At 47.2% G+C, this 64087-nt stretch overlaps 3 protein-coding genes across 3 annotated transcripts; all 3 read left to right on the top strand.

Annotated features, from left to right (window-relative positions):
* The first annotated feature begins 18981 nt into the window (after positions 1 to 18981).
* On the top strand, positions 18982 to 22976 carry LOC125501746. The gene is made up of 3 exons (XM_048658342.1): positions 18982 to 20764; positions 22310 to 22608; positions 22707 to 22976. The coding sequence occupies exons 1-3, from the start codon at positions 18982 to 18984 to the stop codon at positions 22974 to 22976; spliced, it is 2352 nt and encodes a 783-aa protein (XP_048514299.1).
* Positions 22977 to 23852: 876 nt separating this feature from the next.
* On the top strand, positions 23853 to 24929 carry LOC125501745. The gene has a single exon (XM_048658341.1). The coding sequence runs from the start codon at positions 23853 to 23855 to the stop codon at positions 24705 to 24707; it is 855 nt and encodes a 284-aa protein (XP_048514298.1). The 3' UTR covers positions 24708 to 24929.
* A 7006-nt stretch (positions 24930 to 31935) lies between these two features.
* LOC125501744 (uncharacterized protein F54H12.2-like) lies at positions 31936 to 32796 on the top strand. The gene has a single exon (XM_048658340.1). It carries the CDS (start codon positions 31936 to 31938, stop codon positions 32794 to 32796), a length of 861 nt encoding a protein of 286 aa, XP_048514297.1.
* The last annotated feature ends 31291 nt before the right edge of the window (positions 32797 to 64087 follow it).

The raw sequence follows: 64087 nt of genomic DNA, 5'->3' as shown, positions 1-64087 counted from the left end.
GACCCCCCGAGACCCCCTCTCACCCCCCCTGACCTCTCCTGACCTTCTTCGAACCCCTCTAAACCATCTGACCCCCTCTGAACCCCCTGACTTTCTCCGACCCCTTTTGGCCCCTCTGCCCCTTCCTGAACCCTTTTTGACCCCTCCTGACCCCCCCTGAACCACCCGACCACCCCTGACCCCCTTCGACCCCCTCTGGCCCCTCCTGACCGCCGCTCAACCCTTTCTGACCGCCGCTCAACCCTTTCTGACCCCCTGTGACCCTCCCTGGCCCCTCCTGACCCCCTCCGACCACCCCCGACCCCCTTTAGCCCCTCTGACCTCCCCTGAACCCCCTCTGACCTCACTGACCCCCCCTCAGCCCTCTTTGACCCCCTCTGTACCCTTCTGACGCCCTCTGACCCCCCTGACCCCTCCTGAACCTGCCCGACCCCCCCCCAGACTTGCCCTGGCACCCCCTGACCCCCTGAACCCCCTTGATCCTTCCCGCCCCCTCCCCAACCCCCCGTGACCTATCCTGACCCCCTTTGACCCCTTCGACCCCCTTTGGGCCCACTAACCCCTTCTGAACCCCCTATGACCTTTCTTCACCGCCCTTGATCCTCCTTGACCACCCCTAACCCCTCACTGACTCGCTCTAGCACCCTCTAGCCCCCTCTGACCCCCCGTGACCCATTCCGACTTCACCCTAACTCCCCCTGACCCTCTCCAACCCCCTCCGACCCCCTCTGGCCCCGCTGACCCCCCCTGAACCCGCCTTGACCCCCCCCGAAACCCCCAGTGACCCTCCCTGAACCCCCTGACCTCTCTTGACCCCCCCCGACGCCCCCTGGAACCCCCTGGACCCCCCTGACTTCCACTCAACCCTCTCTAACCCCCTTTGAACCCTTCTAGCGCCCTTCTTACTCTCCCTGACCCCCCCTTGCCCCTTCTGAACACCCCTTACCCTCCTAACCCTCTCTCGAACCACTCTGACCGCCCCTTGCCGCGCTGACCGCTCCTGAGCCCCTCTTGCCCCTTTTGACCTGTTCGGACCCCCTCTGACCCCCTGTGGCCCCCTATGACCCCTTCCCGAACCCCCCGAACCCCCCTTGCCCTCCTGACCCCCTCTGACCGCCCCTCAGCCCTCTTGACCCCTTCTGACTACTCTTGATCCCTTTTGACCCCCTTTGACCCCCCCTGGTCCCCTCCTGGCCATTCTGACCCTCCCCCCCCCCGACCCCCTCCAACCCCCGCGGACCCTCCCCGCCCCCCCCTGACCACCCCTGACCACCTCTGACCCCACCTGACCCCCACTAACACCACTCTCGACCTTTTTGACCTCCCTGACCCCTTTGACCCCCTCTGTCCACCCCTTACCCTTCTAACCCTCTCTTAAGCCCCCCCCGACCCCCCCTGACCACTCCTGACCTCTCCTGGCCCCCCTGACCACTTTCCGACCGCCCCTGACCCCTCTTGACCTTCCTTGATCCCCCTCTAGACCCCCTGGCCCCCCCGACCCCCCCCTGGCCACCCCTGACCCCCCCTGGACCCCCCTGACCCATCTGGTCCCCCTGCCCCTCTCGACCCGCCCTGACCTTCCCTGACCCCCCTTACCCCCCTTCTGGACCCCCCTAAACCCCCTTTGACCACTTCAGGCCTCCTCTGACCCCCCTTGACCGCCCCTTCAAACCCCCTCGACTCTCCCGACCCCTCTGACCCCTCAGACCCCCCCTGACCCCCCCTGACCCCTTCTGACCCCCCCTGATGCCCCCTCACCTCCCTTGATCCCTTCTTACCTCCCTTGCCCCCCTCTGAGCCCTACTCTGACCCTTTCTGGCCTCCTCGACCATTCCTGCCCGTCCCTGACCTCCCTTTACTTCTCATAATCCCTCTTAACCCCCCCGGACCCTCCTAACCCCCTTCAACCCCCCTCCGACCACCCCTGACCCCCGCCGACCCCTCCGACCCCCTTCGTTTCCCCCTAACCTTCCTTGACCCCTCTGACCCCCCCTGACCCCACTGAACCCATGCCAACCCTATCTTGCCCCTTCTGACCCCCTCTGACCCCTCCTGACCCCGGCTGACCCCTCTTTGACCAATCCTGAAGCCCATCCGACCCCCTCTCACCGCCCCTAACCCCTCTTCATCCCTTCTGACCCCTTTTGATATCTTTCGACCCTCCCTAAACATCCTTGACCCATCTGGTCCCCCTGCCCCCCTTGACCCTCCCTTGCACCTTCCGAAATGCCCTGACCCCCCTCGACACCCCTGGACCCTCCTGACCCTCTCTGACCTCTCTTTGACCCCCCTGACGCTCCCCTTACCCCCCTGACTTTTCCCGACACCCACTGACCCCTCCTTGCTCTTCTTGACCAATTCCGAATCCCTCTGACTCCTGCCGACCCCCCTGGCCCCCCCGACTCCACCTAATCCCCCCTGACGCTTTCTGAACACCTCTACCCCCCCCCTGAGCCCCTCTGACCCCTACTGCTCGCTTCTGACCCCTCATAACCCCCCCTGACCCCATCTGACCCCGCCTGACCCTCCCTGACCCCTACTAACCCCCCCGGCCGCTCTAGCCCTCCTGCCCCCCCTGAGCCTTTCTGACCCTTCTCAAACCCCCCTTGACCCCCCTGGCCGCCCTTGAACAACCCTGGACGCCCCTAACCGCTTCTGAACCCCCCTACTCCGCCCCTCTGACCCCCTTGACCCCCCCTGCTCCCCCATCATCCCTTCCGACTCCCCCTGACCCCTCCAGACCGCCCTTTGACTACCCCCTAAACTTTTCTGACCCCCCCTGATCGCCCTCAACCCGTCCTGACCCCCTCTGAACCCCGCTGACCCCCTTTCAACCCTCTCTGACCCCCCCTGTCCCCCCTGACCGCCACTGACCCACCCTGACCTTCTGTGACAACTTGTGATCATCCCTGACCCCTCCCGACCCCCCTGGCCCACCTGACACCTCCTGAACCCCCCTGACCCCCTTTCGAGCCTCTCTGCCCCCCCCCTGGCCACCCTGACCCACTTCTGACCCCCCTGGCCCGCCTGACACCCCCTGAACCCCCCTTAACCTCCCCTGACCCCTTTTAACCCTTCCTGACCCCCCTCTGACTCCCTTTGACTCACTCTCGACCCCCGCCTGACCCCTCCCGACCTCCGTTGACCCCCTCTGACCCCCCTGACCCTCTCTGCCCCCCCTGGCCCCCCCCTACACCCACTCGCCCCTTCTGACCACCCCTGACCCCCCTCTGACCCCCCTTGACCCCCCCAACCTACCCCTGGCCACTTCTGACCCCCCTGGCCCGCCTGACACCCCCTGAACCCCCCTTAACCTCCCCTGACCCCTTTTAACCCTTCCTGACCCCCCTCTGACTCCCTTTGACTCACTCTCGACCCCCGCCTGACCCCTCCCGACCTCCGTTGACCCCCTCTGACCCCCCCTGACCCTCTCTGCCCCCCCCTGGCCCCCCCCCTCTCCCCCCTCACCCCTTCTGACCACCCCTGACCCCCCTCTGACCCCCCTTGACCCCCCCGACCTACCCCTGGCCACCCTGACCCCCCCTGACCCCCCCTGACCACCCCTGACCTCCACCTGACCCCTTCTGGCCCCCATAACCCCCCCTGACCCCCGTCAACCCCTTCTGACCCCCCTGACCATCCTTGACCCCTTGTCGCCCCCCCCTGACACCCCCTGACCCCCCTTCCCGTTCCCTTCTGGCCCCCTTGACCCCCTCTGACCCCCCCTGACCTCCACTGACTTCCCCTGATCGCCGCTCACCTCTTCTGACCCCCCCTGAGCCCCCCTGACCCCCCTGGCCCCACTGACTTTTCCTAACCCCTCCGACCCCCCTTGGCCCCCCGGACTCCCCCTGAACTAAGACCCGAAAATTGTATTGGCCTATTCCCGAACGCATCACTCGTGTGATCCGTTGATAGTGTCCTTTTTATATGGGCTTGTTGATTTTTTTTTTTTTTTATGCATGTCCTCCAGTTGATTTTTCAAATTTTGTGCATCATTCTTTCTGTTTTGTGATATTTTCGTCTTTCTCTCAGCAACACCCGTGACGGTACGTTTTTTTGCTTCAAGGGTACAACTTTGACGTCATCCGTGCCAATCAAAATATCAATGTGCACTCTCCCGCGGTGGACCGGACCACCAGCTGATGACAGCATCGCCGACATCTCCCGCCTCCCGATCTACCGAATCGCTACCGGCGTATAGGACCGCAAAACGACCCGTCTACGATCTTCCGCTAGACGATAGGTGCGTAAGACGCTCTGCTATCGACGAATGGATGCTACGGAGACGGCGTATAGAGTGGCATTGATCGAGTAGTGTCACCTCCCGTCCCGTAACTTACTGGCCAAGAGCCAGGCCAAACTAACATTTACCGTTCCGGAACTGATCCCGTCACCGGGTAAAACTTGGTAACCTACCGAGATGACGTTCTGCCTAAAAAGACATGTAGGAGCCGAGGCACAAGTGAGCCCAGGCCTACATTCCGACTCCCGAGACGACATAGGATAGAGATGTTGCTCTTGAAGATGAGGATTCCAAGTGCCTGAGTCGACGCAGCCCTGGATGGTCTTCCGAACGCAGACAGCCAGCCGGTCAGTATTCAAAAGCGAGCGTGGCCAACGAGAAAGCATGGATGATGACGTCAGAGGAGAGGAGAGGCGCCGAATAGGCAAATTCAATTGTCACCCAAAGAATTGTGCCCTACACCTGTGGCCTAATTAGGAGAGGAAATCGCCAATCCGGACGATTTCCGAGAAAGAAGATCCTGGACACCGGCGCTCAACTCGTCCTACTCTACGAGATACCGTTGTACCGACAGGACGTTTTTGGCTAGATCCTTCCACACCAGTTAAGATCTTCCTTTTCCGCTTTCCGAAATCTACCGTCTCTCTATCGCTTTTCACCTAACGTCTACCGCTACCGTTGCAATCAGATTCATTCCTATCCGCCCTTTAGTTTCATCAGTATCTTTAAATCTAGAATCAGTGAAAGTATTTTCATTAAGTTAGAATCAGTGGGTGCCGAACTCCTCCAATAAGGTAAGGTTTTCCACCTTCTGAGAGAGGCACGGAGTAGCCACGTGGGGATTAGGAATTGCCTTAAAGTACTACATATTTTTGTTTGATTGTTTCGTAAGTCGGTGGGTATTAGCCCCACCGCAGTTTATTTTTGTGTAAGTCAGTGGGTACAAGCCCCACTGCATCCCGTCATTTTCGTGTGTAAGTCAGTGCGAACGAGCCCCACTGCATCCTGTTATATTCAAAAAGTCGGTGGGTACGAGCCCTACTGCAATTGGGTACGGTCCGGTCCGTTACGTATTTTGGTTTTGGGGCAATTCTGCAATTCCTCCCGGCGCACCTCGTGGCCGAAGTAAATTATCGTACATTTTGGAATTATCGTTATCTGAGTCTTTAGTTTGGCGCCAGACGCGTGTCGCGTCACTTAACGAAATAACAAAAACTTACGGAATAAACGAATACAGATCCGGCGGAGTGGCTGGCTAGGCACAGGCTGTTCAACAGCGAAATAAATGGTAGAGTGGCGTGGATCCACAACAACAATTCGGGCACAAATAAAATAACGATAACGTAACGTAATTTCGGGAGACTGTATTTTAACAAATTCGGTAGGAAATACAGAATCGGTAGATTTACAATAGGTCGAGAGTAACAAAATATAATTCGTTTAACGGTAGCGGGAGGTCATTTACGGGAGTACAGAATTATAATTTCGATATTCGAAAGGCCTACGGGAGTTTTACTGATTCTTTTACAGATTATCCGAATGTGCGATAATTACGAACGGGAGAAAAGGCGCGGTTTTACACGAAGCGCTTTTCCGTGGCTACTCTACGGTAACAGACGATAGGTTTTCCAAATTGATCGGGAACGTAACGGAACGCAAGATTTACCGTAGGGGTAACAGATTACCCAAAGAATGACAAATTAAATACGGGAGAAAATATTACATAAATTATAACAAAATAACATACAGCATCACCAAATATCACCAAGGCTTTCCTTAACGTATTACTTAACTTTTACTTAGTGACTCAACGTATTAACTGATGCCCCGTGCAGCAAATGCACGGGAGAAACGGTAGACGACCAATTAAAGGCTCAAAGAGCGAAAATACAAAACGTACGGTACTGAATTCAGCCACGAGGTAAACCGGGAGGAATTACAAAATTGCCCAAAAAACCGAAGAACGTAACGGACCGGACCGTACCAAATTGCGGTGGGGCTCGTTCCCACCGACTTATCAAATTACGGGATGCAGTGGGCCTTTTACCCACTGACTTACACTCTAAATTTACGGGATGCAGTGGGCCTTGTACCCACTGACTTACACACAAAATAAACTGCGGTGGGGCTAGTTCCCACCGACTTACAAAAACAATAAAACAAAATACGTAATATTTTAGGCAATTTGCAATCCCCACGTGGCTACTTCGTGCCTCTCTCTGAAGGTGGAAAACCTTACCTTAACGGAAGGAGTTCGGCACCCACTGACTCTAACTTAATACAATTGTTTCAACTGATTCTAGATTTAAATACACTGTAACTAAAGGGCGGATGGGACTGAATCTAAATACAACGGTAGCGGTAGCGTTAGGTGAGAAACGGTAGCGAGAGACGGTAGATTTTGGAAGGCGGAAAAGGAAGATCTGAATTGGTGAGGAAGGATCTAGCCAAAACGTCCTGTCTGATCGACGGTATCTCGTAGAGTAGGACGAGTTGAGCGCCGGTGTCCAGGATCTTCTTACTCGGAAATCGTCCGGATTGGCGATTCCCTCTCCTAATTAGGCCACAGGTGTAGGGCGCAATTCTTCGGGTGACAATTGAATTTGCCTATTCGGCGCCTCTCCTCTCCTCTGACGTCATCATCCATGCTTCCTCATCGGCCGCGCTCGCTTTTGAATACTGACCGGCTGGCTGTCTGCGTTCAGAAGGCCATCCAAGGCTGCGTCGACTCAGGCACTTGGAGTCCTCATCCTAAGAGCAACATCTCTATCCTATGTCGTCTCGGGAGTCGGAATGTAGTCCTGGGCTCACTTGTGCCTCGGCTCCTACATGTCTTCCTAGGCAGAACGTCATCTCGGGAGGTTACCAAGTTTTACCCGGTGATGGGATCAGTTCCGGAACGGTAGATGTTATTTTGGTCTGGCTCCTGGCCAGTAAGTTACGGGACGGGAGGTGACACTACTCAGTTCATGCCACCCTATACGCCGCCTTCCGTAGCATCCATTCGTCGATAGCAGAGCGTCTTACGCACCTATCGTCTAGCGGGAGATCGTAGACGGGTCGTCTTGCGGTCCTATACGCCGGTAGCGATTCGGTAGATCGGGAGGCGGGAGATATTGGCGATGCTGTCATCAGCTGGTGGTCCGGTCCACCACGGGAGAGTGCACATCGGTAGTCTGATTGGCACGGATGACGTCAGAGTTGTACCCTTGGAGGAAAGGGCCCGGGAGGTCCTCGTAGGTCGTCCTGGCTCAACTCGTCGGTATTTTCCCAGGTCACATAAGAGAATATTCGGAACAACAACGAAAATTAGCTTAACATACGGAATATCTCTTATTTCAATTTAGCCTTGGTGATTCGTTTCGGTGTGCTGCAGTTTTCTAGATTATTAACGAAAAACGGGAGGAAATTCCGGGAGATTTGGGTGCCGTAGTAACGGGGCTGAAAACGCCACGTTACAATACATATACTGCAACGAATATTCATGTTTTTATTTCGGAAGCGTGGGATATTCATCAACCCACGTTTTCCCCGCGGTTTTCCCCGGTTCTGAGAACGGTGTTGGGTGCCAGACGCGGATGCATCGTTCCACAGATACTTCGATTAGAAAAATAAATCAAACGAACTACCAAAATCAAAAATACAGAATCAAAGATGAATCGAATTGATGAATGAGAACCAGGGGACGACGAAACTAACTCGGCTAGCTCAGATGCACCGAGAGTGGGAAAAACGGTATGGGTAGTGAGGTGCTAAATGTTTTCAGGCCCACAGGTAAATTTGAATGAATAACTCAAACCGGAGGATTCCTTTAGTGAGATCTCTTCCGTATATGACAAAAGCGGTAGGTGAAGTTTACAGCAGGATCAATAACAATGAGTGGTCGAGCAGTACCATTATTAGCAGCGGTAAGCGGTAATTAATAACGGCATTCAGCTCAAGATTCAAACTCGGTCAGATCGTTACAGATGTTCGAATTTGTTCGTTGACGGAGCTAGTTTTGAGCTGAATCACAACAATGGATGTCCTCGCGGGACAGCGGGACGTAGCGTGCCGCTACGCGGCGGAATATCGAAGCGGCATTTACAAAATATATTAAGGTGCCGAATTACCACGAAGCAAATTAAGCGCTACAGGTAATGCAATAATTAATTACTCGAATTGATCTTAATGTTTTCTCAGTGAAAGGCTGAATCGACGGCGGTATTAACTAACTGACCGTAACGTAGCTGATAGCGATAATTTGGCGAAAGCGGAAGGAACAGCGGTATCTTATTTTTGAATTATTCTAATGCGACTGCGTTCAGCCACCGCAGTATTACCCCTGAGAGGGACAATCGTGAAACTTTCTATTATAATGCTTTATCAGGCAAAGCGATACAAGTAATAATTCGTCTAGCAACCAATACATCAGCCCCCACTGGACTCTACTGAAGCACTCTACTGGGGTCAGGCTCTATCCCAAATAGCGGGACTACAAAAGATAATCTCAAGATACTACAAAGATATTGAGAAAAAGGAGCGAAAAGATGAGCTTAAGCAATCACGAAATCGCTCCTCGGAGTCGAAGATAAATGAACCAAATCACGGGCCCTTAGTCGGCCCGCTACACAACAAAATACTCCCCTCAGAGCGGCTTTGGATTCCACGCAACAGAGCGTTAGACCTTACCTTAAATGCAGAAAAAAGGGAGTGCAGACAGTAGCGTTAGCGATACGCTTTAGCGATAAAATTGACGTCCATTAAGTTAGCACAACCACTTGCTCAAAATCAATTCTTAATTGAATGTGATTTAATTGCTATTCATTTGCTATTTTTTTGCCGCATTAGTGATTTTTTTGCTGCATCCCTTAATCCAGAACTTTTGGTGTTGCCAACTTTTTCGTAAGCTGGCAACGCCATTCGTCAAAAATAAAAACGGGAGGGGATAAAAAAAAAATTATCACGGCATATTTTTTTGCCATTTATTTGCTTTTATTATATGCCACTTTCAATTTTCTAACTCACCCCTTACCTAAAAAAACCACTCCGCAGAATCCGACTCATAGTTCGCCAGGAGGTACCGGGTCAAAGGAGTAGAAACGCAGCACACCCATTTTTTTGCTTTTTATTTGCTCGCGATATACGCAACTATCGACTTCTTACCGCCACCCCCATTCAAAATGACCACCCGTTCTCCAAAATGACTACCCCCGGATGCTCTAGCCCGATACAGCACGAGTTTGGACAGTGGGAAGTTACCGTGAACTCATCTGTATTTTTTTTGCTATTTATTTGCTCGCGATACACGCAACTTTCGACTTCTTACTAACACCCCCCCCCCCCCCCCCCCTTCGAAATAACTACCCCCGCATGCTCCGGGCCGACACAGAGCGACTTGGAACAGTGGGAACTTACCGTGAACGCATCTGTATTTTTTTGCTATTTTTTTTGCGGAATCAACTATCAATATGAAAATAGCCGACAAGTTATTTGTAACGCTACCTCACATTGTTTTGTCGAGAGTAGTTTCATTTCTTTGACACGTATGAGCGACCGCTGCTGTGGAATCGTGCAACATTGTAGTATTAAGGCACGTGATACTTCTGATGTTCTTTGAGATGCCGATTTCTATTGAATTCGACATTCAGTGACTCAGTAAGGTTTGCATAAGCCTGCAGAGTGTCAGAAGCAAGTCTAGTGTTCGAAATAAGAAAATGGGTTGCGGTAGACCGCGTAAAATTGATTCGGAAACGATTGTGAACGCTTTTTTGAAACATAGAGAAAAGCTGCTTCTTTCCTCAAATAAAATAGCGCCAAAACACGATGGTGTGTGGGAAGTGTTATCACAGGAGCTTGGAACTGCAATCTTGCCTACTTCTCTATACTCATTTGCGGTGTGTAATACGTACGGTATTAGAGAAAAACTTACAAATCGCCCGCGCGCAAGCAGAGATTTAAATGACAGCACAGGGTCGGAAAACGAACTGACGGTTTCAAACTATTCGAACACATCTATCGATGCAGGTGATGCCGAAATACTCAATTTTTTCATTTTTTCCGATGCAGCAGAATTCGATAATTTGTTGATAACAAAGACCTATAGGCGAAAAATCAAAGCCAGCGAAAAATATTACGATCGAACCTGTACAGTTCTAAATCCAGGAACGTGGGAGGAAGTTTTTTTGGAAAATATTTACAATGCTCTAAGACTGAAGTGCGGTTTCAATTTTGAAAACCATTGAATCGCCAGTAATCATAAATCTGGGACCATCAACGGCACATGTAATTGCGGCTCTGTCCTTCAGTGCATAATTGTGGAGAATAAAGACGAAGAAGATATTCGAATCAAGTGCACGGTGCAAAAAGGGAACGGCGTTTGCGGCAAGAGATATTTAACACAACCCACGAGGAAAGCCGTTGCAGCCGAACTTCAGAGCAAAGCTGTATTAGTTTACAGGGCTGAGAGGGCAAAAGATTTGATGCATCCGAGAGACCCTGAACCACCAACTCTACGAAGTGCCAATGTTCTGAATGTCGCCAAAAATGAATATGCAGCCGCCAACCATCTGGATTCCAATCCAGTTATTTCGTTGTCAAAGATGCAACTGACTACCTGTAAGAACATGATACACCTTGTAGCAATAAATCCATTTTCCACGTATTACTGGTCAAACCATCAACTGCACGTATTCCGAGATTATGCTAAGAGTCAACCAGCTTGTATATTCATCGATGCAACTGGCAGCATAGTGAAAAAAGTCCTCAGGTGTGATACCTAAACCAAGTCAAAACACATATTCTTGTATGAATACGTGGTTCATGGGGATGGAAAAGGACAATTTTCTGTTGCTCAAATGCTAACGGAGAACCATAGAACTACGTCCATACAAGCATGGCTCAACGAATGGCTGAATGCAGGTATTAATTCACTCACTCGGTTCAAGTATCACAATTCTCCGGAAGTGCAAAATTCAATTGACTTAGAATTCTTTACTTCGATTGCTTTTATTGCACTTAATAATTTACAAATATTGAAGTTCTTGTTCGTGACGCTCTAATTCTGCCAATTGTAGGGTATTCTCTGTCAAATTATTGAGCCCATTTCACACAACTGCACTCTTCAAAAGAATCAGAGTAACGCATGATTGCCTAGCGAAGAATTGACGAAATTCGAACGTCTGCAACTTTCTCAGAATTAAACTGATTATGATAATTTTTAAATGAAATTGAAGCTTGAACTTTATGCTCCAAAACCCTATCCATGAAATTTTGTCATCTTGTAGATTTTTTTTTCATCAAAAGCGATTAATACGCAAATTCACTTTTTTAGACTCCGACGCAATGCACAGGGTGAATGAACATTTTTTCCAAAGTTAGATTATAAAAAAGTTAGGAAATCTCATCAGCTCCAGAATGTGTTCCCGTTTCATCTTAGTTTTTTTCGCGGAACTACACCCGTTCAAATACAAAAAACTCCTGAAAATTCTCAAATCGCCTAACACTTCCGATCGTATTGTCGTATTGTCTAATAATTTTTCATACGTTAAACGGTAACCAAACTCATGTTCAAGAATGATAAAAACCTTTTTTTTTCTCAATTTTTGACAATATGAGGTTATAATAAATGATACTATGGAAAAAATTACCAAGTCTCCAGGGCGGGTAACTCAGGATGACAAATTTTCGGTAGCCGATCCCCATAATAATATCAGCTCGGACAACATTGCGCTGAAACTTAAACCTTATTGCGCGGGTGAAATGTTAGAAAGTCGATACTAAAATAATAAACAATCACTGTCACTGAAACAACTCTTACAGGTGTTCCGCATCCGAAAGAGGTTGTTTGTGATTTCTCGAAGGCATTGCTTACGGCATCAATTCGTGCATTTACGCCGTACTCAACCATGGACGAGTATGCGCATGCATTTGCTGAATCAAGCGTCCTCAACTGTTGGATACGCCTCGATGTTGCCCACTTCATGAAAATGTATGCCTCATTTTTGAAAGATGTAAATAGACGCGTAAAAAGGCTGTTTCTGGCATCATTAGGCCAGTTAATTTTATCTCGTTTCATCGAAGAGGCTAAGAGGTTATTGACGTCTATATTAATCGTTGCTTCGAGCGAAACAGAGGGTACACTTACGAATGGACAGCATACACCATGCGAAAGCCATAAAGAATTTCTAGCCAGGATAGCAACGGAAGATGATATAGAAGATACTTCAGATTGGAATAATGGTTCAGAAAACCATCAATACGAAGACACATATGAAGATGATTCCAATGATAACAGATGGTTAAACTGGGGCCGAAATATATTGGAGAGTGTTCAAACACTAGTATCGAGTGGTGAAGGCGATCGCGTAAATGCTCACTACGTACCGCAGCTGGCAGAGCGGCTTGTAAAAGATACGAGGTGGTTACCTCTATGGTCTTGCGTGTTTTGGGATGATTATGGAAACGGTCGAATACCGGCATCAAGCGCTTCAGTCGAAAGTGATTTTAATCAGATAAAAAATCGGCTACTGAAAAATACTACAACACCAATGAGGGTAGACGACTTCGTACAAAAGCATCTGGATTCGTCAATGGACGAATGAAAATTGTCGAGTCTAGTAGTGCGTCGCTAAAGAGAGATTCTACACGTGTTGTAGAAGATCCGTTGCCGTTACCAATCGAATACGGAAGTAAAAATCATTCAGATATTCCCACAAACCTAATTACGTCTAAATCCATGCCCTCGTCGCCATCAACGGCTGGCTGTCCCGCGTGTAATTTTGGGAACGCACCTGACAAAACGCACGTATGTGCCGCGTGCAAGAAAGCGGTGCACAATTTTGATGCATGTTCGGTTGCGATTGAAAAAGATGAAGCGGGCAAAGGTAGGAGAAGAATATGTATGTCGTGCCAAGATTCACCTGATTTGCCAAGAATCCTTGCATCCCAAGAGATGCAGAATTGGGGAGGATTAGCTACGTCTAAGAGAAAAAAAAATAATTCCGAGTATCTGCAGAAGAACTTTCAAAAAAATGAGTTCATCTTGCATCCAAAGTCGAAAAAAATACCAGTTATCCGTAATGGTAATGACCCTACGTTGCAGGCAGTGAAAATTGAAGAAAAGCTGATATCTGTCGAAAACACTTGTAGCATAGATAGCTTTTTCCAAATTTTTCTAACCGGAGCGCATGATTCACCTGTTTTGAAACAAACGTAATTTCACGGTGCGAAGAAAAATCTGTTCTTCAAGCTCGTTGGATACGTACAAAAACAGGGATTGACGAGTTATGCATATCGCTTGAGAACACAATTATTAGTTCATATGTTTCCAAAGTCAAGGATCACGCAAGCAGGCAATCATATTGTACCTTGCCAGGTCACAGTTGCTCATTTGTGTCCCATACTATTCAAGGAGTCACCAGCGATGCGAGAGATCACACGATGTGATAAAGGATGTGCTCCAAGAAAAAAGGATCTTACCCGATTTCAAATTCTGCATTCAGAGTTGCATGATCCACATTTTGAGACTTACGTACGAAGGGAAAAAGTTCTAGGCCCACAAAAATGTTGTACGAACGGTTGCTCGGGTATTGAAAGTACTGTTATTACAAATGTTGGTGAGTAGCTATGAGTCTTCATCCTGCAATTCATTTCAAAGTCGGTGATCCAATTGGATTAATAAAATCCTGACACAGTAGATTAAATTAATCATTTTTCTCACATCAGTGTAGACTTTTCGTTTCGCGTTTCAAAATCCGCGAAAGCTTTATTTCGTGTTGAGTTACACACGCTATTGGAGAACGGGTTTTGAAAAAGTCGCTAGGAGGATGAAAAAAATTGATATTGTATAAAGAATGTCCATCTTAATTACATACCGCACAAAACTTATTTGATTATGTCTATCACAAAATTTATAATTCGAATTTACAATAAAGTAATTTATCTCGTTGTTTCACCGTTGTTTTTGGTTTAAAGGTGAGTTTGTGACATTCAAAGTTTATTCTCTCGACACCAAAGCCGACACAAATTTTATCGTATTGGGACTGATACCGAAAACGGTGAAACTACCGACAGTTGATCATGTCTATCGTTTGATCGGAATTGTTCATTTCAAGCCTCCCGCTGTAGTTAATCTTATGAGAACACGGACATCGTCTTCTGCCCCCGAGGAAATTGGGCATTATTCTGAAATTTGCCATCGACGCGATGGTACATGGGTGCTATATGACGGGCTATATAACATCGGAAGAACAATGGAACGGGACGATGTTGTAACGCCGCATATACTTGTGTATGCTCGTTATTAAAGATATGAGATGTTATTTGTTGTTATCATCATTATGTTTTGCCTTCATTCATATACTTACCATTGGCATTTATATACTTGCCATTGTCATTGTCATTATCATTATCATCATCATTACATGATTATTATTATAAATGTTAATTTACACTATGTCAATAACCGATTTTCGTACGCTTTCTAATGCTGTTATTTTCATAGACACAACCTGATAGTTTTGAATTCGAACATAAAAAATGTATCCCTTTATGTTTCTTTCTTATTGTGCACTGTGATTGAAATTGTCTTTTTATTTTGTTGAATGCTTTCTGAATATATTTTCAGTATACGTATATAACTCATTTTAATTTTAATGCGGGGATAGTCATTTTGAAAAAGGGGTGGTCATTTTAAATGGGGCTGGTGGTAAGAAGTCGACAGTCGCGTGTATCGAGAGCAAAAAAATAGCAAAAAAATACAGATGCGTTCACGGTAAGTTCCCACTGTTCCAAGTCGCTCTGTGTCGGCCCGGAGCATGCGGGGGTAGTTATTTCGAAGGGGGGGGGGGGGGGGGTGTTAGTAAGAAGTCGAAAGTTGCGTGTATCGCGAGCAAATAAATAGCAAAAAAAATACAGATGAGTTCACGGTAACTTCCCACTGTCCAAACTCGTGCTGTATCGGGCTAGAGCATCCGGGGGTAGTCATTTTGGAGAACGGGTGGTCATTTTGAATGGGGGGTGGCGGTAAGAAGTCGATAGTTGCGTATATCGCGAGCAAATAAAAAGCAAAAAAATGGGTGTGCTGCGTTTCTACTCCTTTGACCCGGTACCCTCCTGGCGAACTATGAGTCGGATTCTGCGGAGTGGTTTTTTTTAGGTAAGGGGTGAGGTTAGAAAATTGAAAGTGGCATATAATAAAAGCAAATAAATGGCAAAAAAATATGCCGTGATAATTTTTTTTTTATTCCCTCCCGTTTTTATTTTTGACGAATGGCGTTGCCAGCTTACGAAAAAGTTGGCAACACCAAAAGTTCTGGATTAAGGGATGCAGCAAAAAAATCACTAATGCGGCAAAAAAATAGCAAATAAATAGCAATTAAATCACATTCAATTAAGGATTGATTTTGAGCAAGTGGTTGTGCTAACTTAATGGACGGAGAACTACGTTTATTATCGTAGACCGCTGAACGCAGAAGTAGGAGACGATTCTCGTCCTCTTAGTCGGTGGCTCTTCTCTACCTCGTCCTCGGTTATGGTAGGGTAAACAATTAGTCAATACCATTGGTCATCTATCATACTTGATTTTTGCGTTCAGATTCGGGATAACTCGTCAGTCATTGGGAACTTAGGTGTTCGCGGAGAGCAGCGGGACATATGCGGTATTGTACTCTCTTTCCCTTTGATGCGGGAAATCTGTCACTCAGTGCTGTAATTATTTCGTTCGCGGGCGGGAATTTCCTGCTGATCTGATGCGGTAAGGTGTGTTTTTTGGACGTCTCCCTGGTGCGGTAGCCCCTCGGCCTTCTGGCCCTGAGTTCGAGGAACACCACAGGTGGAAGGTTCACCTGAAACCAGCGATCAGATGTGGCACGAGGAAGCCTGAGGATGTTGCGCTCATCCTTTTTCTCCTCCAGACGTCGCGAGGTGCTATACTCACCCATCATCACGACGGTTACTTTCCTTTGGGCTGCGATACTATCATGGGCTTTCTGGACCAATATGACGTCGAAACCAGAAGCGAGAACACTAGACGGTGTAGCCGATGTAACCTCGGAAAGTCGTCTGTTCCTTCCCTCGGGGATTCAGTTGTAGCAGGACTCTTATGCCGTAGCTTTCAGCGCTATTTCCGACGCTATTTCGGGAATCAGTCGACTTGTGATATAGCGAGAATCAGCAGTAGTGGGTCGTATGCGGATCCTTTCACTCCATTTGACTCTGATCCACAAATAACAACAGCCCTCTGGTATATGGGATGCTACCCTCGGACGCCTTTGCAACGTAGCAATCCGGAACTGCACATCCGTGAGGTTCGACCTAGCGGTAGTTAACAGCGGCATATAAACTAAGCGAAAATTCCGGGTGTGGTACTGAGGGAATCACGGTGGTGCGATGGTAAAGAGAGATATCCACGAAGAAGAAGAAGAAGAAGAAGAAGAAGAACAGCAATCGGATGGTGAGTATTTTGCCGGCGTATACGGGTATATCTGTAACAAGTTGGCGAGAGAGGGAGAGAGAGAGAGAGAGACGAAAGGTGTACACGCTGTTTGCACTATGTTTTGCCGCGTAGAGTCAGATGTGAGCGATAACAGGGACCGGGATATGCAGCGCGTTATATACGAGCGGCTGCAACAATTGTCACCGGACACCCGGCGACAATACGTTCACATGCTCACCGCCCAGAGAGAAAAATAATCACCGACGGCACACGTTCATGCGTGTGTGTGTGTGTGTGTGTGTGGGTGTATTCTCAAATCTACAATGGGACTAACCTTCTATCATCGCCTTTCGCAGGACGATGGTTCAAACGGCATGGCATAAACGGGTGCGCCGGTACATCTAAAACGCAGCCTTCGTTACGCTGCGACGGGGATGTCACTGTAGTAACGGCAAACACGTCATGCACTCAGCACGGCCAAGGTCGTACAAGACAAGCGAATCTAGCCGATATAGAGAGAGAGGAGAGCAACGACGGCGTACGACCACCGGGTGCTAGATTCACGATACGCGAAGAACGCGCGAAATATTATAATCGTTTTCGATTAAACGGTCGTCAAATTACACTGCGGATTTTAACACCCCCCGACACGCGCGATCCTATCGACTGGTTGGCGGAGGCCATCAGAGATATACACGCGTACGCTATGAGTCGCGTTATGCACGACACGGATTACGTGGGCTTCGGATTCGACGCCCCGTCTTTCGTGCACAATTTCGTCGGACTGTCCTTTCGCCCCGCCGAAGACTGTACGTACGAGGATCTCTGGACACTGATATTCCAGTTATCGCAGAGCGCGACCAAATTTTGCATCGATTAGGAGTTTAGGGTAACTTTCAATCACGTTACCGTACCGATCGGGAGAGGCAAATCTCACAACGCGCTGAACAACGAGGATGCCAGCAAACGGTCTCTCGTCGCCGTACGCAGGGATAACATATGTTTGCCACGGGCGTTAATCGTATCGCGGACTCATCGGCGGAAAGACTCGCCCAATCTCAACGAAAACGAACCAGGGTGGTCCGTTGTACGATACGCTACGTCGCGAGCGCAGAAAGATCTAGCGCTGCGGTTATGCGGGTTAGCGGGTGTCGAAATTCCGGAAGACGGTTGCGGTATACCGGAGATGGTAAAGTTTCAAGCCCACCTCGCTACCGAGGGCCTGGCCATCGTGGTATACGATTTTAATACCTTCGGACGCGGTGAGGAGCCGATATACGACGGCACGCGCGAAATAATCCGACTAGGCGGGCACGTGACTGGTCGTCTGAATATAATGTATTACCCGTTAGGCAGGCACTACAAGGCTATACTCAATCGCACGGCGGCCGCCGCGAATACGCGGTTTTGCGAGTCTTGCAATATCGCTTATCGGCGCCTCGGCGATCACCGGTGTACATCGAAATGCTCGAGTTGCGCCAGCACACCCGCGTGCGAAATCACGACCGCGAAGATTCGCTGCACCGATTGCGGGCGGTGGTTCTCGGGGGAGGAGTGTCTGCGAAAACATCGACTTCTCGGATCGTTTAATTCGCGCCGAACGATATGCGCTACTCTGCGGATTTGCGACCGATGCGATCGATTCGTAGATTTATCTAGAAGCGTTCACCGTTGCGGAGAAATCCAGTGCCAAACCTGTGGTTGCCGGCGTCCGGTAAACCACGAGTGTTACATCAGGCGACTCGCGGCAGCTACGGGCAACGCGGAAAATCTCTTCGTATTCTACGATTTTGAGACGCAGCAGTGCGACACGCTGGACGAGGGGGATCGTAAATCATATATACACGTTCCCAACCTATGCGTGGTTCAACAGGCTTGCACCGGTTGTATACGCGAACCCGACATCCGCACACCGTGTTCCATCTGCGGCCCCGTACGCGAATTCGTATTTGACATCGATCCCGTCAAACAGTTTGTGGAATTCGCAACGCGGCCCGTACACAGATTCCGCAAAATTTTATGTCTGGCGCACAACGCGCGGGGATTCGACGCGCAATTTGTTCTACGCTACCTGGTGGAACATAACAGGGATCCACCCCATGTAATTCTGAACGGAACCAAAATCGTACTCATGGAAACGGGGCACACTCGATTTTTAGACTCGCTTGCTTACATGCCTATGGCTCTCGCGGCGCTGCCCAAAGCCTTCGGGCTCCCCGTAGAAACACGCAAGGGACTTTTTCCCCATTTATTCAATACGCCGGCGAATCGCGGCTACGTTGGCCCGCTACCATCGGCCGAATATTATTCGCCGGACAGCATGGGGACCGCGGAACGAACAGCATTCCACGCGTGGTACAACAAGGCTGTGGAAAATAACTATGTATTTGAGTTCGACAAGGAGTTGATCGATTATTGCCGAAGCGACGTTGACATTCTTCGAAGAGCCTGTTCGGCGTTCAGAGATATTTTTCTCACACAGGGGCGTGTCTGTCCGTTTTCGCAAAGCACCACCATCGCGTCTGCGTGTTCGGTGCTATTTCGGCAGAATTCCCTGCAAGACAATACCATCGGGATTATACCGTCTCGCGGGTATCGGATGACCGACAATCAGTCCACCAAGGCGGTCGAGTGGCTCGTCTGCGAAAAACGCGAAATCGGTATAGAGATAATGCACGCGGGTCGCTGCAGGGAGTATCGTATCCCGGAAACGGGTCGCCCTGTGGACGGTTACTACGTGACCGAGGATGGTACCAGACACGTGCTCGAATTTCGTGGGTGTTACTGGCACGGATGCCGAAATTGTTTCACAGCGAATCGCGACGAAGAACTGGTGGCTAAAGATTGCATGAATAAGCGCTTCGAGAAAACCCGCGCGAAGACCGTCAGAATGCGTGCGCTCGGTTACGTCGTGACGGAGATGCGGGAGTGCGTTTTCGCCGAGATGCTGAAGAACGACGCGGAACTGCGAGCGTACGTGGAGCAACACCCGTTGATCGTCGCGAGAAACGAAAAGTGTTTAAATCCTCGCGATGCGTTCTTCGGCGGTCGTACGAACAACACGAAACGGTTCTACGAGGTTGCCGAGGGGGAGCGAATTCGCTATGTGGATGTTTGCTCCCTGTATCCGTGGGTATGCAAAAACGGGCGGTACCCCGTTGGACATCCCAAGGTGCACGTGGGGGATTCCTGTAAGACGTTGACAGGGCCCGACAACGCAAATCTAGACGCGGTAGAGGGCCTCGTGAAATGCGTCGTGCTTCCGCCGCAAAATCTCTACCACCCGTTGCTGCCGGTCCGCATGCACGGCAAATTGATGTTTCCGTTGTGTCGCACGTGTTGCGAGAATTCGACACCCGACGATTGCCCGCATGCGAACGGAACCGACCGCTGGTTGAGCGGTACATGGGTGTCGGACGAATTGAAAAAAGCGATCACCCTGGGGTACAGAATTGTCGATGTCAACGAAATATGGCAATACGATATTACTTCGTACGATCCCACGACGAAGCAAGGCGGTTTGTTCGTCGGATACATAGACACGTTTCTCAAGTTAAAGCAGGAGGTCAGCGGCTGGCCGGCGGAATGCGATGACGAGACATCTCGCCAACGCTACGTAGAGGAATACGAGCGCGTCGGGAGGATCCGCCTGGACGGGTGCAAGATAGCTAAAAACGCCGGGCTGCGTTCGGTGGCGAAACTTTGTCTGAATTCGTTTTGGGGTAAATTCGGGCAGTGCGATAATCCACCGCGTACAAAGGTGATCAACGAGCAGCAGAGGCTCTTCGAGCTTTCTACCGATCCGGACGTCGGGATTCACGATATTCTGCCCGTGAATGAGCGGATTCTTCACACGCGATGGGGACGTACGGAGAAGGGTGCGATATCGTTGCCCAACACCAACGTCGTCCTCGCCGCCTATACCACGGCCCAAGCGCGTTTGAAGCTCTACAGCTATCTGGAAAAATTGCAGCGTAGGGTATTGTATTTCGACACCGACTCTGTCATTTACGTGGAGAGCGAGAACACCCGCGACAAATACAAACCGCCGACAGGGAATTTTCTGGGCGACTTGACGGACGAAGTGGCGGCTTACGGCCCCGGTAGCTATATACGATCGTTCGTCTCGGGGGGTCCGAAATTTTACGCCTTTGTAGTGAAACGCCCGGGCGATCGGGATGAGGTCGAGGTGTGCAAGGTCAAAGGCATTACTTTGAACTATCAGACAGGTCTGAAGATAAATTTTCAATCCGTCCGAAGCATGGTGACCAACGCCCACGATCCTATCACGTTGGAGCGACGCGCTATCCAGCGCACCAACCTGCATCACGTGGTAACGCGCACGATCTCCAAAACGTGTCACCCGGTTCAATCGAAGCGTCGACTCTGTCCAACAGCTACGACACGCTGCCCTTCGGTTACAAGGCGACATGAACGATTGTACACGGCGTGCAAAGTATTTGAGTCCGTTAACGATAACGCAGAAAATAAGCAATTCGCCTCGACGTTGCTCTCATTCTCAATGTATATCCTAGCACGGCACGTGCGAAACACGCACACACACACACACACACACACACATACATGTGCATCTTCGAAGAAGCCGTGCGCCAGTACGACGCGGTAACCGATCACATTACCAGGTTAGTATGCAATACCGGCGGGGCGGCTAGCCGTCGTGTAAACAAGCTGATGAGACACGCCGTGTGGACCGCCGCCGTTAGCTTTTTCGCGGGCCCCCCTCGTACGAAATCAGCTGATAAGCCGTACGACGCTTGCAAGCTGATCCGTCCAGGCTGGCGCCCCGAAATAACGGCCGCGCGCTCGATCAGCTCGATAACGCGGATGGCCCCCCCGCCGCGGTAATTATTTTTCAACGAAACGGTCGATAACTGTATATAATAACTTGCAAATGGATCGGAGTTCGGAGTACTCGCCATGGACACGCGTTGGAAGCATCATTTTCCGCCATCGTCGCCGGACCATCCGGCTGCGGGAAATCTAATTTCGTCAAAACATTTCTGCGACACATCGGTGATATGTGCGACGCAAAGTTCGCGCGAATCATCTAGTATTACGCAGAATGGCAACCGCTGTACGGCGGAACGGCGACGTCCGATCGTTCGCCGGTTATCGAGTATCGCGAGGGATTACCCCAGCAGGGTGACTACGACTCCGACGACGCGAAACTTGCAAAGTTGCTGATTCTCGACGATTTGATGCGCGAATCGTCCAACGGGGCCATCGTCGATCTCTTCACCAAGGTGTGTCACCACAAGAATCTCAGCGTGTTTCTCATCACGCAGAATCTCTTCCATCAAGGTCGCGGTCAGCGGGATATCTCGCTGAACGCGAACTATATAATATTCTTTAAAGACCCCCGCGACCGGGCGCAAATACAACACCTCGCGCGCCAAGTTTACCCCGAGGATCCGCGCTCCGTACAGGAAGCCTACAACGACGCCACGAATCGGCCCCACGGATATTTACTGCTCGATCTGAAGCAATCGACGCCCGAAGACTGCCGATTTCGCACAGATATATTTCCCACGGAGGAACACCGCTACGTTTACCTACCGCGGAAGGATATAAAGCGAGACGGGCCGCGGAGTGCTCCAGTATTTCACCTGTAATGTTACCGCAAACAGGTCGACCAGGATGGTTCGGTTCATCCAACACCGCGGTGTTACACGCCCTTTGCGAATTGAGCGGTCCTCAACGCTTGGCGCTACTGCGCGCTGCCGACGACAATCTCGTGAGAAATATCTGCGAGTGCGCCCTCAACACTCTGAAGGGTAACGTCAAACTCAGCGATCGTCAGAAATCACGGCTGGGGAGACATCGTAGAATCTTACGTCGACTGGCCAGTAACCGCGGCAGTTGGAGAAGTAAGAAAAAATTGCTGGTCCAACACGGGGGCTTCTTACCGCTATTACTGGCGCCCATCGTAGGCGGGTTGGTGTCCACTCTGTTCGGGGGCGAAGGATAGAATCGCAACGCGAGGCAGACATGGAGCATGCGAAAAAAATGGTACTCGTTTCCCAGGAAACGGTGGAGCGGTTGCAACGACAACGTAACGGGGAAGATGAAGCGAAAGAGACGGAAACAGAAGCACAAACGCAAAAACCAAATACCGCGAACACCGTGAGCAGATTAGACTGCGAGATGAACGATATTCTTGCATTGAAGGGAAAATCTGATCGCGAGAAATGGCGATTGTACAGTCTGGTATTGAATCGATATTTGTATTTCGCCGGAGAAACGAGAAAACCGCTACAACTCAGTATACGCGACGTGTCTGGACGAAGTCGATAAAAGCGGTAGCGAAAACGCTCCGCCGGGCCGCAGAACCGTACTGTGGGGTACACCTCCACATATGCTTCTGTCAGCTATCCTAACATAGGTGCGCATGTACACACACATACACATTACATTCTCACACATATACTTGCAAACACCAAACATGATTGTATATACTCACTTTGGTCAAGCTTTTCAAATTGTAAATAATTTCTATTTTCCTGTACATTTCTATTATTTTCGCTAGGTCTTGAATTTTCACTATTTCGCTACCCGTTCCCGGTTTCCTTCTCTGGTACCTGGACTGGGGACCGGCGACCCGCAGGCCCGCGAGGGCAATATAAAATCTGGCAGCCAGAAGTCGCGGCTTCCAACGCAGTCGCTGGGACTTTTCTATACTCCTTTTGTTTCCGTCACTTTTACTAGCTTTTGCACGTACCCAGCTCTCTCCTTAGTTTTTAGGCATTCTTTTCCCCGGCCATGTGTTCTAGAGTATGTACCTAGCCGGCGCCCAAATCCTAGCCTAGCAAGACAGGCAGTGAGTCTCACCCTCTTGACCGAAGAACACGCGCATCTCACCAGCACTGATTCCAATAAAGAACATATTTTATTTAAACTTACTACAAGCGCAAAACTCATTCTGTTCCATACACTCCACCCACAAATTGGTGACCCCGACGTGATGTCAACCGCAATCGTGAGTGAGCTGTGGAGTGAATATTGAGTGACTCATGGAATTTTGAACAATATCTTTGATTTTTTTTTTCGCATACAGTAAGTGCAGTCGGTGCGCGCAAATTACCGAACATCAACTCTCATTCGCTAGTGCAACACGCGTAGTGCAGTGATTCTTGTATAAATACTAAATAGAACAATAATCCGCGTTTAACGATGGCAAACGGAAACGTCACCGACGCGAATGGTTTCGTAGACGCGCTCGAGAACGCACTCTCGATCAACCGATTAGCAGTAAGGATTCCACCATTCAACGCTACGGATCCAGAGCTATGGTTTTCCATGGTGGAGACCAGTTTCGGAGCAGCAGGCGTAACAACGGACAGCACCAAGTTCGGGTACGTCGTAGGCGCGATGGATCCGAAATTTGCTCAAGAGGTGCGTGAGATCATCGTCAACCCTCCGCCTCACAACGCGTACACTACGCTCAAGACAGAGCTCATCAAGAGGCTCAGCTCGACACAGGAGCAGAAAACTCGACGGCTGCTGGAGAGCGAGGATATCGGGGATAGGAAGCCATCCCAATTCCTTCGACACCTACGCTCTTTGGCAGGGACCGCGGTACCTGATAGCGTACTTCGACCCTTATGGCTAGGACGGCTGCCTGTTAACATGCAGGTGATCCTCGCGACACAGCGTGACGCTGAGCTGGACAAAGCAGCGGAACTCGCGGATGCGGTCGCGGAAACGTCTAACCCGCGCGTGAGTATCTCGGAGGCAGCGGTAACTTCGCCGACAAATACGATTGTGGAACAGATGCAGCAAATGATGCAGATGTTCCAACAACAGATCGTGAACCTGCGGCTCGACATTTCCGAATTAAAAACATCGTCCGGTGGAAGCATAAACAGGCGAGAACAACGCACGCGGTGGCGCTCGCGTTCACGTTCACAATCCCGCGGTCACGGGAGAAACGGACTATGTTGGTACCATTGGAGGTACAGTGCCGACGCAAAGAAGTGTGAACAACCGTGCAACTTTACCTCGGGAAACGCGGGGGGCAGTCGTTAATGGCAACTGACGACACCTGCCCCATAATCTCACGCCGTATATTCATTTCCGATGCAGCTTCGAAGGTGCAGTTTTTGGTCGACACAGGAGCCGACCTCTGTGTCTTTCCCCGGACGCTTCTACGGGGACCGCGAGAGAAGTCCACTTACGAACTTTTCGCGGCGAATGATTCACCCATCGCAACTTACGGCACGATAACTATGACCCTCAATCTAGGGCTCAGGCGAGATTTCACTCGGAGATTCGTCGTCGCGGATGTCTCAAAACCGATCCTAGGGGTTGATTTTCTAGACCACTACGGACTGCTGGTGGACATACGCAACCGACGGCTATGGGACATGAACACTCTTCTCACGGCACAAGGCAAGTTGGTTGAGGGTGATGTTCCAAGTATCAGAACGATTGCAGGTACGTCAGTAGCATCAAAATATCACGAGCTACTACAGCGGTTTCCGGAAATCACACGACCTAATGGAGCTCTCCAACCAATCAAACACTCAACCAAGCACCATATCAAGACTCAACCAGGACCACCAGTAGCGCAGAGACCACGACGCCTCGCGCCTGATAAACTCAAAGTAGCCAAAAAGGAATTCGACGCAATGCTCAAGCTAGGGATCGCTCGTCCATCGCAGAGCTGTTGGGCATCACCTTTACACCTAGTTCCAAAGAAAGATGACGAGTGGAGGCCCTGTGGAGATTACCGGGGATTAAACGAAAGAACAGTGCCGGATCTCTATCCGATACGGCACATCGAGGATTTCGCGCAGACTCTCCAAGGCAAGAAAATCTTCTCTTCGGTCGATCTGGTCCGCGCATTCAACCAAATTCCGGTGGCCGAAGAAGATATACCGAAGACAGCCATCACCACACCTTTTGGGCTCTACGAGTTCAAGTTCATGACCTTCGGGCTGCGCAACGCGGCGCAGACGTTCCAGCGATTCATGGACGAGGTACTCCGTGGACTGGATTTCTGCTACGTCTACATCGACGACATCCTAGTGGCATCGTCTACCGCGGAGGAACACCTGAAGCATCTGGAAATCCTATACCAACGTCTGCGGGATTACGGAGTGGTCATCAATCCAGCCAAGTGCGTCTTCGGTCAACCACAGATAAAATTCCTTGGTTACCTGGTTTCCGGGGAAGGCACGCGCCCCTTACCAGAAAAGGTGGAAGTCATCCGCAGCTACGTAAAACCAGACACAGCAAAGAAGCTTCGGCAGTTGCTGGGTATGCTGAACTTCTACAGGAGGTTCGTACCTAGGGCTGCACAGTTACAAGCGCCGCTGAATAATCTTCTTCAGGGAAACATCAAAGGAAAGGCACCGATCAACTGGACAGCAGAGACAACAGCAGCATTCGAGACCTGTAGAGAGAGCATTGCACAGGCAGCGTTGTTAGCACACCCCAAACCAGATGCACCGCTCGCTATCTTCTGCGATGCTTCCGACTTCACTGTGGGGGCTGCGCTGAATCAACGTATCAACAACGACTGGGAACCATTAGCGTTTTTCTCGAAGAAACTCTCACCGACCGAAGTTAAGTATAGTGCGTTCGACAGAGAACTTCTAGCAATCTATCTGGCTATCAAACACTTTCGTCACATGGTCGAGGGTCGGGAATTTGTGGTCTTCACAGATCACAAACCCATTACTTATGCCTTTCACAAAACTAACGAAAAAAACAGCACACCGAGACGATCTAGACATCTAGACTACATCAGCCAGTTCACCACCGACATTCGGCACATCGCTGGCAAGGATAACGTGATAGCGGACGCTTTATCACGAATCGAAGAAGTTGAAAACGGCATAGATTTCGAGAAACTCGCAGCGTGTCAGCAAACCGACGAAGAGCTGAAGACATGTCTACAGGAAGGGTCTGCGCTGCAACTCAAGCAGGTGCGGATACCTGGAACGACTGTGGCTGTTTTCTGTGACATTTCTACGAACGCGGTGAGACCTTTCATCACGAGACCTTTCCGGAGAGCAGCATTCAACGCGGTCCATAACCTTTCGCACCCTGGTATCAACGCGACGGTGAAACTCATGGCTCAACGGTACGTATGGCCGTCGATGAAGTCCGACTGTAGGCAATGGGCTCGAAGTTGTATTCAATGCCAGAAATCGAAAGTAACAAGACACGTCTCATCACCGCGCGGATCTTTTGTGGCACCATCATCGAGGTTCGAGCACGTACATCTCGACATTGTGGTCATGCCGGTTTCGGAGGGATTTAGATATTGCCTTACTTGCGTCGACCGATTCTCACGCTGGCCAGAAGCTATACCGATGGAGGACCAAGAGGCTACGACAGTGGCTCGCGCTTTCTACAACAACTGGATCGCAAGGTTCGGCATTCCTCTCCGCATCACAACCGATCAGGGAAGGCAATTTGAATCGCACTTGTTCAAGCACCTAAATCGCCTGACAGGTACGACTCACCTGCACACAACTGCCTACCACCCTGCAGCCAACGGCATGGTCGAACGTCTTCATCGCCAACTGAAAGCTGCGATAAAATGCCATCAAAACGTCCGGTGGACCGAAGTGCTTCCCACAGTACTGCTAGGCATTCGCTGTGCCTGGAAAGAAGACCTGCAGGCAACTACAGCTGAGCTTTTATACGGAGAACCACTCCGTCTGCCAGGTGAATTTCTGACTCCACTAGCATCACACCATGATGCGGACAATGTTGCAGATTTCGTCAAGGAATTACGTCAACACCTGCAGAATTTACGTCCATCGAATGTCTCTCATCACGGTGAACACAAAATCTTTGTATTCAAGGATCTCGCAACAACTGATCAGATTTTCATCCGCCACGATGGCCCGAAAGGACCATTGCAGCAACCGTACGATGGACCCTTTAAAGTGGTAAAGCGAAACGACAAGACATTCGTCGTGCACATCAGAGGTCGCGACGTCACGGTAACCATCGACCGATTGAAACCAGCCTACGTAATGACTGGCAGCACCAGCGAGAACGAACCGATAGACAACTCCGCCGAAGCCGGCGAAAAAGATGATTTCGCGTCACCAACAGAGCCTACTCAAGGAACATCCAGCAACCTGGAGAAGCATTGTACCCGTTCAGGAAGGCGTGTTCGCTTCACGGACCGCTTTCAAGCAGGATTTTCGTGATTCTTAATCACTGGCAGGGGGGTACTGTGGGGTACACCTCCACATATGCTTCTGTCAGCTATCCTAACATAGGTGCGCATGTACACACACATACACATTACATTCTCACACATATACTTGCAAACACCAAACATGATTGTATATACTCACTTTGGTCAAGCTTTTCAAATTGTAAATAATTTCTATTTTCCTGTACATTTCTATTATTTTCGCTAGGTCTTGAATTTTCACTATTTCGCTACCCGTTCCCGGTTTCCTTCTCTGGTACCTGGACTGGGGACCGGCGACCCGCAGGCCCGCGAGGGCAATATAAAATCTGGCAGCCAGAAGTCGCGGCTTCCAACGCAGTCGCTGGGACTTTTCTATACTCCTTTTGTTTCCGTCACTTTTACTAGCTTTTGCACGTACCCAGCTCTCTCCTTAGTTTTTAGGCATTCTTTTCCCCGGCCATGTGTTCTAGAGTATGTACCTAGCCGGCGCCCAAATCCTAGCCTAGCAAGACAGGCAGTGAGTCTCACCCTCTTGACCGAAGAACACGCGCATCTCACCAGCACTGATTCCAATAAAGAACATATTTTATTTAAACTTACTACAAGCGCAAAACTCATTCTGTTCCATACACTCCACCCACAGTACCTATACACGACATCTTGATCAGCGTACCGCTGAAGTTTCGACGCAAAGCCGAGCTGCTATTGAACTATCTGACAGCCGTAGGGATGATTGAGTGGGACGGTCACGGGACAGTGGCTGTCGACGGTAATCAGGTACGGGGCACGAATATAATCGACTTGATAGACGACGTTGTGCGAGAAAGAAAATCCGTGCAAGCGACGGGGCGCCATCATTTCGCCCGACTCCTCAAAGCTGTTAACACGCCGCAAGAGTTCATCGGAAATCCGATATATTTGAGAACGCACGTTTCACCAGAAGAACGACGGCCTGCGAACAACGCTGCGACTTTGAGAGCGCATCGGAGCAAGAGCATCGCTGAGAGAAGTGGTGGTGGTAATAGCTGCGGACCGACCGAAGGCGACTACGGTGATTTAGACGACGACGACGACGACGACGACAACGACTTCGACGACGGCGACGACGACGAGGTCTTTCGTACTCCGCGAAAAAAGGCAAGACCCGCTCAAACGGGGAAAGGTCGCTGGTGCACCTTGCGCTTACGATGAAGTTTCTGGAGAAGCTGTACTACGACCCGTCCAACCCCGCGGGATACGGGGGTGCACGCGGATTGAAGCGAGCCGTTAGAGGAAAGAAAATATCTTTGGCAGCGGTCGACGATTGGTAAGCCTCCCAGGACGCGTACACGCTGCACAAAACGATACGAAGGAGATTTCCGCGAGCCCACTACAGCGTACAAAACGTCGACGATCTGTGGGAGGCCGATCTCGCCGACCTAAGATCGCTGAAACAGTACAACGACGGGTACAACTACCGTCTCGTTGTCATAGATGTGTTGAGCAAGTTCGCGTGGGTGCGAGCGTTGAAGGACAAGACCGCGGGTACGGTTGCGAAGGTTTTCGAGGATTTGCTGGAATCGACCGAGCGACGACCGATGCATCTGCAGACCGACAAGGGAAAGGAGTTCGTAGGCGCCCAGTTCCAAAAGATGCTCGCTGGCCGTAACGTGCGGCATCGCGTCACCCGAAACCCCGACGTGAAAGCAAGCGTGGCGGAGCGCTTCAACCGCACCCTGAAGGAACGAATGTGGCGATATTCCACGCACGCGAACACCCGACGATACGTGGACGTTTTGCCGCAGCTGGTCGAGGCCTACAACCGCACCGTACACTCGACCATAAAAATGACCCCCTCCGAGGTGACGCTGGAGAATGCCGCGACAGCTCGCGCTGACATGGAAAAAACACGAGGCGGTAAAGCGCAGGAGTCGTCGCGCCACGCGCGATTTCGCGCGGGCGATCGAGTGCGCATCAGCAGGGCCAAGGTAGTATTTCGGAAGGGCTACGAGGCCAATTGGACGGACGAAGTGTTCGAAATCGCACGAGTCTACGAACGCAGCCCCGTAGTTTACGCGCTGCAGGATTTAGCCGGCGAGACGATCGACGGTCTGTTCTACGACGCGGAGCTGCAGCGCGTCAAAAAGGATGATTATTTCGTGGTGGATAAAATAATACGGACGCGTGGTAAAGGGGCCAGTAAGAAACTGTTTGTCAGTTGGCGTGGGTATCCCTCGAAATTTGATAGCTGGATCCCGGCGAAGAGCCTGTCGAAACACCGAGCATGAACAAGGATCAGTTTTATCTGACGCTACCGAGTACCAGCTCGATGCGATACTTTGGAGACAACACCACGACGAAATACACCACGCAATTGCCACGACAGATAGAGCTAACCGGCGAATGGGAGGTTGCCCTTGTGGAGGTTCAATATCCAACGACTCTTCAAACGGTGACCGCTGGGTCCAACACCGTAAGATTGCATCAGCACATCTCACCGAAGCCGGCGGATCTTTTCGACGATATACCAAAGTCCAAGGACAATCGCGTCACCACCCACGTGCTACGCATACAGCCGGGCGTTTACACCGGCATCGAACAGATCGTGCAAGCTCTGAGCGGCGTCCCGCTTCTGGCAAAACATTTCGAATTCGGTGACGCCGGTATCGCGAAGGATCGCATCGCCGTTACTCGCATCTGCGGGTGTACCACCGGCCACTACTTGTCGTTTTCCCTCGGTCTGTATCAACAGCTCGGTTTCACCAAAGTAACGCGAAACATCGTCAAGACTTTGGAGGCGGATCACCCTTACAACGTAGCGGCTGGTATGCCTGCGCAAATGTTCGTCTACTGCGACATCACGGAACCGCGAATCGTAGGAGACGTCTACGCTCCTCTGTTACGCATAGTGCAGACCAACAGCAAAGATCTTCGCCACGGGAGTTCGGAGACCAAAACGTTGTCCCCGCCGCATTATCTGCCCTTACTGAACTCTAACTTCCGCACGATCGATATCGATATAAGGGATCAGCTGGGAAGGCCGTTGCCATTCACCCACGGGACGTTGACGGTAACGCTGCACTTCAGGAGAATACACTAATACGGTGGCCATGAGTCACTACGTGCAGCATTACGAGAACCAAGTCGGCGGGGGGATAGCTCGCGTTTACGCGGGGTCCCCGTATCAGCGAGGTCACGGTATCGGAAGCTTCCTAGGGGGGCTGTTCCGAAGCGTTCTCCCCCTACTCAAAAGCGGGGCGCGTGCGATCGGTAAGGAGGCGCTACGAACAGGAGCAAATATAATTTCGGACGTGCGTCGGGACGCGCCGTTTGAGAAGTCGGTGAAACAACGAGTCGCCGAGTCGGGTCGCAATCTACGACGCAAAGCTGAGGAAAAACTCCAAACTCTGATGACGGAAAACGGAAATAAGGTGGGTCGCGGTGTACCGAACGGCCGGTATCTGACGGACCGTCGGACCCGTTTGGCCGGAAAACGAAAAGCAGCTGGCAGAAAAAACGTAGCCCTGAGAAAAAGAGCCAGAACAGCGAAAACGACCAAAACGAAGAGAAAAAAGAAGAAGAATAACGGGTGCTGCAAGAAACGAACTGTGGCTGACATATTCGGTACGCGATAATCCGAAATGGCCTACCTACACGCTCATTTGTGCGAGTGTTTGAAATCAAAGCTCGACTTGTTCACTCTACCGCCTACGCAGACGACGATAGAGGGTGGGCAGTGGGTGCATTACAAGCCGGTGTCGTCTCTCACCGACGACTCACCGATCGAATTCATGGTTCCGGGGCTGAGCGACGAGTAACTCGACCTGTCGCACACGATGCTCAGTCTGCGAGTCAGTATGCCGCCTTTGGATGGGGTGCAGCTGGTGAGCTCGGACGGTAAGACCCCGATAGCGGCGGCGATCGCAGCTCCTGTGAACAACCTGTTGCACTCGTTGTTCAGTCAAGTGGACGTCTTCTTCAATCAAAAACTCGTCTCCCCGGCCAACAACGCGTACGCGTACAGAGCATACATGGAGACTGTTAAATTACAACAATACGGCCAAAAATACGCATCTGACGACCACGCTGTGGTACGGGGATACCGCCGGCAGAATGGACGAACTTGGTGCCGGTAATAAGGGTTTCGCAGAGCGCGAACGATTATTCAAAAACGGCTCCAGCGTTGATTTATTGGGACACCTTCATTGCGACGTGTTCGATCAGGAGAAATTCCTTCTAAACGGCGTGGAGTTGCGATTGCGTCTGGTGAGATCGCGGGACGCCTTCTGCATCATGGAAACCACCAACACCCACACGATGCACATTCTAGAGGCCACTCTGCTCGTTCGACGAGTCACGATAAACCCTGGCGTGTTGTTGGCGCACGCCAGAGCTCTGGTGAAAGGGACGGCCAAGTATCCGCTCACCAGGGTCGAGGTCAAGGCAATGACGATTCACGGCGGGGTGCACGGAGAAACGTTGGACAACGTGTTTCTCGGCCAGCTGCCGAAGAGAATAATCATCGGATTCGTCGATAACAAGGCCTTCAACGGCGACCGAACGCGCAACCCGTTCAATTTTCAACATTTTAAAACCAACTTTCTGTCTCTGTACGTCGACGGCCAGCAAATACCCTCGGAACCCCTGCAACCGGACTTTACGAAATCAAGATTATACGTGGACGCGTACCAAACGTTGTTTTCCGGAACTGGCATTCATTTTCTAAACGAGGGAAACGGAATCAGCCGGGCGGACTACCCCTACGGTTATTGTCTGACCGCGTTCGATCTCACACCCGATTTATCGGCGAACAGCAACACGCATTGGAATTTGGTCAGACACGGCAGCGTTCGAATAGAGGTACGTTTCGAAGAGGCGCTCGAGAAGACGATAAACTGCGTCGTGTACGCAGAATTCGACAATATTTTGGAAATTGATTCGAGTCGTCAAGTTATCGTGGATTTCGGTGGCTGAGAGTACGACACCGGCGAAGGAGACGACAAAACAAATGCACGTTTGCGAGACGGAGAGGATTGAGATAGGCGATATGCTGACGCTGCATTCCCCACGCAAGACGGTGCGAAGACTCCGGGCGCTCGGCCGCTTACCGGGTATATCGCGTTCAGACTTCAACGAGTGACAATATGGAGTACGTGATCGACGTTCAAGGGCTCTACGATAGTTCCGACAAGTTTATCGTGAAAGAGGCAGCCGTGCTGTCTGTAAACGAAGGACATGTGGGGCACTGGCTGGTATTGTCGCCTTGCGGATTCCATCAACTCTCCGTAGGAACACGCTGTTCGAATAATTACATGACGAGTAAGGTGCACGGTTTCGAATGGTTCGACGGGGAAATTTCGGAGAGACAGCTAAAGGAAGAATTGCGAAGTGTGGCTCGTGTGGCGGGTTTGATCTATGTGCGCGGTGCGGTGAAGAAGGAGACGTTGCAGCGGATCATAGGGCGAGAACCTATTAACCTCGAGGACGATGACGAGGCCCCGGCATTCAGGAAGTTGCCACCGTCAAATGTGTATTGCACGTTTCACGCTTGTCACAAACGTCACGAAACATTGGCGTGCGCTCTGAACCGTGCGGATCAACTGAAGCAGTTTGTGCTCTGGAAACGAGCCGGTCAAGAAGCCCGTATCGTACAGAGATTGAACCGATTGGATATCACCGATGAACAGCCGAGAGATACTGGCGCTGATACAACCGATAGCGACTAGAACTCTGGGTGTTTACCCCGCTGATGAGATTCCTCTACGGTGGGCCCACCCGGCTGCGATCGTTGCCAATACCGATGACCACACGCAGCCAGGTACCCACTGGGTCGCCTTCTACACCGATGCTTCAGGACACGGGGTGTACTTCGACAACTACGGACTTCCGCCTCTCGTCAAACACCATTCTCGCCGCCGACAGAAAAACTGTCCTCGATACCGGCGAAACGCGCACCAGCTTCAGAGCGCCTTTTCAGACGTGTGTGGTCAGTTTTGTGTTATGTTTTTGTATTATATGCACGACGGTTACACTCTCGATCAGTTTTTATCGTTATTTTCGGAAGATTACATGAACAATGATCTGATCGCCGACTCGTTTTGCAAATGTCTCGTCAGAAGATATAAAAATCTCAACAACTCCTGCGCACCCTGTATGCAATATATTCAAAAATGTGTTAGAAAAAGATGAGCCTCGTAGTTTAAGCTAAGAAGAAAAATGGTCTATTTTGTTTTATCTACAGTTGAGAACGCTTTGTATCACCTTAGTTCTAAGAATAAAAAATCTCTAGTCGTTATGTTTTTAAAATATTTGCAGAGTTTACACTTTCGTGCACCCGTGAATACTCATATTTCAGAGCAACGTTGCGTTGGCAGCACGTGGCCGCGGTGCGGGGCTCGGAGATCTTCGGCTATAGTCGGTAAGATGCGAAAAAGTTTTTCAAATAGGTACGTCACCGCCAGGATGCCGGTAGCTGAGTAGCCGTGATGCGATTCGAACATCGGCGCCATCTTGTATTGAGAATTTCAAAACTAGTAACCAAATCAGATTTTGAAAAACGCGCGCCGTCTTGGGTTCCGGAAAGGGCCGCCATCTTGAATTCGAAAAACAGGCGCCATCTTGTGTTTTGGAAGAGGCCGCCATCTTGGCTTCAGACAATCCGTCCGACCGAGGGGAGGGGGAAGCACGCGCGACAATGACCGCCGGGGCCTGAGGGGGCAGGGGGAACCGTCTGGCGGCGCCAGTGACGTCATTTGTTATGACCCGCTATACCTTGCCCATACTACTCTGTATTTTCTTTTGTTCGGGCGCCATTTGTGATAATTCATCATTCATTTAGGACATGTCAGTAACAATAAAATAGATATGCTGAAATCAACTCAGTCTTTCCTGTTCTTCAGCATATTTTTGCGCACGAACGGTTTGCGCGCACGTACGTATGTGCGTTCATTCATTTTCGCTCAACAAACGTGTGTGTTCGTGCGCGCCGAATCGCACTCGAGCTGTTCGTGGTGTTCCTCATGCACCAATTGACAACGAGATGTCCTCAAGTCAAGATATCGCGGTAATTGATGCGGCATACATTGTGATGCATAACATCTTGGAAAAGACAAAGGAGAACCGGAAAAGGCAATGGTGACTCAGTTATACAAAAGCAGAGACACTTACAGCTTGCCAACTGTGATATATTCAATGACATGGCTTCCCACGCGTCAGCCTTCTTATTCTTCAAGAAGTGATGGGAATCTTTTGCGTCCCATGATATGGAAAATTTCTCATATTTATCAATTTATTGCAGTGTCAATTTGTTGGTCCACTTCAGACCTTCGCTACTTTTTTGCGCGCACAACATTTCGGCTACGGAAACACGTCCAGACTGAGCACTGTTCCGCACGAAAACCCTTTAATGGACCAACCAGCGACGGATATTGTTCGTGCGTGCTAAATCGTATCCGCACGCGCAAAAACCACGTCCACATACGAGTATTCGTGCACGCAAACCGTTCGTGCGCGCTAATATGCTCAAGTGTGTACGCGGCTCATTCGGTTACTTATCTGATTCGGACGTCTGCTCGCCCCGAGGGCCTAGGGAGAAGAAAAAGCTTTTGGTCGTTCATTTGATCCGATATTATCGGTTTTATCCGATAGTTGCCGACTCTTCTCGTTTGACGCTACTTTTCTGGGGCGGGTATATTCAAAATCGTGACACCCCTGTTCCGCCTCCGTCTCTACAGCTTCACTTGTATCCTTTTTTTCTCTTTTCCGTCTTTTTTTTCTCCTTTCCTCCTCCTCTTCCCACTCTTTCTCCTTCCCCTCCTACTTTTTCTTTTTCTTCTCCTCCTTCTCCTTATTCTCCTTTTGACATTGTCCTCCTCCTTCTCTCTTCTCATTTTCTTATTGTTTTCCTTTTGTTTTTTCTTTTTCTCGTCTTTTTTTCTCCTTTTTCTTCTCATTTTTCTTCTCAATCTCCTTTTCCTCCTTCTCCTCCTCTAACTTTTCCTTTCCCCTCTTCTTCTTCACCTCCTCCTCTTTTCTCTAATTCTTCATCTTTATCTTCTCTTCATCCTTCTCCTTTTTCTACTTCATCTCCTTTTCTCCTTGTTCTCTTTATCCTTTTTCTTCATGTCCTCATTTTTTTTCCTCTTTTTTTCATTTGTCTCCGTCATCCCTACCCTCTCCTTCGACTCCTTCATTCTCTCGATCTCTTTATCGTTCTCCTCGTTTTCCCTTTACTTCTTTTCCTTTTCCTCTATCTCTTCCTTCTTCTTGTCCTCCTTCTTTTTTCTTGTTTGTTTCCTCCTCGAGCTGCTTCTCTTTCTCCCAATCTTTCTTCCTTCGCTTCTAGTTCTCCTTCTATTGCTCCTCTTTCTTTTCCTTCTTATTGTCCATCTTTTTTTCTTCTTCCTTTTCCATTTTTTTTTCCTTCTTTGCCCTTTCCCCTTTTTTCTTTCTCCTTTTTTCCGTTTTCTTTTTTTTATTCGTCTTCTTCTTCTCCTTCTTATCTTTTTTCTGTTCCCACTACTTCTTCATTCCCTTTTTTTCCTTATCATCCTCCTTCTTCTTCTTATCTTTCTCATTCTTTTTTCTCTTCTTCGCTTTCTTTCTTTCATTTTCCCATTTCTTGTCTTTGCCTTTCTCATTCTTGTTTTCGTTTTTCTTTTTCTTTTTATCCTCCTCTCTTTCTTATGTCTCGCCTACTTCACTTTGCCTTCCTATCTCTCATTCCCCTTTCTTTCTCTCTCTTCTTCTCTCACCTCTCCTTCTCTTTCCTTTATTCCTCCTACTTCTTCTTCTTCTCCTTTACCTGCTCTTTTTCCTTCTTTCACTTTTTTTCTTTTTTTTTCCCCCCATTTTACCTTTCTACTCTTACTGCTTCTTGTCCTCTTCCTCTTTTTTTCTTTCTCGCTTTTTTGTTTTCTTCTTTTTCTACTTCTTCTTCTCATTCTCCCTGTCTGAATACTTCAACTTTTTTATCTCCTTTTCCACCTTCTTTTTCGACTTCTTTTCTTTTTTCCTCTCCATATACTTATTCTTCTCCTTCTCCGTTTCCATCTCCGTCTTTTCTTTTTGTTTCTTCTACTTCTTCATCTTCTTCCTTTTCTTTGTTTTTCTTTTCTCCTTTTTCGTCTCCTTGTCGTTCTCCTTCTCCATCTTCTTCCCCCTTGCCCCCTTGCCCTCTTTGCCTTTTTCTTTCCATCCTTTTCATCTCTTTTCTCTGCTTGTTTGCTTTCACCTCAACATCTTCGTCTTTTTGTCCTCCTCAATTCTCCTTATCTTTTCCTCCTCCTTCCCGTTTTTTCGTTTCTTCTACTTCTCCAACTCCTTTTTTTTTTCTTCCTCTTTCTCCTCTTCTTTTTTTGCCTTCTTCTCCTTTTTCTGTTCCGTTTACTTTTCCATTTCCTTCCCCTCGCCGACGCCCTTCTTCTCCTTCATCCCCGTCACCTTGCCCTTGCCCTTTCCTTTTTCCATTTCTTTCTCAATTTTCTGCTCTTTTTTTTCTCCTTCTTTTCCTTTTTTTTCTTGTTCTTCTTTTTTTGTTGATCCAACTCCGCTCTCTTTCTCTTCTTCTTTTTCTTCTCTTCCTTCTCCTTTTTTTTTCTCTGCCCTTTTTATTTCTCTTTCTCCTCTTTTATCCTTTTTTCTCTGTTCTATCATTTCCTTCTCTTTGTGTTTCTTTTACTTCTCTATCACATTTTGTTTTCCCTTTTCCTCCTCCTTTTCCTTCCCCTGCTTCTTCTCCTCTTCTTTTTCCTTCTTCTTCTCCGTTTTCGTCTTCCTTTCTCACTCCTCTTTTTTTTTCTTCTCCTCTTCCTTTTTCTTTTTCTTTCTCCTTTTCTTCTCATTTTTCTTTCTTCTTTTCCTCTTCTTCTCCTTCTCATTCTTCTCGCCCTCCTCCTTCTGCTTCTCTTACTCTTTCCTTCTCTCTTTTCTGTTACCTCTTTTGCTCCTTTTAATGATTTGACTCTTTGTTCCAATTCTTTACATTGTCTTCCTCCTTTCTCCTTCTCTTCCTTGTGTACGTCTCCCTCTTCTTCTCCCTCACTGACGGCTTCTTTTTTCTCTCTTTTTTGTTCCCTTTTGCTTTTTCTTCACCTTTTCGTTCTTCTTTCTCTCCTTCTTACCCTTTTCCTTTTTCTTTTTTTACTACCTTTCCACCTTCTTTGTCTGCTTTTCTCCTCCCTTCTCTCCTTCATCGCCTCTTTCTCTCTCATCCTCCCTCTCCCTTTCCTCCTCCCATTCCTTTCCTTTCCTTTCCTTTCTCTTTTTCTCCCTCTCCACCTCTTTCTTTTTCTTTCCCTTCTCGTGTTTCTTTTACTTCTCTAACTTTTCTTCTCTTTCCTTTACCCCCCCCTTTTCCTTGTCACTCTATTTCTCTTTTCTCTCTTCCTTCTCCGTTTCCTGTACCTTCTTTTTCTGCATTTTCTTCTTCTCCTTTTTTTTCATCTTCTTCTCCTCCTCTTTTTCTTTCTTTGCCTTCTTTCTTTTCCTCTTCTTCTTCTCTTTCACCTTCTTTTTCTCCTTCTTTTTCTTCTTTGTCTTTTTTTTCATCTTTTTCTCTACTTTCTTTCTCTCTGTATGTGTTTTCGTCTCTGTTTTCTCTTTTATCTCTTTCTATCTTCTCGTTCTCCTCCCTTTCTATCTGTCTTTTATCTCCGCTCTTCTCTTCCACCCTTTCATTCTTCTTCTTCTTCATTTTTCTTTCTTATATCCTTGCTTTTTTCCTCCTCCTTCCTCTCCTCCTTCTTTTTTTTTCTCCCTCTCTCTATTCCCTTTTTTTACCTCTTTTTTTTCGCCTTTTTCTTTCTCCTTTTTTTTTCATTTTACTTTTCCATCTCCATCTTTTTCTTCTCTTTTCTCTTTTCCTTCATTTTTTTCTTTTCTTTTCTACTTTCTCTCCTTTCTCTTCACCTTTTTTTTCTAATTCTCCTTCTCCTTCACCGTCTCCGTCTCCGTACACACGTGTAGTTAACTGAACAACTGATGACTTCGATATCTGCGGCTTGGTTATTCTCTTGTAGTTTTCCGTGAAAAACCTTGGGGGTCTTGACCTTCAGCGAAGAGTTTTCTACTTTGACAGAGCTGGCCATCTGGTGGCAGAATAGAGAACTGAAAACTGCTCAACACTCGAGTTGCAGGAAACTATCATCTCATGCGCAGCATCTCAAACCTAGCTAAGGTCAAAGCGGTCAGCCTTTTTTGCGGCGTCAGAGCTACTTCGTCGATGAGCGTCAGTTCGAGGGCTCGGTCTCGGTATTCACACATACAACTGACCAGCTGCCTCTCCACTGGTACGCCAAGTGTATTTGATGTTGACCCTCCTAGTGCCTAAGCGCGTCGAGTTAAATCGGACAACCTTCTACTGTCGCTGGCCGCCTCGATTGCCGGCAATGAGCGCTTGCCTTTTTAAGTCCTCTACGGGCCGCGCTCCGCAATCACTCTACGGGTAGACCGCGGTAGCAGACGACTCAACGATCACGGCGAGCCTTCATTGCCGCTCGTCGCTAGTGACCGAACTTCTTCGAGTCAGCCCAAAGCACGTGGCTACTAGGAGGGTCAACATCAAACACATTCGGCGTACCCCTATTTTGACTCAGAACCAAATCGTAAAAAATCGCTTGGCAACTCATCTATCATCATATCAACAAACGTCTGAAATTTGAGAAGATGTCATCCAAATATTCCACCACTTATACTGATTAGGGGACAATAAAATCAATCGATTTTCAACCTATATCCCAATGAGTTTCCTTCTCAATATAGAACATTATTTTTTCACGAATTATACTGTTGGGATATGCCAACTGATTTAAACCCGAAACTCAATTTCTAGATCAATGGAATAATACACGACTGACGGAATAAACGATCAAATTCTATGATAGTCATTTCAGTTCACTAGACATCAATACCCCTAATGACTGATGCTTAACACGTTCACGCCGGCGCGGGCCACCGGTGGCCCGCACTAAACTGTCTCATCGGGCGGCGCGGGCCACCGGTGGCCCGCACTAAACTGTCTCATCGGGCTTGTAATTATCTATTTTTTATAAGGGTAAAAATTAAAAAAACATTCTAATCACCTTTCTAATTATACTTACAGTCGGAAATTTGTTACACGAGTTACAAAACTTGCACAATAAGATTTCACTGTACTGCAGAGCAACAGAGCTGGCAGATGAAGCGCGATATTAATTTGAGCGCCGCCTCATGGCAGAACAAATGAAAATCGGCCCCGGCGTGAACGTGTTAAATCAACAATATCAATAGAGGCCCTCCGCGATTAAACAGATAAATGAATTATCAACACGTCAGAATATGGATCACAGCATATCTCGACCACTTATTCAAATACCTTTTCCACACCAAGGAATCCTTTTATACAATAAACATGTGACTTGCAACCGGAATTATGTATTCCGAGTCGAACAATGATATGTATGATTGATCTACCCAACGGATCGCACAATATTAATTAAGCATTTCCCAGAATGATCATTACTCGTCAGATCATTGTTAACGAGCAAATAAAATGGGTTATCTATGCCAATAGAGCATCACTCCTGTTACATCGATCGTAATCAATCGAACTACTGATTACATCAATATCTACAATTTGGTCATTCTCTTGTGCTTTTCCGTGGAAAACCGTCGGGCTCCTAATTTTTAGGGAAGAGTTTTCTGCTGTGAGAGAGCTAGCTATCTAGTGGCAAAACATTGCACTAAAAATTGCTCACCGGTTGACGAGGAATAACGTAGAACATGATGAAAATGAAGAGATTCGTCAAAACGACGAAAATATTGTGAATGACGGAAATTGTAAAAATGATGAGATGATGAAATGATGTAAATATTGAAAATAATGTTATATTTAGTTATGATACGAATAGTGAGAATGACAAGAATTTTGAGAATGATCAAAATGGTAAGAATGACGAAAATGATTGAAATGACGTAAATAGTAAGAATGATGAAAAGGGGAAGAAGCTAATCAAATTGAGAATAATGGTGTTAATGGATGATCAAAAATTTTTAAAGTTATGGAAATAGTGAGAATGACGAGAATGTTACGAATAACGAGGATGAAACGACTGATCCAAATAGTAACAAGTTCGAAAACCATGAGGATGGCGGTAATTCTGAAAATAATGAAAATCGTAGGAATGACGAAAATGGTGGGAAAGTCGAACAAAGTAAAAATAATGGAAAGGTCGAAAATGTTGGGAATGAGAAATATGATCACAATGTTGAAGTTAATGTAAATGTTGGAAATAATGTTATCGTTAGAAATAATGAGAATGTTGAGAATGATAAAATTAGTCAGAAGGTCGGAAACGGCCAAAATGATGAAAATAGTGAAAAAGTAGAAAATAGTAAAAATCATGGAGAGGTCAAGAATGTTAGATATGGAAAAAATAGTGAGAATGACAAGAATGTTGCAAACTACAAAAATGAAAAGAACGACGGAAATGTAGTAAATGACGAACATCATGAAAATGTTGAAATAATGAGAATGATGGAAATTTTGAGAATGATCAGATTGGTGAAAATGTCGTGACGAAAGGGTAACCGACCGAAGCTACTGTTGGGTACCCGCCATATACTTATACCTCAGCACACAAATACTTAGAATTGGGAATATCCCGAACTTTGGGTTCGTCACTTGTCCAATCCGAACTGGGCCTACGAACAGTTCGAAAACATAGGGTCGCGAAGAAAAAAAAGGCAAAATGAAATGTGACAACCAAATGATCTAGTCGAAAATGTTGTATGACATGATGTGGAAAAGAAAGACCAAATAAATAGAAATAATATAATGAATGAAATAAAACTGAGTAACCGTGGAGCTATGAAACAAGGTTCCTCATCACGGTTGCCCACGGCCTAGCGAGCCGGATAACCCTTCGAGCCTTTTAATAAACGTAAAGTTACAGTAGGGCAAATTTGAATAACAATTTGGAGAAAGATAAGCAAGGTGGAGATTTGCTGTGTACGTTACGCATCCGACGGTGGTCAGTGATGGTAGAAACTGACGCTGGTGATGATCTGGTACTAATGCGTTCCGCAGCTTTTCCACTACCACACTATGTTCAACGCTAGATAAACTCTTAGTTTTAACCCGTCGTTAGACGGGTGCACAGTTTTGATTTATAAAATTGTCTCATATATTAATTTCTAATGAGTCTGCTCCGGGCAGTATTTCAAGACTTTCGTCACTTGTTACTACCTCAGATCCCTCACTTCACCAACGTTAACGCGCCACGCGATTTACCAAATGGGCAAAGAGTCAGGTATTATTCTAACGAAACACGGAGCACCATGAGACAAACTTCAAGACCGTTGATGTCACCTAGACTCGTTGTTGATGTTCCGGGCTCAGATCCACGCACCTCACGATTGTTCGGATTAATGCCCCGAGAAATGCATCTTCCGAGGTGAAGTAGTTTTCCACATTTCTCGCGAGGGGACAATGATTGACCAATTAGCGATTGCACCTGATTCCTATAATTTTCTGGTTGGTCGCGGAAATCGTATGATTGTTGTGCTGACAGGGCAACCCCTGGTTATTGTCCCCATGTGTCGAAGTTCGTGTGTCAAAATGATTTCAGCCGGGAAGTCAGTGCAATGTGCTGTCTCCGCTCTAATTACCCCCGTCCCCCACCTGGCGTTTGGTATTGAGAAATGGACTATTGCCTATGTAATAAGAAACCTTGTTTCCGCGTTTTCGAGCCTACAAAGCGAATCGTACAAAATTACGTTGACGCCGGGGCCACTGACCGGTGACGGTACTGAGGATGAGTTCGCGATGAATAAAATGACTCATAACAGAAAGAAAATCGCAATTTTCAAGACCACGGGATAATCTCGTGGAATATGGTGTGATTTGATCGATGGTACGGCCAGTCCGTGACAATGTTGAAAATCGTCGGAATGAAGAAAATAGTAAAAATGTCTTAAATGGTGAAAATAATAGAAATAATGAGAATGTCAAGAGTATCGGAGGGTAAGATGGTGAAAATGATATGCAGGTGAATTAGAATGATAAATAATGTTGGAAGTGATGAAAATGTTGAAAATAATGAAAATGTGGAAAAGGTCGAGAATAGTCAGAATAATGAAAATGTGGAGAATAGTAAGAATGACGGAAATGTTCCAAACTACAGAAATGATGAGAATGACGAAAAGGTTCTTAATTACGAGATTGATTGAAATGTCGAAATGATGAAAATGTTGGAAACGTTGAAAATGTCGAAAATGTTGAAAATGATGGTGATTTAAAGATTACAAGAATTTTGAAGATTAACATGATAGTGAAAAGGACAAAAATGGTTGGAATAACGTAAAAAGTAAGTATGATGAAAAGGGGAAAAAAATATAAAATGGTAAAGATGATGGTGATAGTAAAAGGTCGAAAATGTTGGAAATGACGGAAATAGTGAAAATGGAAAGAACAGTGCTAATGACCAGAATGTTGAAAGCGACGAAAATTGTGAAAATGACAAGAAAAGTAGAAATGACAAAAGTGATAATGATGACAAAAATGAGGGAAATAACGAAAATAATGAACATGGTGACAACGTTAAAAATGTTGGAAATGACGAAAATGGCGGAAATAATGAGCATAGTAAAGATCAGGAGAATGTCGAAAATTCCGAAATTATCGAGAATAATGAAAATGTTAAAGAGGTCGAAAATGTTCAGAATATCAAGAAGGTCAAAAATGGTTAAAGAGACGAAAATGGCAAAAATTCCGATAATTTGAGAATGTTGAAATAATTGGAAACGTTGAAAATGATAAAAATGTTGAAAATCATGGAAATAGTGAATTATACTAAAATACTGAGAATGACGCGAATGGTGAGAATGATAAGAATTTCAGGTATGAAGAAAATAGTAAAAATGATTTGAATCTTGCAACTTTCAAAAATGATGAAAATGTTTGAAAGGTCAAAAATATTAGTGATGATGAGAATATTGAAATGGTCGCGAATGTTAAGAACGTCGAAAATGTTGGAAATGATGAAAACGTCAAAAAGATAGGGAATGTTGAAAAGGTCAGGAATGACGAGATTAATGAATATTTGAAAAATCACGGAAATGAAAAAAATAGTTGAAATCATGAAAATAGTGAGAAGGTGAAGAAAAATGGAGAATGATAAAAATGTTGAAAATAACGAAAAAATCAAGAATTGAAAAGACGGTGCTGATGACGAAAATGTTTAGAACGAGTATGATTGTGCAAAATGACAAGAACGGCGAAAATGACAGAAGTGATACGAATGACGAAAATCTTGGAAATGGAAAACTGTTAAAAATGATAAAAATGTTGAGGATGTCAAAAAATGGTTGAAATGATGAATACATCAAAAAAGACGGAAATGGGAGAAATCTAGAATCATCTCTCCAATCTTTTAATATCATATAATATGAACTCAAGAATAAATCATTGGATTGAATAAATAATACACGACTTACGGAATTGACAGATAAACTTCATGATAGTCATCTGAGTTCATGAGACATCAATACCCGTGATAACTGATGCTTGAATCAACGATATCAATGTAGGCCTTTTGCGTATCGACAGATAAATGAATTTTCAACACGTCAGAATATGAATCACAGCATACCTCAACCACTAATTTCAATACCTTCGCAATATCAAGGAGTGCTATCATATATTGAAAATGTGACTCGCGAACGAGATTATGTATATCGAGTCAACTAATCGGACGTATGATCGTATCACCTAACTGATTGCATAATATCGATTTCGCATTGCACAGAGTGATCATTACTTTTTAGAACATTGATTACGAGCGAATGATATAAGTTATTCATGCAAATAGAGCATCACATCTGGTGAATTGATCATAGAGTCATATCTTACTACAAAAACATGACGTGAGTAGTATTGGCATAGTATAGCGGGTCATAACAAATGACGTCACTGGCACCGCCAGACGGTCCCTCCTGACCCCTCAGATTCCGGCGGTCATTGTCGCGCGTGTTTCCCCCTCCCTTCTGTCTGGCGGATTGTCTGAAGCCAAGATAGCATCCCTTTCCGAAACTCCAGATCGCACGCGTTTTCCGAAATCAAGATGGCGGTCCCTTCCAAATTTCACGTTGGCGAGTGTTCTTCGAAATCACGATAGCGGCTCTCTCCGGAACCCAAGGTAGCCCGTTTTTTGAAATCTGATTTCGTTACTGGTTTTGAAATTCTCAATACAAGATAGCGCCGATGTTTGAATTGCATCACGGCTGCTCAGCTACCAGCATCCTGGCGGTGACGTACCTATCTGAAAGACTTTTTCGGTTCTTACTGACAATGGCTGAAGATCTCCGAGGCCCGCACCGCGGCCACGTGCGGCCAACACAACGTTGCTCTGAAATGTAAGTATTCAAAGGTGCATGAAAGTGTAAGCTCCGCAAATATTTTTCCATAACATAACGACTAGAGATTTTTATTCTCAGACCTGAGATGAAACAAAGCGTTTCTAACTGTGAATAATCTGAAATAGACAATTCCTTCTTAGCTCGATCCACGAGGCTCATCTTTCTTCAATACGTTTCCGAATATATTTTATACGGGGTGCGCAGGAGTTGTCGAGATTTTGATATCGTTTGATGAGATATTTGCGAAACGAGTCGGCGATCAGATCATTGTTGATGTGGTCTTCCGAAAATAACAATCAAAACTGAATGTAACCATCGTGCATGTATTACAAAAACATGACACAAAACTGACCACGTGCGTCGGAAAAGGCGCTCTGCAGCTGGTGCGCGTTTCGCCGGTATCAAGGACAGTTTTTCTGTAGGCGGCGAGAATGGTGTTTGACGAGAGGCGGAAGTCCGTAGTTGTCGAAGTACACCCCGTGTCCTGAAGCATCGGTGTAGAAGGCGACCCAGTGGGTACCTGGCTGCGTGTGGTCATCGGTATTGGCAACGATCGCAGCCGGGTGGGCCCACCGTAGAGGAATCTCATCAGCGGGGTAAACACCCAGAGTTCTAGTCGCTATCGGTTGTGTCGGCGCCCGTATCTCTCGGCTGTTCATCGGTGATATTCAATCGGTTCAATTTCTGTACGATACGGGTCTCTTCGCCGGCTCGTTTCCAGAGCACAAACTGCTTTAGTTGATCCGCACGGTTAACCGCGCGCAATAAAGGAGTCCTACTAAATCAACACTGGAGCCGTTTCCGAATAATCGTTCACACTCTGCTTAACCCTTATTACCGGCACCAAGTTCGTCCATTCTGCCAGCGGTGTCACCGTACCACAACGTGGTCGTCAAATTCGAATTTTTGGCCGTATTGTAGTAGTACAGAGTCTCCATGTGTGCTCCGTGCGCGTACGCGTTGTTGGCCGGGGAGATAAGTTTATCATTGAAAAAGACGTCGACTTGACTGAACAACGAGTGCGACAGGTTGTTTACAGGCGCTGCGATTGCTGCCGCTGTCGGGGTTTCACCGTCAAAGCTCACCAGCTGCACCCCATCCAAAGGCGGCATACTGACTCGCAGACTGAGCATCGTGTGTGACATGTCAAGATACTCGTCGCTCAGCCCTGAAACCATGCATTCGATCGGTAAGTCGTCGGTGAAAGACGACTGGCTTGTAAGGAACCCACTGCCCAACCTCTATCGTCGTCTGCGTAGGCGGTAGATCCTCCTGAAGTGCAGCGTCACCGTCAACGTCCTGTAGGTGAATGGCAACTGCCTTTTCAGCTGATCCCTCATTTCGATATTGATCGTGCAAAAATTAGAGTTCAGTAAGGGCAGATAATGCGGCAGGAACAAAGTTTTGGTCTCCGAACTCCCGACCCCCTCTAGGGCTGGTGTCGACTATCAAAAACTTTCGAAATTTTGACACCCGCTAACCCGCAAAACCGCAGCGCTAGATCTTTCTGCGCTCACGACGTAGCGTATAGCACAATGGACTACCTTGGTTTATTTTCGTTAAGATTGGGCGAGTCTTTCTGCTGATGAGCCCGCGATACGATCAACGCCCGTGGCAAACATATGGTATTCCTGCGCACGGCGACGAGAGACTGTTTGCTCGCATCCTCGTTGGTCAGCACGTGGTGAGGTTTGCCTCTCCCGATCGGTACAATGGCGTAATTTAAAGTCACCCTAAACTCCTGATTTATGCAGAATTCGGTCGCGCTCCGCGATAACTGGAATAACAGTGTCCAGAGATCCTCGTACCTACAGTCTTTAGCGGGGCCAAAAGACAGTCCGACGAAACCGTGCACGAAAGACGGGGCCTCGAATCCGAAGCCCATGTAATCCGTGTCGTGCATAATGCGACTCATAGTGTACGCGTGTATATCTCTCATGGCCTCCGCCAACCCGTCGATAGAATTGCGCGTGTCGGGGGCTGTTGAAATCCGCAGTGTAATTTGACGACTGTTCGATCGAAAACGATTATAATATTTCGTGCGTTCTTCGCGTATCGTAAATCTAGCACCCGGTACGACTTTGTACGACCTTGGCCGTGCTGAGTGCATGAAGTGTTTGCAGTTACTAGAGTGACACCCCCGTCGCAGCGTAACAAAGGCTGCGTTTCAGATGTACTGGTGCACCCGTTTATGCCTTGCCGTTTGAACCATCGTCGTGCGAAAGGCGATAATAGAAAGTTAGCCCCATTGTAGATTCCGGAATACGCCCACACACACACACACGCATGAACGTGTGCTGTCGGTGATTATCCTCTTCTCTGGGCGGTGAGCATGTGAACGTAATGTCGCCGGGTGTCGGATGACAATTGTCGCAGCCGCTCGTATATAACGCGCTGCATATCCCGGTCCCCGTTATTGCTTACATCTGACACTACGCGGCAAAACATTGTGCATACAGTGTGTACACCTTTCGTCTCTCTCTCTCTCTTTGTCGCTAACTTGTTACAGATATCCACGTATTCGCCAGCAAAATACTCACCATCCGATTGTTAGTCTTCTTCATCTCCTTCGGTTTTTTGTTTTTTTTCATCTCCGTCTTCTTCGGCTCCTTGTTCTTCTACATCTTCGTCTTCTTCGGCTTCTCGTTTTTCTTCATCTTCGTCTTCTTCGGCTTCTTGTTCTTCTTCATCTTCTTTTTCGGCTTCTTGTTCTTCTTCATCTTCGTCGTCCTCTTGTTCTTCTTCTTCCGATCTTTTGTTCTCTGCCTCCTCCTCCTCCTTTTTCTCCTCATCCGTTCATATCTCGCAATAGCTGAGTTCGCGTGGATCGATCGGTCTTCGACCCAAATCCCAAACGTCAAAGCGCTGAGGTCCAATTGGGAAATCATCTATTGGGATGCTGAGGATTTGAATACGCTACCTAGTGGTCCGGATCCAAACTAGTGATTGTAGTATAGAATCACATGTTTACCATACTATAAGTGTCAATAAAAATTGTAGCCTATGGTTTATTATTGACATAAATGAAAAAAAGTGACATAACGAGTGAATTTAAAAATGAAATTCATGAACAATTAATATACTTGTATAACTATTAGGGTGGGTGAAAAAAAAAAACTTGTTGCTAGGCACCTTTAGGGAGGACACAGCCAGTATGGGCTCTTAATATTAATGGGAACATCCTCCTCATCATCGATTTCTATTTCCAATTCAGTTTTATATCCACAAAGTCGTGTTTCATCACTAATAGCTTATTAAGCCCGTACTCGGGTCCATATCTGTAGGAAATCGAACGCTCTACAAGAATGGTCTCTTATACTTTTTCGATAAATCTTAATCGATTACTTGAACCATTTCGAAGATATTCCCATTTGAATTCAAATATGCAGTGCATCAGAGAAAAAAAAAAAATTTTTAAAAATTTGCAAATTCGACAAAGTATGGAAGACTATTTCTGTAGAGCGTTAAATTCTCTACAAGAATCGATGCAGATCATTGAATAATAATTATTGCTCAGTCAGTAACAAAATTCAGAAAGAAAAAGTGATTTTTCTTTAAATTCTTCAATTTTTGACCTTGAATATCTTTGAAGTGGTAAGATTAATCGAAAAAGTATAACAGGACATTCTTGTAGAGCGTTCAATTTCCTACAGATATCGACCCGAATACGGGCTTAATAGGCTATTAGTGATGGAACACGACTTTGTGGATATCAAACTGAATTGAAAATAGAAATCGATGATGAGGAGGATGTTCCCATTAATATTAAGAGCCCATACTGGCTGTGTCCTTTCTAAAGGTGCCTAGCAACAAGTTTTTCCATGTCAGATTCAAAAAAAAAAAATAGAAGTTTTTTTCGGAAATGATGAATACAATGAAAATCGTTACATTGACGGTAATGACGGAAACGATAAATATCTAAAAATCAACGGTACTTGGAAAATTTATGTAATTCGCGAAATTCATGAAGATCGTGGGATTGATTTCAGTGGTTGAATTGACGAAAATAATGGAAACGATGAAGATGGTGGAATTGACGGATTTGCCGGAAACGATGAAAATTGAATAATCAATCAAAATGGTGATATTGACAAAAATCGTAAATTTGATCTGAATCGTGTAATTGAAGGAAGAAGTGAACTTGACGGTGATGACGGAATGAATGAAAATATTAATATTGGAGAAAATGACGGAGACGATGGGAATCGTAGAATTTACGGATATAGTGGAATCGACGAAAATGATGGAAATACCAGATATGACGAGAACAATGGATATCGTGAATTTCACAAAAATAGTGAGTTGATGCAAATAGTGGAATTGACGGATATTATGGAGTAGACAGAGATGACGGAAACAATAAGAATCGCCAGATCGACGAAAATGGTGATATCTACGGTAATGATGGGAACGACAAAATTCGCAACATTGACAAAGATGGTGAAATTGAGAGAAATTCTGAAAACGATGTAAATTATCAAATTGAAAAAAATGGTGAAATTGACGCCAATGACAAAAATGATGGAAATCGCGTAGTTGACGAAAATGATTATATCAATCGGGATGGTGAAATTGACGGAGATAGTGAAATTGACGGAGATGACGGAAACGATGAAGATCGTAAAAATTATAAAAATGTTGTGATTTATGGAAATATTGGAATTGACGTCAATGATGAAAACGATCAGAATGATGAATCTGACGGAAGTTGTGAAAACGATAGGAAAAGTGAATACGACTAAAATGATGAACACGATGAAAATCGTGACATTGACGGTGATAACGAAAACGATCAGTATCGCAAAATTGACGAAAATTGTCATATGGATGTAATTCGCAGAATCCATGAAGCTCTTGAAATTGGTATGAATAGTGAAATTGACAGAAATGCTGGATACGATGAGAATTGCGTAATTCACGCAAAAAGTGGAATTGATGACAATGACGAAAACGATGAGAATCGTGAAATCAACGGAAATGGTGAAATTGATCAAACTTGCAAGATTGACGAAAATCACAAAAACGATAAGAATCACTAAATCGAAGGAAACGGTGGAATTAACGAAAATGACGAGAACGATGAAAATTGCTAAATTAACGAAAATAGTGAGAACGATCAAATTTCTGGAAATATCAGCAATGACAAGAATGATGAAAACTGCGAACTTGACGGAAATCGTAAAATTGACAGAAATGGTGAGATTGACGGAAATCGTGAACCCATTTAGAATCGTGAATTCGACGAGAATGAAGGAATTGAGGCAAATGACGAGAATAATAAGGATCGCAAAATTAACGGAAATGGTAGAATTGATAAAACTTGTGAAATTCACGAAAACGACATGAATCATGGGTACCGCAGAATTGACGAAGATCGTGGAATTAACAAAAATGGTGAGATCGCCTATAATGACAAAAACGATGACGGTCGTGGAATCAATAAAAATAGCGAAATTGATGAAAACTTTGAGATCGACGTAAATGTCGGAAACAATGAAAATCGGAGAATCGACAGAAACGATAAGAACGATAAAAATCGCAAAATCAACAAAATTGGTAGAATTGATAAAACTCGTGAAATTGACGGAAATCACAAGAATGATGTAAACCGCGAAATTGACGGACAGCGGAAAATCGACAGAAATAGTGAAATTGACGAAATCGTGAAATTGACAAGAATTGCGGAAATGATGGGAACCGCAAAATTACTGAAAATCGTGAAATCGACGAAAATCGTAAGACTCTTGAAAATCGTGGAATTGATCCGAATCGTTTATTCGACGAAAATGGTGAAGATCACAAAAATCGTGAATTCAATCAAAACTCTTGAAGTTGACAGAAATTGTAAAATTGACTCAAATGACAAGAAAGATAGGAACCGCTAAATTGACGAAAATCATGAAACATACGAAAATGGTAAGATCGACAAAAATCGTCAACTCGATCAGTATCATAGAATTGACGAAAATGGTGGGTTTGACGAACATCGTGAACTTGATCAAAATCTTGAAATTTACGAGAATTGTGAAGTCGACGAAAATTACAAAAATAATGGAAACTGCAGAATCGACAAAAATCGCAAAACTGACGAAAACGTTAAGATTCAAGAAAATCGTGAGATTGACGACAATTACTAAATCACCGCTAATCGTGAAATCGACAAAAATAGTTGGATTTACGAGAATGATAGAGTAGACGGAAGGGACGAAAACGATAGAATTGGCAAGATGAACGGAAATAGTGGAATTTACGGAAATGCTCGAAACGGTGAGAATCGCGAATTCGAAGGGATTGGTAACATCGAGAAGAATCACAAAAATGATAGAAATCGCAAAATTAACAGATATAGTGAATTTGATGAAACTCGTGGAATTGACGTACATTACAAGAATGATGAGAACTGCGAAATTGACGAAAATCGTGCAATCGATCAGAATCATAAAATCGACGGAAATAGTGCAATCACTGGAAATCTTCAACTTAATCAACGAAAATTGTAAACTCGATTGACGAGAATCGTCAAATTGACGGAAATAACGGACACGATGGGACTTGGAAAAATGACGAAAATGATGCAATGAATGAGAATCGCAAGAATGATTCAAATCGTCAGATTGACGGCAATGATGAAATTCACGAGAATGTTCGAAATGACAATAATGGCCGAGACAACGGAAATCGCGAAATCCACGGGGGTAATAAGATTGACGAAGATGACGAAAACGCTAAAATCCGAAGAACCGTCAAGACTCGTATATTCGACGGAAACGATAAAACTGATGAAAATCGCAAAATCAACTAAAATTGGAAAAAATGACAAAGATGACGAAAACGAGGTAAATCGTCAAATTCAAAAGAATAGTGTAATTGATAGGTATATTGAATTTGACGGTGATGATTGAAACGATTGGAATGATAAATTTGACTGAAATCGTGGAAACGATATATAAGGTCAAAACGACGAAAATGATGAATACGATGAAAATCGTTACATTGACGGTAATGACGGAAACGATAAATATCAAAGTATTAACGGTATTTGGGCAATTTATGTAATTCGCGAAATTCATGAAGATCGTGAAATTGATTCTAGTGATTGAATTGACGAAAATGATGAAAACGATGAAGATGGTGGAATTGACGGATTTGCCGGAGACGATGAAAATTGAAAAATCAATCAAAATGGTGATATTGACAGAAATCGTAAATTTGATCTAAATCGTGTAATCGACGAAAAAAAGTAAACTTAACGGTGATGACGGAATCGATGAAAATAATAATATTGAAGAAAATGACGGAGACGATGGGAATCGTGGAATTCACGGATATAGTGAAATTGACGAAAATGATAGAGATACCAGATATGACGAAATCAATGGATATCGTGAATTTCACAAAAATAGTGAAATTGATGCGAATAGTGAAATCGATGGAAATCATGGAATTTTGAAGAAAGTTCCGAGAGTCTTGAAATGAAAGTTCCAAGCCCACCTCGCGACCGAGGGCCTGGCCATCATGATATACGATTTCAATACCTTCGGACGCGGTGAGGAGCCGATATACGACGGCACGCGCAAGATAATCCGACTAGGCGGGCACGTGACTGGTCATCTGAATATAATGTATCACCTATCAGCCAGACACTATAAGGCTATACTCAGTCTCACGGCGGCCGCATCAAACACGCGATTTTGCAAGTCTTGCAATATCGCTTATCGACGCCTCGGCGATCACCGGTGTACATCGAAATGCTCGAGTTGCGCCAGCACGACCGCGTGCAAGATCACGACCGCAAAGATTTGCTGCTCCGATTATATGGGCTGTGGTTCTCAGGAAAGGAGTGTCTGCAAGAACACCGAATTTCTGGATCGTTCAATTCTCGCCGAACGATATGCGCTACTTCGCAAATTTGTCACTCATACGATCGGTTTGTAGATTTATCTAAAAGCATTCACCATTGCGAAAAAATTCAGTGCCAAAACTGTCGTTGCCGGCGTCCGGTGAACAACGAGTGTTACATCAGGCGACTCGCGGCACCTGACAGCAACGCGGAACATCTTCACGTATCCTATGATTTTCAATCAACAGTGCGACACGCTGAACAAGGGGGATCGTAAATCGAATTTACATGTTCCCAACCTATACGTGGTTCAACAAACTTGCACCGGTTGTATACAAGAACCTGACATCTGCACACCGTGTTCCATCCGCGGCCCCGTACGCGAATTCGTATTCGATATCGAGTTCGTCAAACAGTTTGCGGAATTCGCAACGCGACCGGTACACAGATTCCGCAAAATTTTATGTCTGGCGCACAACGCACGGGGATTCAACGCATTTTGTTCGACGCTAGCTGGTGAATCATAACAGGGATTCACCCTATGTAATTCTGAACGAAACCAAAATCGTACTCATGCAAACGGGGCACACCCGATTTTGAGACTCGCTTGCTTACATGCCTATGGCTCTTGCGGCGCTGCCCAAAGCCTTTGGGCTCCCCGTAGGAACACGCAAGGCACTCTTTTCCTATTTATTCAATATGCCAGCAAATTACTCACGTTGGCCCGCTACCATCAATCGAATATTATTTGCCGGATATCATGGGGACCGCTGAACGAACAGCATTCTATGCGTGGTACAATAAGGACGTCGGAATTAACTTTGTATTTGATTTCGACAAGGAGTTGATCGATTATTGCCGAAGTGACGTTGACATTTTCCAGAGAGCCTGTTCGGCGTTCAGAGATATTTTTCTTACGCAGGGGGGTGTCTGTCCGTTCTCGCAAAGCACTACTATTGCGTCGGCGTGTTTAGTGCTATTTCGGCAGAATTTTCTGTAAGACAATACCAACGAGATTCAACCGTCTCGTGGGTTTCGGATGGTCGACAATCAGTCCACTCAGGCAATCAAATGGCTTGTCTCAAAGAATGCTGAATCGGTAAAGATATAATTTACGTGATTCGCTGCAGGGAGTATCGTATCCCAAAAAGGGGTCGCCCTGTGTACGGTTACTACGTGACCCAGGATGGTACCAGACACGTACTCGAATTTGAAGGGTGTTACTGACACGAATGCCGAAATTGTTTCTCAGCGAATCACGACGAAAGAATAGCCGCTGAAGATTGCATGAATAAGCTCTTCGAGGAAACTCACGCAAAGATCGTCAGAATGCTTACGATTGGTTATATCGTGACGGAGATGTATAAGTGCATTGTCGCCTAGATGCTTAAGAACGACGCGAAACTGCGAGCATACGTGGAGCAACACCCGTTGATCGTCGCGAGAAACGCGAAGTGTTGAAATTCTTGCGATGCGTTTTTTGGCGGTCGTACGAACAACACGAAACGGTTCTACGAGGTTGCCGAGGGAGAGAGAATTCGCTATTTGGATGTTTGCTCCCTGTATCCGTAAGTATGCAAAAACGGGCAGTACCCCGTTGGCCGTCTCTACTACCCGTTGCTGCCAGTCCGCATGCACGGCAAATTGATGTTTTTGTTGTGTCGCACGTGCTGCGAGAATTCGACACCCGACGATTGCCCGCGTGCGAACAGAGCCGACCGCTGGTTGAGCGGTATACAAACCGTGACCATAATTGAAGCATGTCAACATTGCGTGATTTCATTTAGGTTTTCGCCAAATATTTTCAGTTGAATTTACAGCAGCGCCACAGCCCAGGTGAGGGGATCGCATCGACGGCCACGATCTGTTATGAACCACGGTGTGTTAACCTCACAAAACTGACACAACCATTCGACGATGATTTAACGATAAACGAGACGTGTTAGCAGTCTAAAGGAGTTGGCAGTTAGAAGTTATACTTGATGCGTCTCGTACATTTTTTTTTTCTCACAACACTGATTTCGAATGCATCAATGGCAAGTGTTTACTCTGTCATCGACGGGGATAATCCTATCCTATTCAATTCACCATATCATTTCTCCGACCAAAATAACAACATCATTCGTGGTTTCTACGATTTTATCGATAGATAGATTCTAATATTCTTGGTAAACACGCCGTGGAATATAACAGATCATGGCCGGTCAATGCGATCCCCTCACCCCTGTTGTGGCGCTGTTGTAAATTCGATTAGTGATATTTTGCGAGAACCTAAATCAAATCGCGCAATGTTTATATGCTTCAATCATGGTCACGGTTTGTGTACATGGGTGTCGGACGAATTGAAAAAAGCGGTCGCCCTGGGGTACGGAATTGTCAATATCAGCGAAATATGGCAGTACGATATAACTGCGTACGATTTCGTGACGAAGCAAGGCAGTTTGTTTGCTGGATATATAGACACGTTCCTCAAGATGAAGCAGATGGCCAGCGGCTGGCCGGCGGAATGCGATGATGAGACATCTCGCCAACGCTACATGAAGAAATACGAGCACGTCGAGGGGATTTGCCTAGACGAGTACAAGATAGCTAAAAACGCCGGGCTGCGTTCGGTTGCAAAACTTTGTCTGAATTCGGTCTAGGGTAAATTTGTGCAGTGCGATAATCCACCGCGTACAAAGGTGATCAACGAGCGGCAGAGGCTCTTCGAGCTTTCCACCGATCCGGACGTCGGGATTCACGATATTTTGCCCGTGAATGAGCGGATTCTTCACGCGCGATGGGGGCGTACGGAGAAGGGTGCGATACCGTTGCCCAACACCAACGTCGTCCTCGCCGCCTATACCATGGCCCTAGCACGTTTGAAGCTCTACAGCTATTTGGAAAAATTGCAGCGTAGGGTATTGTATTTTGACACCGACTCTTTCATCTACGTAGAGAGCGGGAACATCCGCGACGAATACAAACCGCCGACAGCGAATTTTTTGGGCGACTTGACGGACAAATTGGTTGCTTACGGCGCCGGTAGCTATATGTATACGATCGATTGTCTCGGGGTTCCGACATTTTACGCCTTTGTAGTGAAACGCCCGGGCGATCAGGATGAGGTTGAGGTGTGTAAGGTCAAAGGTGTTACTTTGAACTATCAGACAGGTCTGAAGATCAATTTTCAATCGGTCCGAAACATGGGGATCGACGCCCACGATTCTATCACGGTGGAGCGACCAACCTGCATCACGTGGTAACGCGCACGATCTTCAAAACCTGTCGCCCGGTTCAATCGAAGCGTCGGCTCTGTCCAAACAGCTAGGACACGCTACCCTTCGGCTACAAGGCGACATAAATGATTCTACGCGGCATGCAAAGTATTCTAGCACGTTAACGCTAACGAAGAAAATAAGCAATTCGCCTTGCCTTTGCTCTCACTCTCAATGTACACTCTCGCACGGCACGTTCAAAACACGCACAAACACATACATGTGCATCTCCAGAGAAGCCGTGCGACAGTACGACGGGGTAACCGATCGCATTACCAGGTTAGTATGCAATACCGGCAGGGCGACTAGCTGTCGTGTAAACAAGCTGATAAGACACGCCGTGTGGACCACCGCCGTTAGCTTTTTCGCGGGCCCCCCTCGTATGGAATCAGCTGATAAGCCGTACCACGCTTGCAAGCTGATCCGTCCAGGCTGGTACCCCGAAATAGCGGCCACGCGCGCGCTCGATCAGCTCGATAATGCGGATGGCCCTCACGCCGCGGTATTCATTTTTCAACGAAACGATCGATAACTGTATATAATAAATCGCAGATGACTCGGAGTTTGGAGTACTCCCCATGGACACGCGTTGGAAGCATCCTCTTTCCGCCATCGTCGCCGGACCATCCGGCTGTGGAAAATCCAATTTTTTCAGGACGTTTCTGTGATACATTGGCGATATGTGCGACGCGAAATTCGCGCGAATCATCTAGTATCACGCAAAATAGCAACCGCTGTACGACGGAACGGTGACGTCCGACCGTTTGCCGGTTATTGAGTATCGCGTGGAATTACCCCAGCAGGGTGACTACGACTTTGATGACGCAAAACTTCCAGAGTGGCTGATTCTCGACGATTTGATGCGCGAATCATCCAACGGCGCGGTCGGCGATCTCTTCACCGAAGGGTGTTTTGACAAAAATTTCGGCATGTTTCTCATCACGTCGAATCTCTTCCATCCAGGTCGCGGTCAACGGAATATTTCGCTGAACGCGGAATATATGTAAGGAAAATATCCTCAGTTAATTGAATCGAGCGCGCTACTAGATCGGTAATCCAGATCTCTGTGTATACAACAGAGATCATCCAAGTGACGAAACAATTAACGTGGCAGGAAACGTGATTAGTATGATTAAGTGAGTCATATCAATCACAATGCAAAAAAACTAATAAATATAATCCGAAGACAACCTTGTGAAATTAACATTGAATGTTGTTTCTTTGTTATTTACAGGTAGGAATTAACAACTGGACTAAGGATTTTACTGTATTTTTGTATAAAATAATAAAATCTTTGTTATTTACAGAGAAACTATTCGTGTCTTATTTCACGTGGAAAATTAACATTATATATATAATATTTTTTTAAAACCCCTGTGACCGGGCGCAGATACAATACTTCACACGCCAAGTTTACCCCGAGGATCCACGCTTCGTACGTCAGAAGCCTGCAGCGACGCAACGAATCGGTCCCACGGATATTTATCACTCGATCCGGAGCGATCGACGCCCGAAAACTGCTGATTTCGCACAAATCTATTTCCCACGGATAAAAATCGCTACGTTTGCGTACCGCAGAAAGATATGAAGCAAAACGGGCCGCGGGGTGCTCTAGTATTTCACTTCCCATGTCACCGCAAACAGGTTAACCAGGGCGGTTCAGTTCATCCAACACCGCGGTGTGACACGCCCTTTGCAAATCGAGTGGTCTTTAACGCTTGCTGCCGACGACAATCTCGTGAGAAATATCTGCGAGTGCGCCCTCAACACTCTGAAGGGTAACGTCAAACTCAGTGGTCGTCAGAAATCACGGCTGGGAAGATATCGTAGAATCTGACGTCGACTGGCCAGTAACCGCGGCAGTTGGAGAAGTAAGAAAAAATTGCTGGTCCAACACGGGTGCTTCTCACCGCTGATTACTGGCGCCCATCATAGGCGGGTTGGTGTCCACTTTGTTCGGGGGCGGAGGATAGAAACGCAACGCGAGGCAGACATGGAGCATGCGAAAAAAATGGTACTCGTTCCCCAGGAAACGGTGGAGCGGTTGCAACGACAACGTAACGGGGAAGATGAAGCGAAAGAGACGGAAACAAAAGCACAAACGCAAAAACCGAACACCGCGAACACCGTGAGCAGATGAGACCGCGAGATGGACGATATTTTTGCATGAAAGGGAAAATCCGATCGCGAGAAATCGCGATTGTACAGTCAGGTGTTGAATCGATATTCGTATTTCGCCGGAGAAACGAGAAAAACGCTACAACTCAGTATACGAGACGTGTCTGTGAGGAAGCGTGGACGAAGTCGATAAAAGCGGTAGCGACAACGCTCCGGTCGGCTGCAGAGCCGTACCCGTACACGACATCTTGATCAGCAAACCACTGAAGTTTCGACGCAAAGCCAAACTGCTGTTGAACTATCTGACAGCCGTAGGGATGATTGAGTGGGACGGTCACGGGACAGTGGCTGTCGACGGTAATCAGGTACGGGGCACGAATATAATCGACTTGATAGACGACGTTGTGCAAGAAAGAAAATCCGCGCAAGCACCGGTGCGCCATCGTTTCGCCCGACTCCTCAGAGCTGTTAATACTTCGCAAGAGTTCTTCGGGAATTCGATATATTTGAGGACGCACGTTTCACCGAAAGAACCTTATCGACGGCCTGCAACTTTAACAGCGCATCGTAACAAGAGCACAGCGTAGAGGAGTGATGGTAATAGCTGCGATCCGGCCGAAGGCGACTACGGTGATTCGGACCACGACGACTTCGACGACGGCGACGACGATGACGACGTCTTTCGTACTCCGCGTGACGTGAGAGGAGAGAGAATATTTCTGGCAGCCGTTGACTATTGGCCAGCCTTTCAGGACGCGTACACGCTGCACGAAACGATACGAAGGAGATTTCCCGAGCTCACTACAGTGTACGAAACGTTGACGATTTGTGAAAGCCGATCTCGCCGACCTGAAATCGCCGAAACAGTACACGGACGGGTACGACAACCTTCGTGTTGTCGTAGATGTGTTGAGCAAGTTCGCGTGGGTGGAAGCGTTAAAAGACAAGACTGCAGCTACAGTCGCGGAGGTTTTCGAGGATTTGCTAAAATCGACCGAGCGACGACCGATGCATTTGCAGACCGACAAGGGAAAGAAATTCGTAGACGCCCAATTTCAAGAGATGCTCGTCAGTCGTAACGCGCGGCATCGCGTCACCCGGAAACCCAACGTGAAAGCAAGCGTGGCGGAGCGCTTCAACTGCACTCTGAAGGAACGAATATAGCGATATTTCACGCACGCGAACACTCGACGATACGTAAACTTTTTGCTGCAGCTGGTCGAGCCTTACAACCGCATCGTACACTTGACCATGAAAATGACCTTCTCTGAGGTGACGCTGGAGAATGCCGCGACAGCTCGCGCTGACATGGAAAATACACGAGGCGGTAAAGTGTCGGAGTCGTCGGGGTACGCGCGATTTCGCACAGGCGATCAAGTGCAAATCAGCAGGGCCAAGGTAGTATTTCGGTAAGGTTACGTAGTCAATTGGACGGACGAAGTGTTCGAAATCGCACGGATCTACGAACGCAGCTCCGTAGCTCACGCGCTGCAGGATTCATCCAGCAAGACGATCGACGGCCTGTTCTACGACGCAGAGCTACAGCGCGTCAAAAAGAATAGTTATTTTTTTGTAGATATAATCATACCGACGCGTGGTGAAGGGGCCAGTGAGAAACTGTTTGTCAATTGGCGTAGGTATTCCTCGAAATTTGATAGCTGGATTTCGGCGGAGAGCCCGTCTGAACACCGAGCATGAACAAGGATCAGTTTCATCTGACGCTACCTGAGAAACAGTTCGATGCGAAACTTTGACGACAACACCACGACGAAATACACCGAGCAATAGCCGCGACAGATAGAGCGAACCGGCGAATGGGAGGTTGCTCTTGTGGAGGTTCAACATGCAACGACTCTTCAAACGGTGGGGCGAACACCGTAAAATTGCATCAGTACATCTCACCGAAGCCGGCGGATCTCTTCGACGATATACCAAAGTCCAAAGACAATCGCGTTACCGCCCACGTGCTACGCATACAGTCAGGCGTTTGCACCGGCATCGGACAGATGGTGCGAGCTCTGAGCGGCGTCTTGCTTCTGGCGAAACATTTCAAATTTTGTTACGCCGGTATCGCAAAGGATCGCATCACCGTTACGCGCATCTGCGAGTGAACCACCGGCCACTACTTGTCGTTTACCCTTGGTCTGTATCAACAGCTCAGTTTCACCAAAGTAACGCGAACCATTGTCAAGACTTTGGAGGTGGATCACCCTTACAACGTAGTGGCTGGTATGCCTGCGCACATGTTCGTCTACTGCGACAAATCGTAGGAGACGTCAACGCCCCTCTGTTACGCATAGTTCAGATCAACAGCAAAGATCTTTGCCACGGGAGTTCGAAAACCAAAACGTTGTCCGTGCCGCATTATCTGCCCTTACTGAACTCCAACTCTTGCACGATCGATATCGATATAAGAGATCAGCAGGGAAGGCCGTGGCCATTCACCCACGGGACGTTGACGGTGACGCTGCACTTCAGGAAAATACACGAATACGGGTGGCTATGAGTCACTATGTGCAGCATCACGAGATCCAAGTCGGCGGAGGAATAGCTCGGCTTCACGCGGAGTCCCCGTATCAGCGAGGTCACGATATCCTCGAGGGGCTGTTCTGAAGCGTTTTTCCCCTACTCACGAGCGGAGCCCGAACGATCGGTAAGGAGACGCTACGAACAGGAGCAAATATAATTTCGGACCCGGGTCGGGATGCGCCGTTCAAAGAGTCGGTGAAACAACGATTTGCCGAATCGGGACGCAATCTACGACGCAAAGCTGAGAAAAAACTTCGAACTCTGATGACGACCTCTGTATAAGGTAGGTCACGATGTACCGAACGATCAGTTTCTGACGGACCGTCGCACCTGTTTGACCGGAAAACGCTAAGCAGCTGGCAGAAAAGACGTATCCCCGAGAAAAAAAACCAGAACAGTGAAAACGACCAGAACGAATAAAAAAAAGAAGAAGAATAAAGGGTGCTACAAGAAACGAACCGTGGCTGACATATTCGGTACGCAATAATCCGGAATGACCTACCTACACGCTCATTCGCGCGGGTGTTCGAAATCGAAGCTCGACTTGTTCAGTCTACCGCTTACGCAAACGACGATAGAAGGTGGGCAGTGGGCCCATTACAAGCCAGTGTCGTCTCTTACCGACGACTCAGCGATCAAATCCATGGTTCCGGGGCTGAGCGACGAGTACCTCGACCTGTCGCACACGATGTTCAGTCTGCGAGTCAGTATATTTCCTCTGGATAGGGTGGAGCTGGTGAGTTCGAACGGTCCAACTCCGACAGGGGCAGCGATCACAATTCTTGTCAACAACCTTCCGCACTCGTTGTTTAGTCAAGTGGACGTTCCCTCTAATTAAAAACCCGTCTTCCCGGCCAACAACGCGTATGCGTACAAAGCATACATGAAGACTCTGGTCGATTACAACAATACGGCCAAAAATTCGCATCTCACGATCACGTTGTGGTACGGTGATACCGCCGGCAGAATGGACGAACTTGGTGCTGGTTATAAGGGTTCCGCAAAGCGCGAACGATTTTTTAGAAACGGCTCTAGCGGTGATTCATTGGGACACTTTCATTACGACGTGTTCAATCAGGAGAAATTCTTTCTCGACGGCGTGGAGTTGCGATTGCGTCTGGTGAGATCGCGGGATTCCTTCTGCATTATGGAAACCACCAACGCTCAAACGATGCACATTCTAGAGGATACTCTGCTCGTTTGACGAGTCACGATGGACCCTGGCGTGTCGTTGGCGCACGCCAGAGCTCTGGCGAAAGAGACGGCCGAGTATCCGCCCACCGGGGTCGAGTCAAGGCAATGACGATTTACGATGGGCTGCACGGAGTAACGTTGGACAACGTGTTCCTCGGCCAGCTGCCGAAGAGAATAATTATCGGATTTGTTGATAATAAGGCCTCCAACGGTGACCGTACGCGCAACCCGTTCAATTTTTGGCATTTTTAAACCAACTTACTTCCTCTGTACGTTGATGGCCAGCAAATACCGTCAGAACCCCTGCAACCGGACTTTACGGAATCGAAATTATACGTGGACGCGTACTAAACGTTGTTTTTCGGAATCGTCATTCATTTTCTAAACGAGGGAAACGGAATAAGCCTGGCGGACTACTTCTCCGTTTATTGTCTAACCGCGTCCGATCTCACACCCGATTTATCGGCGAACAGCAACACGCATTGAAATTTGGTCGAAAACGGCAGCGTTCGAATGAAAGTACGTTTTGAAGAGGCGCTTGAGGAGACGATAAACTGCGTCGTGAACGCAGAATTCGACAATATTTTGGAAATTGATTCGATTCGTCAAGTTATCGCGGATTTTGGCGGCTGAGAGTCCGACACCGGCAAAGGAGACGACAAAACAAATGCTCGTTTGCAAGACGGAGAGGATTAGGACAAGCGATATGCTGATGCCGCACCCCCTACGCAAGTCGGTGCGAAGACTTCGGGCGCTCGCCCGCGTACCGGTATATCGCCTTCAGACTTTGATAAGTGACAATACGGAGTACGTGATTGACGTTCAAGGGCTCTACGATAGTTCCGATAAGTTTATCGTGAAAGAGGCAGTCGTGCTGTTTGTAAACAGAGGACAAGTAGGGCACTGGCTGTTATTGTCGCCTAGCGGATTTCATCAACTCTCCGCAGAAACACGCCGTTCGGATAATTACACGACGAGTAGGGTGCACGGTATCGAATGGTTTGACAGGGAAATTTTGGAGAGACAGCTGAGGGAAAAACTGCAAAGTGTGGCTCGTGTGGCGAGTTTGATCTCTGTGCGCGATGCAGTGGAAAAGGAGTCGTTGCAGCGGATCATAGGACGAGAACCTACTAATCTCGGGAACGATGACGAGGCCCCGGCATTCAGGAAATTGCCGCCGTCTATTGTGTATTGCACGTTTCACGCCTGCCACGAACGTCACGAAAAATTGGCGTGCGCTCTGAACCGTAAGGATCAACTTGAACATTTTGTGCTCTGAAAACGAGCTGGCGATTGGATATCACCGATAAACAGCCGAAAGATACTGGCGCTGATATAACCGATAGCGACTGGAACTCTGGGTGTTTACGCCGTTGATGAGATTCCTCTACAGTGCGCCCACTCGGCTGCGGTCGTTGCCAATACCAATGACCACACGCAGCCAGGTACCCACTGGGTCGCCTTTTACACCGCAATTCAGGACACGGAGTTTACTCTGACAGCCACGGACTTCCGCCTTTCGTCAAACACTATTCTCGCCGCCTACAGAAAAACTGTCCTTGATACCGGCGAAACGCGCACCAGCTGCAGAGCGCCTTTTCAGACGTGTGTGGTCAGTTTTGTGTTGTGTTTTTGTATTATATGCACGATGGTTACACTTTTGATCAGTTTTCATCGTTATTTTCGGAAGACTACATCAACAATGATCTGGTCGCTGACTCGTTTTGCAAATGTCTCATCAAACGATATAGAAATCTCGACAATTTCTGCGCATTCTGTATGAAATATATATTCAAAAATGTGTTGAAAAAAGATGAGCCTCGTAGTTCAAGCTAAGAAAAAATTGTCTATTTTGTATTATCTACAGTTGAGAACGCTTTGTATTCCCCAAGTTCTGAGAATACAAATCTCCAGTTGTTATGTTCCGAAGATA

This window comes from Athalia rosae, chromosome 7 (genome assembly GCF_917208135.1).
Source record: "Athalia rosae chromosome 7, iyAthRosa1.1, whole genome shotgun sequence".
Lineage (NCBI taxonomy): Eukaryota > Metazoa > Arthropoda > Insecta > Hymenoptera > Athaliidae > Athalia > Athalia rosae.
This window is presented reverse-complemented; position numbering and strand designations above follow the sequence as displayed.

Bases quoted from the DNA above. Each gene is read 5' to 3' on its own strand.
- LOC125501746 (XM_048658342.1), top strand. From the start codon at position 18,982: ATGGGGACCGCGGAACGAACAGCATTCCACGCGTGGTACAACAAGGCT. The intron at 20,765-22,309 runs GTAGCTATATAC...TACCGCAAACAG, and splicing joins AGTGGCGGCTTACGGCCCCG to GTCGACCAGGATGGTTCGGT. The intron at 22,609-22,706 runs GTAGGCGGGTTG...CTCGTTTCCCAG, and splicing joins CGCTATTACTGGCGCCCATC to GAAACGGTGGAGCGGTTGCA.
- LOC125501745 (XM_048658341.1), top strand. From the start codon at position 23,853: ATGGCAAACGGAAACGTCACCGACGCGAATGGTTTCGTAGACGCGCTC.
- LOC125501744 (XM_048658340.1), top strand. From the start codon at position 31,936: ATGGACGAACTTGGTGCCGGTAATAAGGGTTTCGCAGAGCGCGAACGA.